Source organism: Hyperolius riggenbachi, chromosome 11, assembly GCF_040937935.1.
Source record: "Hyperolius riggenbachi isolate aHypRig1 chromosome 11, aHypRig1.pri, whole genome shotgun sequence".
Lineage (NCBI taxonomy): Eukaryota > Metazoa > Chordata > Amphibia > Anura > Hyperoliidae > Hyperolius > Hyperolius riggenbachi.
Genome location: NC_090656.1, coordinates 113,306,507 through 113,366,730, shown reverse-complemented (window position 1 = coordinate 113,366,730; position 60,224 = coordinate 113,306,507). Strand labels below are relative to the sequence as shown.

General features: G+C 43.2%; 1 protein-coding gene across 1 annotated transcript; it reads right to left on the bottom strand.

The window, feature by feature from the left end:
• Positions 1–16,999: 16,999 nt before the first annotated feature.
• CTSD (cathepsin D) lies at positions 17,000–57,631 on the bottom strand. The gene is made up of 9 exons (XM_068261327.1): positions 57,459–57,631; positions 45,012–45,162; positions 39,731–39,854; positions 34,120–34,238; positions 29,058–29,257; positions 28,086–28,208; positions 23,419–23,563; positions 18,783–18,881; positions 17,000–18,245 (listed from the first exon to the last, which is right to left on the bottom strand). Exons 1-9 carry the CDS (start codon positions 57,542–57,544, stop codon positions 18,084–18,086), a joined length of 1,209 nt encoding a protein of 402 aa, XP_068117428.1. The 5' UTR covers positions 57,545–57,631; the 3' UTR covers positions 17,000–18,083.
• Positions 57,632–60,224: the final 2,593 nt, after the last annotated feature.

Genomic DNA, 60,224 nt, shown 5'->3' with positions numbered 1-60,224 from the left:
TACTTTTAACAGCAATAACAGCTTGAAGTCTTTTGTGTAGTTTGGCCCATATGCAATTAAACTTTTCACTTGAGTTTTCTACTAGGAGATCATTTTTCAACTTTTTTTTAAAATAACATTTCAGCATTTTGTAATTGACAAAGTACCAAAAAGTAAAGAAAAAGTACAATTAAAATTATTTTGAGTATTTTCTTGCTTATTGGTGGCTTAAAATGGATTTTATGACCAGGTGTGAACATATCAATTGGAGAAAACTAAGGAGAAAAAGTGAATTGCATATGGGCCTTCATCTTCTCAGAAAGTAAAGATGCTCATTCTTCCTGGAAAAGAGCCTTAAGTTCCCATAAATTATTTGCTGTCTTGCATGAACTTCACATTTCAGGTCTCCCGAGAGTGGCTCAATGATATTACAGAGGAACTTTAGCCTAAACAAACATACTGTCATTAAGATACATTAGTTATGTTAATTAAAATAAATAGGTAATAATCTCTTACCCACCCTGTTTTAAAAGAACAGGCAAATTTTTGTGATTGCATGAGGGCAGCCATCGTTTTGGTTGAAAGGAGGTGACAGGGAGCATGAGACACAGTCCCAACTGTCCTGTGTCCTGATCACCCCTCCCAGTTGCTAAGCAACGAGAACAACAACATCAGAAATCCCATCCTGCTTTGCACAGCATCAGGGAAAAAATGCCCAGGCAGTTTTCTTTGATGGGGCGGAGCTTAGCTTCTGTGCAGCTAAAAATTAGGCTTTTGTAAGAAAAACAAAGTTTTGATGCTGTGAAACTGTTAAAGAAACACCAAGCCTTTTCAGTGCGGCTGAGTAGATTTTTAGGAGGTTCACTTTAGGGTCAGAAGACTGAGATGGTCACTCCAGCACCTTCACTTTATGTTGCTGTAGCCAATAACAGGTGGACTTGGCCTTGTGTTTTGGATCATTGTCATGTTAGAATGTCCAAGTACGTTCCATGCTCAGCGTCCTGGTTCATGAGTGCAAATTCTCCTCCAGTATTTTTGATAACTTGCTACATTCATATTGCCATCAATTCTGACCAAATTTCCATTACTTTTTGTAGCTCACACATCCAAAAACATGAGTGTCCCACCACCGTGTTTCAAAGTAAGAATAGTCTACCTTTCATCATAAATTGTGCAAAAGGTGGATCAGCGCAACACCAGGCTGCCTCCGAATGGCCTCCAATCAGAGGTGCGCTGAGCCCCCCCAGAAACTACAAACGCACCTTGAACCCAAACAGAAGCTCTGCATATACACCAAAAGCATGGCTGTTAAGTGGGAGCAGCTGACCAAAAACGAAATAAATTAGTACATAGCAAGGAAATGAACAGCGCTACTTAAAACCAGGCAAGTGCCTACCTGCAAAAGAGTGCAAGCCCCACTTGTGGGATATAATATACACCGAGCATACACATGACCTGTCTACCACTGGAGGAGGATGTTAGTTTCCTGTAACAGCTTGCATGCAACCTATTAAGTACTCGTCCCTCCCACTGCGAAGAAGTCGATCCTCCATGGGAGGGGCCTAACACTAACTAAATCCTAACCTATGTATATGCATAGCCTGGGTGCGGCTAATCAAATAAAATCGAAAAATTTAAAATTGCTCAAAAGGTGGATCAGCGCAACACCAGGCCGCCTCCGAATGGCCTCCAATCAGAGGTGCGCTGAGCCCCCCTATCACAGGCCTTGTTGACTCCTCTCCAAATGTAGCGTTTATGGTTGTGGCCAAAAAGTTCAATTTCTCATCACTCAAAAGGACTTTGAGCCAGGTTTGAGGCTTGTCTCTCTGCTGTTTGGCATATTGTAAGCAGGATACTTTGTGGCCAGGGCCGGTTTAAGCAACAATGGTGCCCCAGGGCAAAATAAACCTGGGGGGCCCCCCACCGGTTCACCCAGAATAAATATCGGCATTAAGAGACCTTTTTTGCAGCTGGTATAGTCAGGGTGTGAAGCCCCAATCGGTCGGAGCTCCACATTCTGGCTATCCCAGCCTGCATGAGGGACAAGGGGTTAAAAAGTTTCAGGAGGGGGGACCCCACATAATTCAAAAAAATTTTTTTCCCAAACTCTAAACATAAAAAATTTTTTAGAAAAAGGAAAAAATGCCAGGGATCTTCATACAGCCATATTGCGGCTCTATAGCGATCCCTGGCCAAAGCGCTGCGGCTGCATATGGACCCCTGGAAACCCCGTCAGGAAAAGTTCTTTCTTTTGATACATGTAAAATTACACTACCGTTAGGTTTGCTACTAAAAGTGACATATTACCACATTTAAAAGTATACTTTTTTCCTTCGAAATTTTAAAATCGAATTTCTCAAAAACTATAAGGTCTTTTTGGAAAATAGTTTTTTCCTCTTATTTCCAATGATCTCCTTAACATATCCTGTAAATGTAGGGTTTCTAGCATTTAAGGTGGATTTGCTATTAACCGTTAAAGTCGGTGGGTTTTAAAATGTGTATTTTTTTTCTTTGAAACTTTAAAATCTTTTTGAATTTTTTTTCCTCTTGTAGCCACTGGAGCCCCCTACAGGCTCTGGGGCCCTGGGGCAATTGCCTCCTTTGCCTCTATGGTAGCGCCGGCCCTGTTTGTGGCATTTGCATGGTAATGGCTTTCTTCTGGCAACTCGATCATACAGCCAATTTTTCTTTAAGTGCTGTATGGAGAACTGCTGCAACCTGCATACTGGTAGGGATATAGAGGAGGTAAGATTCAATACAACTCTTGCAGCATGCCCACTAGGACACCACCCCCGTCGGGCATAAACATCCACCCCAAGGACAACACCATCTATGAAAGCAATGCCACTCTCCTACCAGCTACCTGCATTCTGGAGGGATCCCGCGGGTGGATGATTGACTTTTCTGATGGGAATTTGTGTGGAACAACTACATCAAAAATGAAAATTGCGTAATGACTTTTTTACCTTTACTAACAATGAAAAATCAGGGATGGAGAATTGGTACTTTAACCACTTGCCGACCGCGCACTCATAACGCGCGTCGGCAAAGTGGCAGCTGCAGGACCAGCGACGCAGTTCTGCGTCGCCGGCTGCAAGCTAATTAATCAGGAAGCAGCCGCTCGCGTGAGCGGCTGCTTCCTGTCAATTCATGGCGGGGGGCTCCGTGAATAGCCTGCGGGCCGCCGATCGCGGCTCGCAGGCTAAATGTAAACACAAGCGGAAATAATCCGCTTTGTTTACATTTGTACAATGCTGCTAACAGTAGCAGCGTTGTACCAGATCAGCGATCCCCGGCCAATCAGCGGCCGGGGATTGCTGTCACATGACAGGCAGGAGCCTGTTAGAGGCTGCACAGGACAGATCCGTTCCTGTGCAGCCTCTGATTTCCGGGGAAGGGAGGTAGGAGAGGGAGGGGGGAATGTCGCCGCGGAGGGGGGCTTTGAGGTGCCCCCCCCCCGCAAACCTCAGGCAGGCAGGAGCGATCAGACCCCCACTGCACATCATCCCCATAGGGGGGAAAAAAGGGGGGCGATCTGGTCGCTCTGCCTGCTACCTGATCTGTGCTGGGGGCTGCAGAGCCCACCCAGCACAGATCACAGAATACAGCGCTGGTCCTTAAGGGGGGGTAAAGCGTGGGTCCTCAAGTGGTTAAAGTAGAATTTTGAAAACAGAAGGCATTTGCGAGTGAGCATTTGAGGTGTCCCACAGTGCATCATTGCTGAATATGCAAGTCATCCATTTGTTGTCCCTGATAGCTAAAAGATACCTCCAGAGCCGCTGGAATGCAACTATGTGTCAGCTTCTTAAAGTGTACCTAAGATACTACAGTATTTATACTTATCTGGTGTTTCCTTCAGCCCTATGTGGTCCGTCTTTCTCGGCCACTCTGTTGTGCTGTGGTCCCCTCAGGTAATTTTGCCAGTTGCAGCCAGTTGTGCTCTTCTGCACATGCGTGGCCCAGCCATGCTCTCACTAGCGGGAGCATTATGTGCCTGCAAAACACTCCCAGCTGTGGGAGGGAGATGGTGGCATGCGCAGCCGGGCTGCACATGCGTAGAAACGCACGACTAGCGACATTACTTGAGGTGACCACTGGACAACTGATCGCCCAGGGAAGGAGCCCACAGTCCACATTGGGCTGGAGGAAGCCCTAGGTAACTATAAAGAATGCAGTATTGTTCATCTCAGGGTTTCCTTAAAGGGGAACTGAAGAGAGAGGTATATGGAGGCTGTCATGTTTATTTCCTTTTAATCAATACCAGTTGCCTGGCAGCCCTGCTGGTCTATTTCTCTGCAGTAGTATCTGATTAAAACCAGAAACAAGCATGCAGCTAGTCTTGTCAGATCAGACTTATAAGTCTGAACCACTGAAACACCTGATCTGCTGCATGCTTGTTCAGGGGCTATGGCTAATAGTATTAGAGGCAGAGGATCAGCAGGGCTGCCAGGCAACTGGTATTGTCTAAAAGGAAATAAACATGACAGCCTCCATATACCTCTCTCTTCAGTTCCCCTTTAAATATTACAGAGCACACAGATATCCCCATTGAAATAACGAGAGCCTTAGATAAGACTCCTCTTATATAAACATGTATTCTCTATTTATATACAAAGAATATACAAAAAAAAAATTACATAGAACAGGGTTAAAACAAGTACTCAATTAATAAAAAAAAAAATCCAGCAACATAGTTAAGGACATACAAGGTGAAAATAAACTGATGAGAAAAACATTTGTATCTAGTCTTCTTCTCCTAAAAATGACTGTTTTTTTAGATATACCTCAGTATAATTTTATATTTAAATCTAGTTTTTAAGCTTTTGCTGTTTCATGGTCTCTGCTCAATGACACCTCCATTGAAGTATGCCAGAGCTCAAATCTATGAATTATTGATCATTTTTATCTTGTTTCTTTATCTCTCAGAAGCCATTTACTGACAGGAAAGTATTTATGGCTGTTATTACTTATCAGTGAGGGGTATGCTATAGTCTGACCAAGTCCGACCTAGACAGGTACTGTCACTTGCATACCTGATGTTTAACTCTTTCAGGCAGAGAAAGAACAAAAGGAACACAGCCTAGATATTTGTGTGCTTGGCACTATACATACACGTGTATATCTCATCATGTCACATCACCTCAGTTATCCTTTAAGCAAAGTTCATTGAGTACATAAAGTTGAATTTCATACTTTACAAACCCCTTTACTGCAGTCTTACAGGAATGCAAACGGTTATAAATTTATAAATGAGTTATAAATTAGAGTAGATATATACTTTTCCTAACTATGGCTAGAACTACTGAATACACACTAGAAATCTAATTGTACTTAGTTTGTTGGGATTACTTAAAAAAATGACAATTTGATAATAAAGATTATTTCTGAAAGCTACATAACAAGTAAGTGCCAATAATTATATTGTTTTAATACCTTTGTTGTCAAGGTGAAAGTTTTATCTCCTTACACTAGATGGAGCTTTCATGCTTGGTTTCTCCTTAGCAATAAACTGCAAAAAAATGGAAAGATCTCATGCCTCAAATCAGCATGAGCTCAAGGGCACTGGACAATGGTGTGTGTATATCATATCATTAATGTATCACTGTAACTATCATATGCTATTGCTACTTAAAAACAACAACAACAACAAAACAGATCATTTACAGATATCTTCAGGAATCAACCATACACTGTGGTATTATTGATAGTGATGCAGGTACCAGGGCATATCCAGCATGAATTACTTAAACTTCCAAGCCTGTCTATTATGGAGAGAAAAGGCAGAAAGATGATTTGAAAATTCCACAGCATCTTTGTTGCTGTACAATAAAATAAAATCAGATTTTCCAATTAGGAAGTTATTTGGCAGCTGATTTTTTTTTAAATGAATAGTTTTGGTCCTCTTTAAATGTTCATGAATTAAAGTAGAACTATTGTTCTTACCGTACCTCTTAAAATGTCATCCATAGAAAAAAATATTGTAAATTCTTGATGCTAATTTGGTTGCAGTTTGTATGCAGATTGAAATCAGATCAACTAGAATCAGCTCCAATCTACATATGAATAGTGACCAACATTTTCAACTCAGAATGCAAATCATTGATTGTCTCTAATCGCGTATAATAAAAGCCCAGGAATCTGCATCCATGGGCTGCGTCAATGTCAGACGCCAAGTTCGCAGGCGCATGTGCTAGTGGGGGGTGTGGTTGCGTGTGGGGGTCACGCTAAGTAGCAGGCTAAATTACTAGTCATCATTATAAAGGTGTTACACTGACACCAACTCTTTAGTGAGAGACATATAGAGGCTTCCATGTTTATCTCCTTTTAGGCCTCTTTCACAGTGGGACGTTGCGTTTGATGCGACGTTAAGGTCTCATAACGTGCCCCTAATGCAACGCATTGAAAGACTATACCTTGGACGTTATAGTACATTCTTTAGCCCTGCGTTTGGTGCACCGTTTTCGCACAGTGATGGAACAAAAACGGCGCATGCGTTACATTAAAAAAAAAATACTGAGCATGTGCAGCACACACAACACAGCAGATTTATTGCTAAACGCACAGCATGCAGCACTTCTTAAATATTGCTACACGTTACACACAACCCAACATGTGCACTGTGAATGTCGCACAGACTTAATATTGCTGTGCGTTAGTGTGCGTTAAAACATGTTCTAACGTGCGACTTTAACGTCCCACTGTGACAGAGGCCTTAACTACTTTGCATGTAGACCTGGTTTCCCCTTTATGGATCAGAACATTGAAGCTATGTCCTTATTGATTCAGCAATAATTTTATTCCTACTTATAATACTTAGGTAGGGAATTAGTGTGTGTGTGTGTGTGTATATATTATATATATATATATATATATATATATATATATATATATATATATATATATATATACACACACATATCACTTACTTACCTACCCTAGGTTATTTCCCCTTTTAAAACTAGAGGAATTGTCTACATTTCACACTCCTTCCATTTATTTACCGATCACTTTATCACTACTTTCACACCTAAATGATCTATACCTTGTTTTCTTCACCAACAGTTAGTGTTTTTTTTTGGTTGCCACTTTTTGCTAAGAGCTATTAAATTTTGCATGCATTTTAAAAGGGAAAGAAGAAAAAAAATAATTTCTGTGTATTCACCAATTTTTACTGTATCCTCAATCTTATGTTGTATCAGACACTTCATTTGACCTGTGGTGCCCCTCCCTTATACAGATCTCCCTGGTAGTCTTGTGGTCCCTCATACATTTCTCTGGTGGTCTTAATATCCCTCATACATTTGGTGATCTAGTGGTCTCTAATATTTCCCTGGGGCTCTAGTGGTCCCCCATATGATTCCCTGGTGTATAGTGGTCTCCCGTATTTCCCTGATGTCTAGTGATCTTCCCTCCTACCCCACATGCAGAGATTGGCAGCAGAAAGTATGTTGGGTAAGCATGACTTACCTCCCAAATTTACAGTGACAAGCACTTCTATGCCAACACTCCAAGCCAGCAAGTCTCCCAGTAGTACAAAACCAAACAAAAAGCATCTAAAAAAACAGCACCAAACCAGAAAAAAGTCCAATGATTCACAGGTCTTTATTGAAACAATGAGAATCAAACAATCCAATAAAGACCTGTTAATCATTTGCTAACAGGTCATCTGACCGGTTAATCACCTTTCTTTCTGGTTTGGTGCCATTTTTGAGCTGCTTCTTGTTTGGTTTTGTACTACTGGGACACTTGCTGGCTTAAAGTGGTCTGACACTCAGCATTTCTTCTTTGCTCTAAAAGATTCCTTACAGCTTTAACGCTACTATCACACACACGAAAAAAAAAGTAGCAGAACAGCATTCAAACAGTTAAACACTGTTTAATTTGTCCTGCCATGGAAAGCCCCTTCAGCTTAGGATCTGATCAGAAGTGGAGATAACAGTATATTTTGTTTACATTTTTCAGTTGTTAAAACAAGCTCTCTGTGAAGTGCTCTCTGCTTCAAGCATGCACATAGTACAGAACCACTCACTAGAACATTTTAATATATAATAAAAAAAAGAAGCTTAAATAAAATGCAACTGCAGCTTTCAGAGCAGATAAACTGAACTTTGAGACCTTGTAATTTGTAAGCAGACAATATTACGTGTGCACAAAAGCAAATAAGGTAACGGGTAATAAAAAGTAGGAATGGGTAATAAAAAGTAGGAAAACACATTTTTATTGAATGTTATGTAAGAGTTTCAGACCACTTAAGATGCCCATACATCTAGCAATGATAGACAGATTCGACCAAAAGACAAATCTCTCTCTGATTGAATCTCATTAGAGAGAGATCTGTCAGCTGCCCATACTCTGCAGGCCGATTCCCAATAGATTTCAGCATAAAATTTCTCCAGAATCAGCCGAAGGCACCGCATCCGCCGCTGCCCCCAATGTATAAATGCTTTTAGCACATTCCAGCTTTATTACTACATATTCATTATTTGTGGTATGATGCTGGAAGTGGCGTAGCAGTAGGGGATGGAGAGGTTGCGACCGCACCAGGGACCTTGGGCCACAGGGGCCCTCCCTCAACCACAGTATTAGCTCTCTATTGGTCCTGTACTGGTAATAATCACTTCTATGGATATTTTGAAAGGTAGAACCATTAACCACTTCCGGATCTTTGCTATGAATATCATTGCTCCTGTATACTTCACTTACGAATCAGGGACATAGATATGCTTATTGTTTACTTACCACCGCTATTTGCGATCGCCGTGCTGCTCCAGTTTGACTCGTTGGGATCCTGCTGTTCCATGATCGGTGAATGGGAAACAACTGTTCCCAAACCCAGTCACAGTGCCTGTGATGAATAAAAGCCAGCGCCAGCGAGACATCGGCTTTTATTTGCAAAGCGAAAATAAACAGTAACACTCACTAGTTCCTGGCTACTATTTACAGTATTTGGGAAATTAGAGTAGCGCTACATTGTGGCCAAAAAAGTAAAAATACACCCAAATACACTATTATATGGAAAAATTGTATATAGTTTTTCTTTTTTTTTACGCCTTCCAACCCTACCCTATAGTTACCAAAATAAAACACTTGTTAAAAAAAATTACATAATTAAAAAAAAAAAAAACATACATACATAATTACCTTAGGGACTTTTTTAAGATGTATGTCATGATGGTATATTACTGTTATTTTTGTAAATAAAGGCTTGTAATTGTTATATTATAAAAAAACCACTAAATGGAATAAAGTACACCTTTATTTCCAAATAAAATATTATTGCAATAACTGGGAGAAATGGGCAAATAAAATGTGCGGGTTTTATCTACAATAGCACATTTTATAATGGCTGAAAGCTGAGAAATTATTTTTTTTTCTTCTTTTGCCCTGTAAAATGCATATAAAATAAAATAATTCCTAGCAAAAAGTACTGCCCAAAGAAAGCCTAGTTTGTCCCTCAAAAAAATAATGTATAGGATTATTTCATTGTGATGAGTAGCAATTAAGTTATTGGTGAATGAATGGGAGGAGCATGATGTGAAATTTGCTCTGGTTTTGAAGAAAAAAAACCTGTAGTTTGGAAGTGGTTAAACTGTTCCCCATCCTTTTCATGCCCTTCTGACACTGTGGTTGTCCTTGGCAGGTTTTGGTGCGCCATATCAATTGTTATGTATAGAGGCTTGGGGCCTATAGCTCCTTAATTATGCCACTGGATGCTGACTGACTTTTTGTAGCAAATCTCCCAGGACACAGTCATTAAATAAGCAATGTATAAAATGGTGCCTGGTTCCAATGACTGCATCAAGCAATGAGAGTAAAGGTCCGTACACACGCCGCACTGGAGGCAACGACGGGTCCGTCGTTACCTCCCGCTGGGTGGGCGTGCCAACGACAGTCCGGCGTGTGTACGCACTGTCGGCGGACTGATACGGCTGTTTCAAAGCGATCCGCCGGGCGGATCGCTCTGAAACAGCCGTATCAGTCCGCCGACAGTGCGTACACACGCCGGACTGTCGTTGGCACGCCCACCCAGTGGGAGGTAACGACGGACCCGTCGTTGCCTCCAGTCCGGCGTGTGTACGGACCTTTAAGTGTCACCAATTAACAATGGTAGTCCAGAGGACAGCAGATTAGGATGTTTGTAAATGTGTATGTTTATGCCAGGCAGATGTTTCTAGGACTCATAGTTAATAATAATTCCGGTTGGAGTGAGCTCGGAGATGTCTCCCAGTGCATCACTTCTGAAATATGCAAATCAACCAGTGTTGTCCTTGGAAGCTAAACACACCCCCAGATCCGCTGAAATACAATGATGTGTCATCTTGTAATTAGTACAGAGCCATTATAATCCAACATGCATACAGACTGTTTCGGATTGGTTGATCCTTATCTGTGCATGGCCTGGATTAATGTGGCTCTATGCAGTAGGACTTGAAACATCCAGAGGCATAGACTAACCAGCAAGCTCATGGTGAACCAGAACTCATTGGAGTGTTTTAAGAAAGCAAAGACCTCTGCCTCAAAACTACTCCTCCCCTTCTCCCTCTGTCATTTTAAATGTTAAACTAAAGAGAGAGAGAATCCCTGCTTCACAAACACCTACTCTCCCCTATCCCCATCATCACTCAGTGACATGAAAGGCACAGTGAGCAGGCTACATAAACAAACAAAAAAAACCCCACATTCTTACACACAGGAGTCCATCCGCTGGTCTGCAGGCAGCTCTCTCCCTCTGTCTCCATGGAGTCTCAGCAGCTCAGACAGGCTGTCAACGGTGGTGCCTGTATCGTCTCTTTCTCTGGGTCCACCACGTGCTTTGGGGGGGGGGGGGGGCAGTAAAAGTAACAGCAAGTCTGACGTGATTAGAGGCAGCAGCACCAAGCATGCTGTTCTGCCTCTGCGTGCCACTGTGCGTCCTGTGCACCCGCATCACGGCACAGGCAAGTGATTTAAATTTAAATATATAGATTGCCGGGCCCACCTGCGTGTTTATCCATGTACACAGGCTAGGTCCCCGAGTCCCTAATGCACTCACAGGGGCTGCAGGGGTGATAGTTACGCCACTGCCTGACTTAACTCATTAATTAAACGTATTACTGGTAGTCCAGTTTGAGCACTGTTGCCTCTAAAGGAGGCCACACACGATACAATAAAATGATCCAATTTTACAGTAATTCGATAAAAACGATCGTATCTCAAAAAAAAAAAAAAAAAAAAAAAAAAAAATCGAAAACTTTTTTTTCATTCGACTGAAAAATCCGATCGGATTTCCCGTTTTTTTCAATTTAAATCGATCCGGTATGCCAGATATTTTTCTTCAATCTCTCTAAAGATTGTATGGTGTGTGTTGGATTGTTAATTTATTAATATACACACCCTAGCAATTTTCTCTGAGTTTCCAATCATTTTTGTCATAATTGAGGAAAAAAAATGAACATAATTTAGTGTGTGGTACATTGGTCATATTTTTTAAATATTACAATCAGTCATAAAAATTGATTGCAATTTTTAAATTGAACAGATATTTAAAAAATTGTATGGTGTGTGGTCACCTTAACAGGATGTACAGGACATACTGGTGAGTCCTGCCAACCAGCGTCAGGTGCACTCGTGCATTCATGGCGGGATTTACATGTCGGTGATTGGTGAAGGTATTCCCTGAGCCAATCGAAGTGCCTGGAATAAATGAACATTACCACAATCAGGGGCCATATTCATTCAGAAAAATGAAAGCAAAAAAAAGATGATTTAATACTTCCTGGTAACCCATGATAATATCTGGATCACCATCTAGTGGCCAAAAAGTAAAATTAAAGTTAAAAAAGTAAAATAAATGTTACAATTAATATCTTAACCCCCCCCCCCCCCCCCAACACACACACACACACACACACACACACACACACACACACACACCTGTAGTTACCAAACATTAACACTTGTTAAAAAAAAGGTGACAGTTAAAAAAAAAATAGTTATCTTAGGGTCTGCGATTTTTTTTAAGATGTATGCCAATAAGGACTTGTATTTATTGATAAGGTACTTGTCAGGATATACGCAGTGGGATAGTCTATAGGACATGGTAGCCATTTTGTTTAACTCGTATTTTGTGGGAGCCTCCATTTTGTGTATGACCATCTGCTTTTTGCGTAAAATACCATGGTATGTAAGCAGTGAACATTTGCATTCAATTTCCTGTAAACTGTAGTAAGGATGTTTAGCTAGCCAACATTCCATAGCCCCTAGCAAATGATGAAACTGATAATTAGCCAGCCATTGTCAAATGAATAGACTGGTTTGTAGGAAACAGTCTGAAGGGTGCTTGTAGGATGTCAGAAGTAAACATTCACATAACACCGTCTGGTGTCTCAAAGGATGCAGGAAACTCTGATATTTGCATGTAATCACAAGCTGGGATGTACTAGAGATCTTGACAAACCGTTATTATATGAGGAAATTAGATAAATATTGGATGAGGAGTTTGGGTAGCCCCAGGGTATATTCTTTTCTATAAGAATCAGCTTCCAAGATTCAGAAATTGTACTTCTCAGGAGAAAGCACGTTAGGAGTGCCCTGATCTATTGTCAGAATCATGTTCTCCCGCACTAAACTTGGACCTTCCATTGGCAACGATGCAGGCCACCTGCGGCAATGTTTTTAAACGACCATCATGCCGGATCACTGAATAAGCGATTCTTCAGATCCCCATAGACTTTCACAGTAATGATCACGATTGTGTCAACAATTGTGGCAGGTGACCGGAGGATCGTTTTGTCCCGGCGCAGGCACAGGACGTCTGCAGGGGGCGGTAGAAGCCCCAGTTAAGTTAAACTCTTTTTTTTCTAATACCTTACAGTTATCCTTTAAGGTTCTGATCCAGCTATGTACCATGCCTCAAGAGACCTAAAAGTTTTTAAACCTTGCAAAGAAATCTTCTACTACCTAAGGTACTACCTAAACAACTTTTGATATGTCTTCAGATTCTCTCCATGACTAACACTGGACCACTTACAACTGGCACAGATGTTTTCACACCTATATAAAATACATTTTAAGCCTCCAGCAAGCAAAGAAATATTAAAAATGCACTTGCTATGGCTTCTTTATTACGTTTTCAGTTGTTTGGTGCTGAAAAGTTATTTTGTATTGGAGATGAAAAGGTATCTCCTGGGAAACTCAGGGAAAAAAAGTTAATTGAAAGATGATCTATTTTGTAACGTTCTGATATGTTGCAGCTCCCCGATGACTTGTAATTAGCGTCTAGTATTGGACCGTGGTTGAATATTGGTGGTATAACTGTAGTTGTTTCTTTCTCTGCGGATTGTTTGGGTTTTTCCTCTGGGTCCTAGATGCTGCATTTATGTGATTATTGATGGTTCTGGTCCTGTATAGTTTTTGTTGGAAAATTTCTGCCAGGACTAAGATGATTTTTATTTGGCCACAACACAAACAGTGTTACCTGACCTGGTATTGGGGAGATAGCCACATCTGTCAGTGGATCTTCTGTTCATTCATGTGTGTAGTTTACCATCCTTAATGGACACATTAGCACCTGGAAAGTACACAGATTTTGCCAAGTAGTCAGTTTTTAACTCAACTGATGGAAAGTGCTGAATAGCTAGAGATTTTTTTTTTTTAATGATCACATACATACATATATATATATATATATATATATATATATATACTTACTTATACATATACTTATACACACACACACACACACACACACACACGCAGTGGTTTGCAAAAGTATTCGGCCCCCTTGAAGTTTTCCACATTTTGTCATGTTACTGCCACACACATGAATCAATTTTATTGGAATTCCATGTGAAAGACTAATACAAAGTGGTGTACACGTGAGAAGTGGAATGAAAATCATACAAGATTCCAAACATTTTTACAAATAAATAACTGCAAAATTGGGTGTGCGTAATTATTCAGCCCCCTTTGGTCTGAGTGCAGTCAGTTGCCCATAGACATTGCCTGATGAGTGCTAATGACTAAATAGAGTGCACCTGTGTGTAATCTAATGTCAGTACAAATACAGCTGCTCTGTGATGGCCTCAGAGGTTGTCTAAGAGAATATTGGGAGCAATAACACCATGAAGTCCAAAGAACACACCAGACAGGTCAGGGATCAAGTTATTGAGAAATTGAAAGCAGGCTTAGGCTACAAAAAATGTCCAAAGCCTTGAACATCCCACAGAGCACTGTTCAAGCGATCATTCAGAAATGGAAGGAGTATGGCACAACTGTAAACCTACCAAGACAAGGCCGTCCACCTAAACTCACAGGCCGAACAAGGAGAGCGCTGATCAGAAATGCAGTCAAGAGGCCCATGGTGACTCTGGATGAGCTGCAGAGATCTACAGCTCAGGTGGGGGAATCTGCCCATAGGACAACTATTAGTAAAGTTGGGAAAAAAGCCATTGTTAACAGAAAAGCATGAGAAGTCCTGTTTGCTGTTTGCCATAAGCCATGGGGGGGGGGGGAGGGGGGGGGACGGGGGGGGGGGGGGCACAGGGAACATGTGGAAGAAGGTGCTCTGCTCAGATGAGACCAAAATGGAACTTTTTGGCCAAAATGCAAAACGCTATGTGTGGCGAAAAACTAACACTGCACATCACTCTGAACACACCATCCCCACTGTCAAATATGGTGGTGGCAGCATCATGCTCCTTCTCTTCAGCAGGGACAGGGAAGCTGGTCAGAGATGATGGGAAGATGGATTGAGCCAAAGACAGGGTAATCTTGGAAGAAAACCTCTTGGAGTCGGGAAAAGACTTGAGACTGGGGCGGAGGTTCACCTTCCAGCAGGACAACGACCCTAAACATAAAGCCAGGGCAACAATGGAATGGTTTAAAACAAAACACATCCATGTGTTAGAATGGCCCAGTCAAAGTCCAGATCTAAATCCAATCGAGAATCTGTGGCAAGATCTGAAAACTGCTGTTCACAAACGCTGTCCATCTAATCTGACTGAGCTGGAGCTGTTTTGCAATGAAGAATGGGCAAATATTTCAGTCTCTAGATGTGCAAACCTGGTAGAGACATACCCTAAAAGACTGGCAGCTGTAATTGCAGCAAAAGGTGGTTCTACAAAGTATTGACTTAGGGGGCTGAATAATTACACACACCCCACTTTGCAGTTATTATTTATGTTTTTTTTTTTAATGTTTAGAATCATGTTTGATTTTCGTTCCACTTCTCACGTGTACACCACTTTGTGTTGGTCTTTCACATGGAATTCCAATAAAATTGATTCATGTTTGTGACAGTAATATGACAAAATGTGGAAAACTTCAAGGGGGCCGAATACTTTTGCAAACCACTGTGTGTGTGTGTGTGTGTGTATTTATTTTTTTAATTATAAAAAGGTAATTGATGTAGAATTAATGAGGACCCTATGTCATTTCTGTTAAGTGGCGCTGATGAATCTCTCCTGTGTGTCTATCCCTGTATTATGGCATCCATTTGCATTAAGCTACTGTTGAACAGGCATTACAAGGTCCCTTTTACAGTTGGGCAATATTTTTCTATTGGGTCGCCCTTTCTGGACGCAGGGTAACAACAGCAGAATAAATTGTATGGCGCCCAGTACACTAGTGGCGCCACGTTGCACCAGAAGCTTCCGATTCAGGCAACAGCACGTTACCATGCAACGTCCGCAGTGAGGGCGGAATGAATGGAAGTCAATGGACAGCGTCAAAATTTTTCAAATTGGCGATGCAGCGCACAATGACACAAATACGACAGGGAAGCGGGGAATCCCAGTAACGTTCTCCCTGACCAGCAGGGAGTACATCACTGGGCAAGGGGCAGGGAGTACGTCACTGGGCGAGGGGTGGCGATGGGCAGCATAGGGTGTGCTATGCATATGACCCCGTCAGCACACTGTGCCACAGGGTCATATGAATCTCGTTTTTGCTGATACGAAGCAAAGGGGGGGCGGTGCATCGTACTGCAACGCTTTCTTCAACTGTAAAACTGGCCTTAAACATACATTTATTCATTACATTACATTTATACATTAATGTTTCAAGCCTTTCTCTTCTTCAGGGCGCATAAACATGTTGTGGATATAAAAGAACATGGTGAAAATCATGCTTGTAATCCAGAGCACTCATATCAAAGCAAGTTTCCCCATAAGGTATAATGGAGACAGAGAATTTGTTCCACAATCCAAAAATATTTATAGAAAATAATAAATACTAAGTACTGTACAGTATAAAGTAAAAATTATTTTCCTAATAACTAACAGAATCTATCTGGTGGCTTCGACCAGTCACAGTTCCTTTTGCCTCCTTTTGAGGATTTCACAGAAATGTGACTTTGTGGAGTCCCTACACTTGTATTAAGTACAATCCTGCAGCGTCAAAGGGAGAAGAACCATCAACTCAGTCGTGATGACGTGACACGCGTATACATTCTGTGCTTGTATATCATGACGTTCCTTGGATATCAAATCAAAATTTCACAAAATTTTTTGCAGGTCTTGCAAAGCGCTCTCAAACCAAGTTACACTCAATCCAAGGTTTTGCTGTTAGTTCATATTCCTGAAGAAGAGATGGTTAGTCTCAAAACATTGGCTATGTATTTTGGATTAATAAATATATGTTTGGATGTGCCAGCTTCTGTGGTTCTTGAAAATTTGGTGTATTGGGGTGTTGTCATTCCCTTAGTTCAGTGATCTGCAAACTTGGCTCTCCAGCTGTTAAGGAACTACAAGTCCTACAATGCATTTGCCTTTATGAATCATGACTGTGGTTGTCAGACTCCAGACTTGTGGAACTTGTAGTTCCATAACAGCTGGAGAGCCAAGTTTGCAGATCACTGCCTTAGTTGGGGCAGACGCACTCTAATGATAATAGGCTGAAGGTGGCAGAGGAAAAACATGAGTGTTACCTGGTCATGTGACTACACAAAATGGAGCGTGGCAGGAAATGATCATCTTGACTTGACAAAGATCGCAGCATAAAGTACACAGCAGATATACAGTCATCACACAAAGCCAAGGCACACAAGGAAAATATTTTTAATTGTCAATAGATTTTGAAAACACAGTATTTGCTGTGCATGAATTATGTATCTAAACTTGTCCAGATTTACAATCTACTAACAGAGTTTATTGCCATCTACGTTTCAATAAGTGTGTAGGTAGTCACTATCATACAGTGCATTCATTCTTATGTACCAGTGACAGTAGTGGCAATTTCTGAGCTGCTCTAACAAGAGAAGAAGAAAAATTAAATGCAAAAAATAATTCCCTGATATCAAACACCAAACTCTCTCCTCAGAACATCTTTCAGCTTAGTATAAAATTCTTACTTGAAAAAAAAAGAAAATCTATCAGCTTATTGCAATCAGCAAATGGGGACAAAATAAAGATTAAAAAAAAAAAATCAAGTTTGAGATTACCCATATTTGGGTGCAGAAAGACTGGGGAAATGGTGCTTTTAGTATAAAGCTACATGCTCTATTACTGGAGCAGTGTGACTGCAGCAAGTTGGCATAATATAGCCTCTCCTGCAGCACAAAATAAATTAAACAAGTGTCAATGAAAACAAATCTCCTAGGTAACGGCAAGAGGGTAGAACTGGTAATTAGGAGAAAATATTGATTGCTGCGGTCCCTGAGAAACATAGTTTTACCCATTACAAATCTGCACCTATTATTATTACTACCTATGAAAAAGGTTAGGTCTAACTCTGGCTAGACTTTTTTTTTTTAAATCATGTGTTTTTATGAAAAAAAAATGCTGATAAGGGAAACCAAACATTTAGGGATACAGAATGTATAATAAACCATTAAGCCATCATAGCAGCAGTCTAACAAAAAATGCAATAATTAGGACAAAATAAGAATTTGGAAACTGCTAAATTAAAATTTGCTATGATTTCCAAATGAGCAAATATTAAACTATCTGGGTTTAGGTAGTTTATGTTAACCTATGTCGCCGAGAAGCCCTCCTCCTTTCCTGGGCCACATTTTGTGCTGAAAGACAAATCATTTTACTCATGGATGGGTGTGGAACTGAGAACATAGCAACACACTTCGTACTGACAGCACAGAGCGCGGAAGGTTGTATTACTTCATCCTGAGGTTACTTAGATGTAGCAAATCCAACACGGTCATTTTCTCGGTCAAACACAGTGTAATATTGGCCAATAAAGACATCTCCGAGAATCCAAAGCGGTCCAGCTGGAGGAGGAATGTCGAGGCCCATAAATCCACTCAGGCAGACAGTACGGCCAAACTGAGTCACCTGCGAGACAGAGAACACAGAATTACCCACTGGGAAGATCAGTCTCCGGAAGCACGCATCTCAAATGGCCATTCTATCGCGTATTGATTCAGTAGGACTTTCTGCTGTCATTTAATCTTGTTCTTCATTCATTCATTCAAGCCTGCTCCTGCAGCGTTCTACCAATTATCACTCCTGAAGTGCTACAGGCCAACCAGGTGGTACAAAAGCAAGTAAAAATTACATTACTGCAGTGTTCAGTGCATATTTAATCATACAGAATGCAATTGTGGTCTGGTGAAGGGCCAACCTCCACGAGCCAGTCAGGCTGCACAGGGAGGTTTGTGCGTGTTGCCTTACATCTCACAATGCCGCTGAGCTGGAGCATTTGGCAGGGATACAAGTCCACTTTCCTTGCTGAATACTCTGCCACAGACATCACACTACGTTCTCCTGGGAGCCAAGAAAGCTGAAGAGAGTTTCACCAGAGGGCAGGTCCTGTTACAGAGATTACAGAGCTCATCTATACACATCGTCCAACAATGTCAAACTACTCACCTTCAGCACATACTGCTCTCCGGTCAGCTTGTAGTCCTTTCCTCCCAATTTGAAAGTGACAACAGGTAAAGAAGGTATATTGTCACAGATCACTATGTACTGTAGAGAGAAACCGCTAGATTAATATGACATTTTCAGGTCCATCTACCATCCCCCTCCTTCAACCATTATTTATCAAAGTGAAACCAACTAATAGTATCTGCTACTGAAAATCCTGGGGAAACGCCACTTTATTAACATTATAGAAGCATCCAAAATGAAGCACGTCAACACTAATATATCACAATAAATATACATTTAACGCAAATCTGAAGCGAAATTAAACTAGGAGGAGACCAGAATGTCAGAGGTGTGCAGGCCTTAAAACTCAGGACCCGACCAGGGAAAATTATTTACTTTTTCCTTTGTATCTGGAAAAAGGAGACTTAAACATCTAAATTTATGTTCCTCTTTGTCACGTGGCCAAGCCAATAAGAGCCCTTTGGTATAAAGGAAGTAAAGGCTTGGTAAGCAATTTTTTTCTTATTCATGGCAAGAATGAGTTACCAATTCACTTTAAATGCTTACAAATTTCAGTGTGTATGCCATGTTAAGAATAATTTAAACGACAGGTCCTCGTTACAGTCCATCTACATACACACATCTAAATGCACCACTGGATTGCAGAATATTCCAAGTGCCCAAATCACATCGGGCTATATGCAATTCTCTCCTAGGTGATTTTTTCACTTCTTATCAATAAAATGCTTTTTAATCCATCAGAAAGCAAAAAAAATAATAATAAAAAAAAAAAAAAAAGAAGACAAATTTGACTACATTTTCCCCCCTACTTTTAGTATATTTTCAATTGAAGAGACTAATAAAAGTATTTTAAACAGAATATTATCTAGCAGGAGTAAAAAGTGAAATAGAATAAGGGTCAATGTGAGCAACACATCTACAGTTAAAAATTACAGTTCTAGATGTCAGTCTTGTGTTTAGAAGCAGTTGAGTTTAAGGAGTGAACAGCAGACTCTATGGGCTGGGCTTGGATCAGAATGCTGTACAGAGTGCACGGCAGGGGGGCACAGACTGACATAACATGACCAATATACCATGCACAGAAAACGCTCTCTGGTGTGTCACTGCCACTACACCTGACACCTGTTCTTGTAGGTGTGAATACCACACACATGCACAGCAAAGGAGGTTATAAAATGCCTGAAAACATCATAAATACGTTCAATTACTGTTGCCAAATCTGATCCTTTGTAATTGTTCAGTTGACCATTTAGGAATGATCACTGTGCAAACATTATGCCTGGCTCTCTGCCTGTGCTGCTCTATAAACAGAGGATGAAAACAAGCAGGAGGTACTCCACTGTGGGAATTACAACAGAAGAAGAACACTTGAGGAAAACGAAAACCTGGAAGGCCATTAATGACACTGTTAATGGCATGGCATTCCTGCTAGATTTTATTCTAAGGAGATATCTTGAGCAACAAAAAGTTGTGTACTGTACACAAGTGTCGGAGTATGAAGATTGCTAGACAACTGAACATTCACTATTCAACTGTCTGAAATATCTCCAAGACCTGCCACATTGCCCATCCCTTCCAAGCAAGTTTATCTACAAAAAAAGTATGCAAGATACTGAAATAACTCTCTAAGGCCTTGTTCATATTGCGTTCGGCTCGCATGTCTGTCCGCGGTGGGCTTTTTTCCCCGCATTTTTTAAAGCGTTTTCCAGCGATTTTCTGCGCATTCGCTCGTTTTTGTGGGTGTTTTTTGTAAGCACTTTTGGAGAGCGCTTCCGTCTTTTGATCCGGGAAAAAATAAATACAATGTATTTTTTTTTAAATGCTCACGCAATCACTTGCCAAAGCAATTTTGTGAGCGTTTTGCGTTTTTCCTATACCTTCCATTTAGGCAAATCGCCTTAAAAATGGCCCAAGCACCGCTTATCAAAGCTGATCGCAAACGAACCGCTCTGATATGAACTCTCTCATGGAGAATCATTGCACAAGCGCTTTCAGGGCGATTTTGAAAATCGACCGCGCTTAAAATTTAACAAAAATGCCTATAATGTGAACAAGGCCTAAAACCCCTTATAATTTAACCACATCCAATAAATAGCTTGTCACTACTTAGGTCAAGTGCAGGAGTCTACCATTATCAAGTCACTGCACACAAATTAGATAGACATGAAGTGACTAGGATATGCACAGTTCACCAGAAGATTCTGAAACCTAATGTAGAAAGTCATGGAAATCTTAAGGAGGCCTACAAGTTTAGATTGCCACCCAATGTGGTAAACCGATCAATCCCTCTCCGATCTGAATCCGATAAGAGAGGGAGCAAATCTCACCGTACACGGCACATGGATTTTCAAAAATATTTCACTATGAAATTGAACCGCAGTGTAGCACTGATCGAGACAGTTCAACACTATGGGGGTGTCAATTTACCGCCGTTCCCATCAAGCAACATTTTCTGTCTAATCCATTCGTAAATTTGTTTGATTTTTCCACGGAATCGACCAAAATTAAGATTGATGGGGCTCATTGTGCTATAGATTTCAGTGTAATTGAATCTCCTGATAAAAAATTTAAAAATCAATCTGTGCAAGATATGCTAGATGAAACGAGGCTGAGGTGGCCAATGACAGACTTTGCCAATAATGACTGCCTCCGATGAGAATCTAGAAACCGTTGTTTTACTAATAGGTCATGCATATATTGCACCATGTGAAAAACAACAATATGTCAGTGTAATCCAACTAAAACAAAAACTGACAGGGATTTGCTTTGTACAAAAGATTGATTGGCAAATGTGTATGTGGATTTTACGTTCCTGTCTGATCACAGATCTGGAGGTCACCTGGAACAACAGACTGCCTGTAGGCAGATCGCACATGTTACTAGTCCTTGTGGTTTGGGGTTGCCTTGCTGCATCATTAGTTGGGCAGGTCACCATTATATAATCTTTTCCTACTAAAAAAATAGGTAAACAAAGCAACAACCTTAACCACTTGCTGACCAGGGGAATTTTCACTGATCGGTGCTGCGTGGGCTCTACAGCCCGCAGCACCGATCAGGAGTGCAGCAGGGCGATCAGACTACCCCCCTTTTTTCCCCACTAGGGGGATGTCCTGCTGGGGGGGTCTGATCGCCGCCGGCCATTAGTGGGTAGCAGGGGGGGGGGCTCCTCAAAGCCCCCCTCCGCAGCGTTTTGTGCGCTCCCTCCCTCCCCTTACCTCCCTCTCCCTTCCTGGGCTGCGCAGGACGGATATCCGTCCTGCGCATTGTGGGATAGGCTTCAGCCTATCATATGCCGGCGATCCGCGGCCAATCAGAGGACGGGGATCGCCGATCTGCCTTACGGCGCTGCTGCGCAGCAGCGCCGTATCATGTAAACAGCGGGGATTTCTTCCCCGCCTGTTTACATTTTGCCGGCGAGCCGCTATCGGCGGCTCTCCGGCTGTTCACGGAGACACCCTCCGTGAACTGACATGGAAAGGTTTCCATGGTAACCCGCAAACGACCAGTTTACGCCAATCGGCGTTAGCTGGTCGTCAAGAGGTTAAATCGACTTCATGTGTAAAATAAAATACACATTGTCAACATACGCAGCAAAAGTTAATGAAGAAGCCTGTATGCAGGTTTAAAAAAAAAGTGACCTGCAGCACAAAATAGCCAAGTCGCTAAGAAGCTGGTAAGTTGTCATACTTTTTGCACAGAAGGAACAATGTAGGCAATGTATGGGTCTTAAAGAGACTCTGAAGCGACAAAAATTGCTATTTTTACCTGGTAGTTCGCTTCAGGAGTCTCAGTAGATGTAAACCGCAGCATCCCCGCGGCAAAATGAGGGGTTTATACCCCCAAATCCCGGGGCAAACATCCACAACTTTCTTGGTCGTGGATGTTGCTGCCGGGGAGGCAGAGATTTAAGCTGTAGTTCTGCCTCTACTGATGTCAATCGCCATGCAGATCTCTGCCTCTCCCCGCCCCTCTCTGTGAAGGAAGGCGGGGAGGGGCGAAGATCTGCAGTGATTGACTTCGGTAGAGGCAGAGCTACAGCAGAAAGCTCTGCCTCTTTCAGGAAGCGCTCCCCGGATTTTCCCCAGGGATTGGGGGGGGGGGGGGGGGGTCTACAGCCCTCGTTTTTGCCGCGGGGATGCAGTGGTTTACCTCTACTAAGACTGCTGAAGCGAACTACAAGGTAAAAATAAAAATTTTTAGATTTTTATTCAGACTCTCTAACAGAAGCGTTGGCTTTTTTCCCCTCCCTCTCTCAGAGACTTGATGGCTTACACCAGTGGTCCTCAAACTAAGGTCCGCGGGCCGAATGCGGGACATCGAATATTTTGCACTGGCCCTCCAAACACAAAATCTATAACTTATAGATGTGGCCCACAGTATCTTTTAAATATCGGCTGCCCGCCTATAGAATAGCAGTGCTGGCTGTCTAAAGTATGTTGACCCAGCCCGTGACCGAAAACGTTTGGGGACCTCTGGCTTACACAGTCTGTCAGAACCACTATAGAGGAAGGCAGTGGGGGCTGAAATCTCTAAAATTACAGATAGGACTGTGCCGCTCTGCTGCTCACCATGGATGTATATGAGGTCTACCTAGCATAACAGCATTAGAACTCACCTCGCCATGAATCAGTGGAATGGCTCCAATAGCTTTCTGCAATGCAGCAACTTCTTCTGTTGGTCCAATGAGCAGGGAAGTTCCAGTGTCCACAATGGTCTCACAACCCCCCTTACACAAAGTAAGCTTATCTTCAACCTGTAGTCTGCAAATGAGAAGGGCAAAAAGAGAGAGAACGGCTCTCAGACAAGATTTGACCACTTCATTACAATATTACACTAACGCTAAATTCCATTGTATCAGATAAAAAAAAAATAGATAAGTCCATAATTGAGAAATTGAAGGCTATAAATAACTTCCTGGTTTAGTTCTAACAGAGCATGGCAACAAAATCCTGTTTGTAGTCCATCACTACATTAACACCAACTACAATACAATAGTGTCTTACAATAGAGTCAGAATCGAGGAGTCTGAGCAGTTTTGGGTACCTGGAGTCTGAGTCAGTGGTTTCAATAAACTGAGGAGTCGGTTGACTTTTGTACCAAATCCTCAACCCTGGGAAGAATTAGACCAAGGAGTAAAGGGGCCCATACACTTAGCCGATTTTCTGGCCGACCGATCGATCCCGATCGGTCGGTTGATCGTTTGCAAATCTGTTGGCCAATCGACCGATCGATGGCTGATTTCGATGGATTTCCATCGAACTGGCAGGGTGGAAAATTTAGGTCAATCTGATGAGATTGCTTATCAGTTTGCATTGGCCTTAATGGTAATCTGATGGCAAAAAAATGCCATCAGATTGAATTTCAACAGATTTCAAACTGAAATCTATTGGAATTCTATCCTGGTAAAAAATGTTCTAAAAACGCATCAGATAGATCATCAGATGCATTTCTTATCTATCTGCTGCCAATCTGACGAGTGTAAGGGCACCTTAAGGCCTCGTTCACATCTGCTGCGCTGAAAAACGCGTAAAAGCGCGTGGTAAAAAACGCATGCGCTTGTGCGCGCTTTAGTGCGCGTTTCTGTGCGTGGCGCTGTTCTTCTTTAAAGCATGTTTTGCTTGTTGTACCAGCAGCAGTTGTCAATAAAACTTTGTTTTTGTATGTAAATGTATTTTTTTCTCCAATTAGGGGTAAAAAACGCATGCGCTTCTATGCGCTAAAAGCGCACCCATTCATTTGCATTGATGTGCGCTTTCCAGCTCAACGCGCAGAAATGCATGCAACCCTACATTTCTGTAACGCTGCTCAGCGCAGCGCATAGATGTGAACCAGCTACATTAGTTACATGGGAAAGTAAATACCTTGCTGATCGCACAGGGCAGTGCGCTGTAAAAAGCGCACAGAAACGGCCCTGATGTGAACGAGGCCTAAGAGTCGAGGAGTTGGAGTCGGAGCCATTTTGGGTACCTGGAGTCTGAGTCAGTGGTTTCAATAAACTGAGAAGTCGGATGATTTTTGTACTGACTCCACACCCCTGGTAAGAATGAAACTAAGAAGTCGGAGTCAAGGACCCGGAGCAATTCTGGGTACTTGGAGTCGGAGTCAGTGGTTTTAAAAACTGAGCAGTCAGAGTATGAGTCTGATGATTTTTGTACTGACTCCTCAGCCCTGCTTGTACACATGCTAGACAAAAGTTGATTGAAACATCCGACGGACAACAGATATTGCCGCATTGGACGACAATCGGTATAAAAAACTGCAACCAAGCGACAAAGATTCACTATTCAAGCACTTTATTGTCATTGTGTAACAATTACTTTCCATGACAACCCCACTGTGCATACAGTGAACATAGTGATAGTAACAAAGGTAGAAATAGAAGAAATTATAAAAGTATGCCTGTAGATAAGTGACCGTTATCACATATTCTGTCCAATGCAGCTGGTGGATCAATTCAGACAATTATTGGGCAGATATTGTGCAGTCAGAGCATGCACATACTGTATGTCATGTATCACTTCACTTGCATGCACAGTTTTCAAACAACATAACCATTTGCTTTGGATTGGAATATATTTGTGTCAACGACCGTCATTTAACCTACTGGTTTCTTTTTGATAGGTAAGTGTTGCCAATGTTGCTAGTTTGTGCCGACTTTAATCTAGCATGTGTCAGATCAGACTGACCTATAATCTCACTGATGGATCCGAATATCATGGATTTCATTAAAGAAAAGCCATCAGATCACGCAGGTTTAAAATCTTTTGCAGTTTCTCAAAGAGAAAGTTAATCATTATGGATGGGAAACCATAGAGGACAGGAGGGGGAGGCATGAACCACACCCACACACACACACACACACCGGATTTACAGTATATTGTGCCACTCTTCACGCCCCTTAAAAAAAGGACCTGAACTCTTGCACAGGACAGAAGTAAAATAGAGAAATGCACCCAGTATGTATGTATGTAGAGAGTTTAGCCTGTCTTATCCCCCCTCATATGTGACTAATCACAAGTGTAACTTGATCTCTCAGCTGTGTCAGCTGGCTGCCTCAATAGAGCAGATGATTTGCAAACAAAGGATATTAACTCCATGTCTGCTTCCATGAAAGTAGGAAGTAGACACACTGCAGATTTATTGCAGGATTTGTATCAGCTTTAACAAATAAATGTTTTTCTTTAAAGATTATTATACTGTTGCTTATCTTTTAAAGCAGAGAGGAAGTTTTGAGTTTAGGACAGAGAATTGTTCCTATTTTTGCACTGTCAGTCTGACCATCAATAACTAGGTCTTATGATAGCATACTGAATTACTGGACTGTTTTTTGGAACAGAAAACTTCCTTTTGACACAATATATAAATATACCGTATTTTATTTTTGTAAGTTTAAAAAGGGAAAAATGAAGAAAGATGGAAAATAACTCCTATGTATCAAATTTGTGTTATTTCATTAAAAAAAATGTAAATCCCACAGAAAATGACCAGTTTGATTTGAGGGCATCCCACAATAGAAATTAGATTCCAGGAGCAACTCACTTGTTCGATAAAACTTCAAACTTTTAATAGATATCTTCATAAAATCGGCAGGTAATAAAAGACAAGCAATACTTATCAGCTTTCACAGAGGATTGAGCCGCATAAAGTGCAGAGTTGCAAAAGTGGTGCGGAGGCTGGTTTGGTCTTTCATGTTGAAGTTTTATCTAACAAGTGAGTTGCTCCTGGAATCTAATTTCTTTTGTGGGATATTGTGTCATGAATATGTGCTCTACCTGATGTTGCACCGCTTGAATAAGTTTGTTTAATTGCAAGGTAGTATACTGGTGTGTACTCTATGTTCTCCTTTGATGTACTATTGATTTGGGGGCATATTCAGTTTATAGAAATTCCAGTCTTATACACTTCAATACTGTATTTACTTACCATGTCTGTAAGAACAACAGAGCTGCTATTACTGTGATTTATCCATTCATAGTAATCTTCGGGAAGATCAAAGCTGTGATTATCTTTACCCAATCACTCAGCATGGATTGTCAGGGATTGTCAGTCTTTCAGTGACATTGCAACCCAGTAACAGTAATACAGGACCGCATGCAGACATTTACTCCATAACAGCTCACAGCTGTCTAAACAGAGTGTGGTAACTGGGAGCTCTCAACCTGCCTAAAAACATAAGCTTGGTACACACATCAAATTTTAATTGGCCAATCACTAGCCAATTTTACCAACTCCATGTAGCATGAGGGCCAACAGATTAAGAAACGTCTGATTGTGTAGGTAAACTCTCATACTTCATGGAAATGGTAAAATTGGCCAATTAAGATTGGGCGTGTGTACCAGGCTTTATGGTACATGGATAGTGTATTTTGTGTACTTTGACATGGGAGACCAGGGTTCAAATCCTGGCTACGCAAGTACCTATTCAGTAAGGAGTCCTAAGGCAAGACTCCCTAACACTGCAGGGTGGCCTCTTGAGCGCGTCCCAGTGGCTGCAGCTCTTGAGCACTTTGAGTTCGCCAGGAGAAAAGCACTATACAAATGTTTGGATTATTATTATATCCAATTTTGATTGGCCAATCATTGACCAATTTTACCACTGTCATATGAGAGCTTACCTGCACAATCCGTTTATGGTATTCAAAGTTTGCTGGCCCAAAGACTACAAGGCGTATACATTTTCCAATCATTGCCCAATCAAAATTTGATGTGTGTAGAGTATGCACCCTTAGTAATACATTGGTCACGATACCAAGTAGTGCACCAGTTAAAATAAATCTGTTTTGAAAGCAATATGGACACGTGCAGCGATTTCTCTCCATTATGCTAATGCCAAGACTTCACAGACTCCGAATCCGTAGCTTGCTGCAACCGCACATGCGCAGCCCATCCCCGCACCCAGCTCGATCACGCATGTGGACCTCATGGGCAAGGGGGGGGGGTGTCACTTTCCCTGGTTTTCCTTCATCGCATAATCTCTTTCACTACAGCTTGGTACCTCCCATTTTACATATTATTATATATGCAGATTCTTATATGTAGGATGTTTGCACTGTAATATCATGATTATTGTTCTACCTTAATACACTCACCAGGGTGGCAGGGTTTGAGACTCATCTATTGATTACTGTGTACCCTATCCATACCCGACAAAATGCTTGTTTTTAAATTATTTGTTTTCTATAAATAAAGGCATTTACTGTAGACACTGAGTGTTGCGGTGCCTCTTTGGACCTGTCTGTTGACAATTGTACAACACTCCAAAAACACACATCAGTCACTCACCCGTCCATGTGGATCTGCCAATATGCTTTGCGGGTCACATTCAGGTAGTTGAAGTCCCCGGAGTAATATTTAGGGTCTGTGCCCCCGAGCAGCAACTCCCCACCTGGCTCTGAGTCTGGGTTTCTTAGAAGAAAAGCACATGAGAAATATTAGAAAGTGTTTATGGAGATCGTAAGCTCTAATAAGCTACAAAAAATAAAGGCGTACCGAGTCTACTGTACATCCACACCCAGAATAAAGACCTGATTCAACCAACATTAAGAGGAGAAAAGGCTCTCACATCTCCAGGAAAAAAGCACTTACTCACTCAGAGGGAGGCTGCTCTGACTGCAACCTCCAGTTCATTTACTTCAACAGAAGAGCTCAGGGTTATTGGAAGTCTGACTCCTTATATAAAGCTAAGCATACACTTTACAATGTATGTATTAGAAAAGATCAGTCTTTAGAGTAATTACAGACATCAAATATAACCAAAGTCTTTTGTAAACCTCAGCTTTCCCAACCAATATTTGAGAAAAACCTTACTTGAACACCAATTGGGAATGCCCGTTCTCTGTATGAGCGATGCCAGCTAGAGTGTGTATAAGCTGCCACCAAGATCAATACACAAGTCCTCATAGCAATTCATATTAGCGAAGATTCTGCTGCAATGTCTGATCTACCACAAATTGGCTAGAATATTACTGTTTGTCACGCCTAACTAAAAGTAAACCAGAGGTGAAAAAAAAGTTATATATATTTTATTTGCAATGCTACCCATGGTCAGGTGTCAATGGCAAATCATTGTTCCTCCAAATAGACAGCTGATCATTTATACAATGCTAATGATCTATTGTAATGCATATAGTTTGATATTAATGTTGAATTACCTGTTACATTAAAAGAAAAGCAATCCCCCATTTTCAATACAAAAAAATCCTACCTACATAAGCAAAAAAGTGCAGCCTCTGCTTATTAATAGAGAACTATCACCTGTTCAGGTAGAAGGAGAACACATCTTTATCCACTAGCTTCTGCTGCATGATGTCATCAAAAACAGTAGGCACTCGATCCACTGAGATTCTTGGGTATGCCATTCCTAAAATCCCATCAAACTTTGCTGCTAAAAACACGATGCCAGGCTGCTTTATGGCCTCCGCAAAGAGCTGTCCCTTCACAGACATGGTTCCAATCTGAAAAATAATGGGCCACAATCAATAACATAGTATTGCTGTGAGGCCGTATTGCTGTGCTGCGAGGGGGAATTATTAGGCCCATATATATTTGGACACTGGTACAGTTTTCCTTAAGTTACATTGGTAACTTTGGTTAAAAAAAAAAGAAAAAAAGACACCGTTAAGTTCGACCAGAAAGAAAAAAAAATACTGTATATTCTTGAATATAAGTTGATTTCGTGTATAAATGGACTCCAGTATTTGACCCTCTTAAAGGGGAACTTCAGCCTAAACAAACATACTGTCATTAAGTTACATTAGTTATGTTAATTAAAATAGATAGGTAATATAATCTCTTACCAACCCTGTTTTAAAAGAACAGGCAAATGTTTGTAATTTCATGGGGGCAGCCATCTTTTTAATGTGGACAGCAATCTTTTTGGTTGAAAGGAGGTGACAGGGAGCATGAGACACAGTTTTAATTGTCCTGTGTCCTGGTCAACCCTCCCAGCAGCGTGCGCTAGGCTTCAAACCTCAAATTCAAAATTTAAAAAAAAAAAAATTGCGCCAAAACAGCAGAACGAGAACAACCTCAGAAATCCCATCATGCTTTGCACAGCATCAGGGGAAAAATGCTGAGGCAGTTTTCTTCTGTGCAGCTAAAAATGAGGCTTGGGTAAGAAAAACAAAGTTCTGATGCTGTGAAACTGTTAAAGAAACACCAAGCCTTTTCAGTGCTGCTGAGTAGATTTTTAGTCTGGAGGTTCACTTTAAGCTGGAATTTTTTATTGACTCAAGTATAAGTCTACCCAGCAAAGTTAATGGCTGCACTTGGGGACCAGAAAGATTTAACAGCTGGGCTTCGGGACCAGGAGGGGATAATGACTGCATTGCATAAAGTATTGCAGCCATTAACCCCTTCTGTCCCTTAAGTGCAGCCAATAACTCCTCCAGGTCCCCAAGTGCAGCAATTATTCACCCCCCTTCCTGCAGCCAAGTATTTGTCCCCCTGCCCCTTTCCCTGTTAATGGTTGTGGCCAGGACTTTAAGATCTGTGTTTTCTTGGCATTTCCTTTACCAAGAAAGTATCACTTACCACTGGGTAAATTGTGCAAATAGGAATGTCACTAAATAGTACACAAATTACTCAGCATGCTCAGTGTTGCTTGTGACTCATGTGTAAGTCAACTCCTATACTTTTTATACTTACATTTCTAGACTTGTAATCGAGTATATATGATACAAAATCAAAAAAACCAAATCACTGCCCTGAACCTGTACGTCTCAATTTTTGTTTCTGTGCATCACCGCAATGGAACTGAGATCAAATAATTGGGATGCAGTTGAAATGCTGACGTTTGATTTAATTTAATGGATTGAACAAAAAACATTATATAAATAGTTTAGGAACTGGATTTTTAATCACAGTCAGTGGCGTAGCTAAGAAGCGGTGGGCCCCGGTGCATTGGGGCCCCCCCAAGTATGCTATACATAACAATTGATACGGCACACCAGAACCTGCCAGAAGTGTCAGAGGTGCAAGAAGGGGATGGGGAACAGTGTGTTAATGATTACTACTATTTATTATAAGCATCTATAGAAGTGATTATTACCAGCAGAGGACCAATAAAGAGTTAATACTGTTTGAGAGTGGGCCTCGTGGGGCCCCTCTGGCCCAAGGGCCCTGATGAGGTTGCTACCTCTGCACCCCCTATTGCTACGCCACTTTTCACAATCTCTTCATTTCAGGGGCTCAAATGTAATTGGACTGACTAATCTACTTGAAAATAATGTTCATTTTTAATACTTAGTTGAAAATACTTTGCAGGCAAAGGCTGCCTGAAGTGATGAACACATGGACATAACTAGAATAAACTCCTGGGATGCCTTATGTCTATGGACAATGTATATCTATGTCATTGTCCATCTGTATAGAGAAGTGCCACCCAGTCAACTTTGCTGAACTTGAACAGACAATACTGTATGTCTCTGTATGGTTTAGAATTCACTGGGCTGCCTCTGTCCTGTCGCATCATTAAAAACCACTTGAGAAGTACAGGCTTACACCCACCCAGTGACCAGGCTATTTTTGTACAATTTTGCTCTGCAGCTTTAATAGCTTGCTGCAGAGCCAGATAACTTAGCACACAAGTGAATCCCCGCCCCCCCCCTTTTCTGCCCACCAACAGTTTTCTGTTGGTGGGCTCTGATCGCTGGTGCCATGTTTATTTTATTATTAATTTGTAATTTTTTTTTTAAATGCTCTATTTTTTATTTATTTATTTTATTTCTCCCCTCCCTCCCCCCCCCCCCCCCCCCCCTTAGCCAATCAGGGCAATCCTCTCTCATAGGCATTAGCCTATGAGAGGGGATCGCGATCAAAGCCTCTCCAGGGGACAGCTGAGTGACACAGCTGTCCCCAGTACAGTGCTGCAGTAGATTGCAGCGCTGTACAATATAAATGCTAGCAGCAATTGCCACTGATAGACTGATGATGGAGCACTCAAGCTGGGATGGCGCGCACACGATCCTCTGTAAAACCCTGCCCCAGAACTTGACGCCTTTCAGCGTTAGGCGGTCCTGGGGCTGCCACCTTCCCAACGCCTATCGTCGTAAGACGGTCAGGAAGGTAATAATAAGGAAAAGGACCCAGTACCACTCACAGCCATGCATGCCCAAGCAATTACACATGCCTGCACTGCATCTAGATGATGTAGTATGCTTTGGTTCATAAGATGTTCCAAGCCTTCTCTACACTTTTTGGGGGCTTCTCTCATCTCCAAAAATGTATTACAATACTGTAATATCTATTCTTGAGGCTTATGAGTAGTTTTTGCCTTGTGGTGAATCCTCTGTATTGACTTTCATTAAGTCTTCTCTGTACGGTAGATCAGGATGATATACCTAACTTCTTTAGAGAGTTTACTTCCCTTGACTGATGTTGTGAGGGTTTTTTTCCTCCACCATGGAGATGATCCTTCAATCATCCACGACTTTTCTCTTTTGTGGACATTTAGGCCTTTTTTGTTGTCAAGTTCACCAGTGCATTTTTTTTGACTGAAAGCATATCTGTATCTGTAGATTTTGCCATTTTTAATATGCTTTAAACTTTACTGATGGCTTTTTCTGTTTTCACATCCCAGGGATGGTCTTTTTTACCTATTTGGAGAGCCGTGTTGAACATTAACAGGAAAATGTTCTAATAGCAAAAAGGGCTGGAATTAACTTCCGACCTTTTATATCAGGGGTGCCAACACTTTTCTGGCTTGCGAGCTACTTTAAAAAAAACTTGCCGAGTCCAGGAGATCTACCAACATTTCAAATGTTACACCCCCCCCCCCTGTCATGAACTGCCCCCAGGTACAAGTGCCCCTCCAGTATATGTAGCCAGGCAGATGTGCCCTCAGTGTAGGTAGCCAGGCAGATGTGCCCTCAGTGTAGGTAGCCAGGCAGATGTGCCCTCAGTGTAGGTAGCCAGGCAGATGTGCCCTCAGTGTAGGTAGCCAGGCAGATGTGCCCTCAGTGTAGGTAGCCAGGCAGATGTGCCCTCAGTGTAGGTAGCCAGGCAGATGTGCCCTCAGTGTAGGTAGCCAGGCAGATGTGCCCTCAGTGTAGGTAGCCAGGCAGATGTGCCCTCAGTGTAGGTAGCCAGGCAGATGTGCCCTCAGTGTAGGTAGCCAGGCAGATGTGCCCTCAGTGTAGGTAGCCAGGCAGATGTGCCCTCAGTGTAGGTAGCCAGGCAGATGTGCCCTCAGTGTAGGTAGCCAGGCAGATGTGCCCTCAGTGTAGGTAGCCAGGCAGATGTGCCCTCAGTGTAGGTAGCCAGGCAGATGTGCCCTCAGTGTAGGTAGCCAGGCAGATGTGCCCTCAGTGTAGGTAGCCAGGCAGATGTGCCCTCAGTGTAGGTAGCCAGGCAGATGTGCCCTCAGTGTAGGTAGCCAGGCAGATGTGCCCTTAGTGTAGGTAGCCAGGCAGATGTGCCCTCAGTGTAGGTAGCCAGGCAGATGTGCCCTCGGTGTAGGTAGCCAGGCAGATGTGCCCTCAGTGTAGGTAGCCAGGTAGATGTGCCCTCAGTGTAGGTAGCCAGGTAGATGTGCCCTCAGTGTAGGTAGCCAGGCAGATGTGCCCTCAGTGTAGGTAGCCAGGTAGATGTGCCCTCAGTGTAGGTAGCGTAGTTGCCACTTACCTCCCTCCAGCGGCGGCGTCTGGGGCTTGTCCTTGTCGCGGCCGGCTGGAGTGCAAAGAGAGCGGTGGCAGGGGGAACGCTCCGCGGGGGCCGGCGACCAGCGTGCGTGGATACATTGTGCCTGGCACCGCCCCCAGCCATAATGTCACGGCCGCGCCGCCTCTCTCCGCTCCTGCTCTCCTATTGGCTAGCGGCCGGCAGCAGAATCTGATGGGAGCTGCCGGCCACAAAATTTTATGTGACGCGGCCACACAGCTGCGATCTACCAAATATGATTAATTGATGACTAAATACGAGGGAATTGCTCACAACTGTCTAGGAATTTGTCCAATTACTTTTGGTCCCTATAAAAAGAAGGTGGTACATATTAAAATGGTGTAACTCCTAATCACTTCGATGTATGTGGATATCATCAAATTAAAGCTAAGAGAGTGGACTATGTTCATCTTCATTATAGAACTGTAATTTGAATATGCTTCAATGAATAGGTAAAACAAAACTTGTGTAAGCATCCAAATATTGATGGGTCTAACTGTACGTGGAAACAGAGCTCACATGCTCACCAGGAACATTTACCAGCAATCTGACTAACTGCTTTGCTTTAGAATATTGTTTCCTTTTCATAACCTCATGGCAGCAATTCTCTATAAGAAAAAGGGTAAAACAAATGAAAAATAAGGCAAAAGACACTGACCGTCACTGTGTCCTCACTGAGATAGCCGGACAAGCTCCCGCTGCCATACTGGATGGCGAAGTCCGTACCATTCTTCACATAGGTAGAGGATTTGGACGCGTAATACTTGTGGTGGACCCCTAAAAGTGATGTCAGAGGAAAGATTTTAGAAGTGGGAAAGAGGGTTGTTGGTGGTAGTGAGGGGGGGGGGATTTTCAAGCCAATCATTACAAATCACATAAGATCTTGTCACACTGCTATAGTGACAGCTATTGGTGAACAATACCTAGTGGATATAGGCCTGGTTTTCTACGTTTGGAGAAAAGCAGTCTAAAGGTGGCCACTAACAATTTGCCGAACGATTCTTTGTATGAACTAACAGAAATTATACCACTTATGAAAACCACTAGTTACCACTAATGGAAAAAAAATCTAAGCAAACCCGATCAGATTCATGAAATCAATCCTATTTTAAGACTTATCCCACAATATGATCAGATTGGTTAGATTTTTGTCCACTAGTGGTCCCAAACGATAATTTCCGATCATTCACATGAAGAATCATTCGTAAACAATCGTTCTGCAAATTATAATCATTAGTGGCCACCTTTAGGATGTTTACATACTCACAGTTAGTGTCATCCTACGGTGACTGTCAGGGACACACGCTGCGCAGACACATCACTGGTGTATACTGGAGTGGCATGTACTGTATGTATGGAGATAGGTGGGGGGCACAGCATATAATGGAGCAGTTTCCGGCAGGCAGGATGAAAAGAGGGACAAATGTGTGCGGCCATCACTGTCATTTAGAGATCTGATGTCCTGGATCTTTAAGCAACCTCATGGGACACCTGTACACATGCTCTACTCAGCTATGTTGGCTCCAAATAGCTGCCTTGGCAGAGTTTCTTCTAGAATGCGTAAAATAATTTGCTGTTGCAGAAAACCTGGACTGGATTATCAAATACACATATGTCTTATTAGTTGTCAAAAACTTACAATCTAATCTAAGACAAATCAGCCCATAGTGAGTACTGGTTAAAGACTCGTGAAATAGCGGTCATATCAATGCAATCTCTTGCACACACCTGCAATGCAATCATATTTGTAGTGATGGCTTGGTTCCCACTATGCTCCCTCAGATATAGGTTAAGTGCTTAAAAAATTGCATATGCATCATATATGAAGTATTCTATGTTTTTTAAACACACTGCATGCTGCCATCTACTTCTGTGCACTCTCACCAGTGTCATTTTCTGTGCATTGCATTTTCTAATGTGCATGCTGCTACAACAGCACACGGGCCAACTTTAAATTATGATTAGCCAATCACTGACCAGTTTTACCACCTCCACGTAGTATGAAGGATTATCTACACAATGTGCTCATAGTATTCAATATCTATTGACCCTCATACTACATGGAGGTGGTAAAATTGGTAAGTGATTGGCCAATCATAATTGAAAGTGTGTACCAGGCTTTAGGCTGCTTTTACAGTGGGACGTTACAGGCGCACGTTAGAGCAGCCTGTAACGCAGCCCACCGCACAGTAATGAAAAATCAATGGGCTGTTCACAGTGCCCACGTTGCGTTACATTGTAACGCTGCACGTCAAGTGAAAGTACTGCATGCAGTACATTATACGCAGCTAAGCCGCGTTAGACTGTTTGCACATGCTCAGTAATGTTGGAGGAGGAGGTCTCCCCTCCTCCTCCGCGGCCAGCCACATGGCTAATTAATATTGACTGCACTGTGTGACGTGCAGTGTTTACTTCCTGGAGCGGCCGCTCTGTGCAGCGAATGGCTGGCGGGACCACGTGATGCGGATCACGTGGCCTCCGCATCGCATAGCACAAAAAAGGCGCACCGAGAGCTGCATAACGCAGCTCTAGGTAGCGTCCTCCTCCAACACCACCAGGCGTTGCGTTAGGGGCACGTTATGCAACCTATAACGTCCCCTAAAACGCAACGTCCTAGTGGGAAAGAGGCCTTAGTCTCTAAACTTCACATGTTGCAAATTGTAAAACTGTCTGCTCATAGAACCAAACAGGAAGCAACCAATCATTGCTGACATATATAATTAATCAGGGATTCCATCTGCTGCTCATCTGCCTCTCAGTCTGTTGGCATAACATGCTGAGAATTAGGCCTGGAGGGGATATTTTATTGCAGCGTATGCCTGTTACAAAGGAATGCTGAATTTTCTGTTTACATAATAAAAGGAACGGTTATCTGCTTTGGGTTCCTGCATTGAGAGTGCACAGTTGGTAAATCCACTTCCCAAAACCCCCCAAATTTGCAAGCCTCCCTCCAATACCTACAATATCGGTTACTGAACCAATTCCTGACAGCTAACAAAAACACCCCACCACAGTAACTACCACTCACTGTCCTTGCCTGATAGCAATTTTATAAATCAACCGCAACAATAACTTTGGCCGCTGGCAGGCTGGAAACAATCATCTTCCGTTTTGTGGTATCTACGCTTTGGAATTCATTTTAAATCTCTGACTTCTGAACTTGGCCACAGGAAGTGGAAATGTGTGTTGTCTCTGTATTTGTCTTCCTCAATGCATGTGACTACTATTTCTTTTTGACACACTGGAATTTTTTCCCTCTTGGTTTAAAGAGAATCCTTTTGCATACAGCCGCCGATCAGGGTCAGTAAAAAAGAAGGAAAAAAAAGCTGGGCCCATTCAGTTGTGTGCTAGTGAGCAGGTGCCAGAGGTGTCTGAGCCTGTGCAGACAGGGCAAGCTCTGTCGTCAAGGCCTTGTTGATAGGCTTGTAGGGGTCTCAGCACTGGAACGGTGAGGAGAAGGGCGACAGGGAAAGCTTCAGAGAGTCCACAGGCTTGCTTCTCCTGAGGAAAGTACCCAAATTGGGATCTTTTTCGCTACAGATGTACCATAAAGAGGAACTCCAGTGAAAAGAATGTAAAAAAAAGTGCTTCATTTTTACAACAATTATGTATAAATGATTTAGTCAGTGTTTGCCCATTGTAAAATATTTTAAATCCCTGATTTACATTCTGACATTTATTACATGGTGACATTTTTACTGTTGGCAGGTGATGTAGCTGCTGCACGCTTTTTTGGCAGTTGGAAACAGCTGTAAACAGCTATTTCCCACAATGCAGCAAGGTTCACAGACAGGAAACTGCAAAGAGTATGTACTTGGAGTTTCTTGTGGGAGGTGTTTCACCACAATATCAGCCGCGGTATGGCCCCATGATGGTCTGTTTGTGAAAAGGAATAGATTTCTCATGTAAAAGGGGGTATCAGCTACTGATTGGGATAAAGTTCAATTCTTGGTCAGAGTTTCTCTTTAACCATTATGCAGTAGTAACAGAACACTGCAATTTAGACAAACGGCTGTCAGGGCCCTTCCACACTGAAAATCCCGATTATGCTGCAATCACAAATTTTCACTTCGTAATGTGCACACAGTTTGCTGGGATTTACGGTGTGATCAGCATTCTTACTACACTCTGAGCAGAAAATAATAGGCTGCTATACATCCCAAACTAAGATTTTAGATTTTTAGAATCAGGTTATACTCCACATTCCTTTCAAGGGGGAAAAAAAAGAGATAAGAACTGTATGGGTCGTTTGTTCCCCAGTTGGGGATTTTCCTCACTTCTTATTTCCAATAGACCTTTTGGAGAAAAAGAGAGAGTCAGGTCTTCTCTGCGCCTTCAGGCCACCGCATAGCGCTCAACTTGGGCACAGTCATGGACTGTAATGTCATTATGGCTGCAAGGGGGGGCGGGGGGGGGGGGGATTTCTCCTGAAATAGCTGGACCCCGAATTATATCACCAGAGGACAGGCTAGGTAGTCAGTAAGGGAAAATATTTGTTATCTTCCCCTACTTTGCTTAGCACAGGGAGAGACCGCTAGGAATATGCAAACACATATAAAAGGCAAGGGGCGCTTTCTGTGTGAATCAGTATATTGTAAATTTGATGCACACAGTGAATATTGCTTATAGGACAACTAAAATAACTGTGTAAGAATGCTGCCATATTTATTTCCTTTTGAAGAGTAACGGTCTGGCATAAAATCAATTTTTTTTTAATCTGGTAAACAAGTAATAAGGATGCTAACCAGGCATCCAAAAAGTTAAAAATCACTCTTTTCTTCATAAATATCATTCCCCAGTTTCCCCGGCTCTTATTTGGTACATCTGCCGCACAAAAGAAGTTGCAGGGCATGCTGGGTTTTCTTTTTTTCTTCTTTACTTTCCCCTCAGATTTAACTAATGCAGCCTGATTGGCTGAAGCCCCTTTTCCTTCTGTTTTCCCCTCCCACCTCTCTGTTCTTCTCTGATTGACCAATACTTCTCATGCTGAGACAATGCACTTTTTTACTGCAGACCTGGGTGGGAGTGTCTGAAGACTAGAAAAGGGGCCAACAATGATACACAGACTAAGTGAGGCCCCATTCACACTTAAAAGCGCAAAGCGCCTGCAATTACCGCCGGCGTTTTGCAGGATTGATTTTTCCGCGATTTAACTCGGAAAAATCACTGTACACTGCATCGATTTTTCCGCGATAACGTTTAGCGCTTCTATAGCACTGAAACGCGATCGCCGGGAAATCGCCTGAAAATGGTGCAGGCTACATGTTTGCATTTGGCGATTTGTGTTAATCGCCGGCCCATAGGGTATTATAGCACTAGCGCTTTAAAAAGCGCTAGCGCTTGAGCATTTTGACGAAATCGCCGGCAAAATGCTCTAGTGTGAATGGGCCCTTAGGGAGGAAATTATGTCAGGGTAAGCTTTAAGATAGACACAAAAATAAAATGGAAAATCCTAAGAAGGATTTTCTGATTTTTTTACTATAGAAAAATCACAATGTAAAGAGAGCAAGTATTTATCTAGTTATATATGTGTTTTTTTTCTGAGATAGTATGGCTGACAGCTCCACTTCAAAACAACTCCAGTTGCCTGGCTATCCTGCTGATCTTTCATGCATCCGTAGTGTCTGACTCACACACCTGAAACTAGCATGCAGCAAATTCAGTCACATTTAAGTCAAACGTCTGATGTACATGCCTCTGATCTGCTGCATGCTTGTTCAGGGTCTATGCCTAAAAGTATTATGCCTGGTACACACCATGCAATTTCCCATCAGATCGATGGGTCGAAACAATAAATTCCAGCCGGTCCAATCTGATTTCCGTTCATTTTTCTGATCGATTTCCTTATGACTTCTGTACAAAATAGATTAGAAGAACAAAAGGAAATCAGAACGGACCTGTCAGAAATGATCGATTTGACCCATTGGTCTGATGGATAATTGTATGGCGTGTACCAGGCATAGAGGCAGAGGATCAGCAGGACAGTCTGGCAATTTGCATTGTTGTGGTTTTTGATGAGATACAAAGGATCTATTATTCAAACGAGTCCCACTGGGTGCCAGTAGCTGACCTTAGCACGTCACAAAGGGACATCAGGCAAGCCAATGGAGACTCTCCCAATCAAAGTGACAGGCAAGAGAAGTATTTGCGTTTTTACTTTGAAAGGGGAATGCAAACAAAACACAGAGGGAGTAACACAAATGAGAAATGTGATGAAATAGGTCGCACAGAATATGTACAGACATACATAGGTGCTATGAGCTACTTACAGCAGGCAATATCTAAAAATGAGCAATGGGCTGAGGGCACCCAGAGATTGGAGGATCCTGTGTCAAACACCACCAGGAAGGTCTGAGGAGGTGTTCCAATTCCAATTTCTCCATAATACTGGGCCTGTCAGGGGACAAAATAGATTCATTGTTAAAGGCTAATTTTTATTAGGTACGTAAAAACTCAGCACCAGATCTACCTGCTACTATGATTAAACCAGGTCTACACACTGCAGGATGAAGGGGACGGTCCATCCAGTCCCTCTACATACAAGTCACTATGACTGCCCTTCTTTCCTTCTTCCAACACATTATTCATTTGGCTTTTGATGGAACTTTATAAGGCTTCCCACGGCATCCTCCGGTTTCCTGTTGCCACTTGTGGACTATTCAAAAGTTACCTACAAGGTTATCTGTCAGTAATCTGATCGGGCCGTCCTCCTCTTCAAGCACAAGTGCAGCCATACTGTGTCTGCACTGTAGGCCGGAGCCACTTGTGCTACAGCGCAGGCATGGCCACGCTCGTGCCAGAAAAGCGATGTGGCCCCGATCAGATGGAGGGTCTCAGGCAGCGCAGGAGGACCAGAGGGCAACATGGGAAGCCACTGGAGGATCCTCTCCTTATGCTGGGTACACACTATGAGATTTTATGGTCGATTTACTGTCAGATCGATTATTTCCAACATGTCCGATCTGCTTTCCGATCGATTTCCGAGCATTTTTCAATTGATCTCCGTTAACTTTAATAGGAAATCAATCGGAAAATGCTCGGAAATCGATCGAAAAGCAAATCGGACATGTTGGAAATAATCGATCTGACAGTAAATCACCCATAAAATCTCATAGTGTGTAACCCAGCATAAGAGAACACGAGCTGAAGCTCTGGTTCAGAAACACATACTTACCTTAGACATTGGAAATAGGGAGGCAGCTATTGCTATCCTAAAACATATAAGGCTGTACTGTAATCATTTACAAAGCAGTCACCCTGGATGACTCAGCAGATCAGATGTTCTGATTACACTATGTGCACACCTATTCTAAATAAAAGAATAGAAAATTACTATACACAGGCCAGCAGCAGAAAGGCAGACTGGTAATGTAAACTGATACAGCTTGTAAAAGGAACTGTTGAATTGCACCTTAGCTTTACTTAAATTTTGGCTCCGACTGGAGGATTTTCCGGGGCCAGTTGCAGACGACACAAGGAGGTGGAGGAGGACGGTGTGGGGGCAATAAGCCTGGAGGAGTTACGTCTGGGGGGGGGGGGGGGGGGGGAGTAGGGAAGCAAAAATAGACAACTCAGCATGCCCTGCAACTTCTCTTTTGTGTAGCAAGGTTTCTGCGTACCAAATAAGAGTCATGTAAACTGGGGAATGATAATTTATCAACAACAAAAGTAATAGTGATTTTAACTTTTGGATTGCCTGATCAGCATCCTTATTACTTGTTTACCAGATAAAAATAAAGAATTGATTTTTGATTTTATGTCCCTTAAGCAGCAGCTAAACTCTCTGATAGGCCAGACTCAAGTCCATGCCTGGCTCAGAAGATTGTCACTTTCAGAAAACATTTTGCTCAAAATTAGCAGACTACTAGCTGCATTTTTTTTTTTGTGATGGACTTAGGGCTCGTTTCCACTATAGCGAATCCGCATGCGGGCACTGCATGCGGATTCGCATACTTAATGTTAGTGGATGGGGCTGTTTCCACGTGTGCGGCGGCGTTTTTTGGTGCGGGGAAAATCTGCACGACAGGGTCGTGCAGATTCGCGTGCGGCAGGAATGCGGGCGAATCGCCGCTAATGTATTCAATAGGGAAATCGCATGCGGCTTTGTCATGCGGATTTCCCCGCGATTTCGCATGCGATTTCGCATGAAAGCCAATGGAACTTAACACAGGCAGTGACATGGTTAAATTCGCATGGCTCCTTGCCATGCGAAATCGCATGCGAAATCGCGGGTAAATCTGCATGCGGAAACGCAGCCGCATGCGATTTCTTCTGGAATCCAGGCGATTCCGCTACGCTACAGTGGAAACGAGCCCTAAAAGGTTTGCTTCAGCATTTGCACTCTTCAGCAATTATTTGGGTAAGATATTTCATGCTGCAATGGAAAACTCACATTCATTGAAGCTGTTGGGTTGCTACAGAAAAACAACTGAAATGTCTGGTTGCTATGGGAAAATACAAACGATCTGTTTGATTGCAATAGGAAGCATTTTTTTTTTTAAAATAACTTAACCTCTGTTTTGCTCATGATCTGTTTATTACTGTGTCACATGAAGAGTGCATTTTTACACAAGGTATAATTTAAATGGGTGCAGCCATCAGATTACTGCTCTATAGTCAGCTGAGTAATAAAGCTTCCATAGATAAACATATTTAAAGGACTGAGAAGGGAAGTAATGAAGCTATACACTAGTTGCCAATATTACACGGATCAGGCTGGTGTTGGATTTATGTATAAAGTACAATATTAGTGTAGTGCACTTTAAGCAAACTCCTGTGAGTACCAGCAAAGTAAAGCTCTTCTGCGCTATACTTATTCCAGCATTCTGCACATTCCAAGCACTGTCTATGTATGGTTCTTTCCAGCACTATAAAAGGGTTTCCGTATGTACATAGTGTCAGGCAGAGTTTGGCCACCTCAATGTGAGCCTCCAGGGTTACTCCTAGAAACTGAACTTCTGTCCCAGGCTCAGACACTGCGCTGACCCCGGAAATGTTTAGAGCTGAAAATTCCCATTAAAGGAAATCCTGTGTCAAAAGTTGTGAGGAGGCTTCCATCTTTATTCCCTTTTGAAAAGTATTACTTGCCTGGAAGCCCTGCTGACCCTTCTATCGCCAATACTTCCTGAATCACTGACCATAAATATAGCATCTGAAGAAAGCGATAGATATTGGAGGTGTTTCTCATGCTAAAACCAGGTAAATGACCGTAAAAGTGAGTATCTTGTAAAATGTACTGCATTATACTATATGTTGCTACAGTGCCTCTTTCACATATTATGATATAAATGACATGATAAATGCACAGAGGTTTGCAGTGATAGAAAGTAATAGGCATTATGCGCATGTTTTATAGAGCTTAAAAATGGACCAGTTGAATGATGCTCTGGTGGGATTCAAGTTACTTTGTAAACTTGCATAAATTCTGCATTAACTCAGAATTATTTGCCTTTCAGTAACCTTTCTAAAGTCGGCCATACATGCCTAGATTGCCACCCTCTCTGATCTGAATCTAATCAATGAGTGATGAAATCCCCCCCATACACGGAATACAGATTTTCACTAGCTGTCTGATACAGTGCAACGCTATGGTCCTAATCTACCACCACCAGCAACATCTGATCAACCAAAATTTTCCATCCATTGGATAGATTTTTGCCACAAATCGATCAAAATTATGATCGATATGGATTGTTGCGCTATAGATTTCCGGCAGATATGATCAGTGATCAAAAATTGAAGCAGGTATGACCTGCTTTACCCTGTACCAATGCAAGAGTCACAACATAGTCCCCCTGTGGGTTGGGAGACCCGGTTAGGGTTGCTTCAGCAGGGAACTCGCAGCACAAGGCAGCAACTGGCAGTAAAGTAACTGCACAAAGCAACCTGTTTTGTAAACAGGGGATCACGTGAACCTCTTTAAGCTCTTACATCATACCCCATAAATGGATTATTATATTGCCAATAAAAATTCTGGGTTTTCCAGAAATGAGACAAGAATCTGTGAAACCTAAGTGTAGGACACAAATGAGAAGATTAAATACTGTCGAGTCACGGTTATCTGGACCTCAACCAACCAGCAGTCTCAACCAACCAGAACAAACCACCGGCAGCACTCACAGAAGTGAAGGCCTCCATCATAGGTTGTTTGTGGGCTCTGCTTTGCTTAAAGACTGGGTTCCATTCAACACCCCCCCCCCCCCCTCCCCCCCCGGTTGTAGTTTAGCATTTAATACAGAGTTAATGGTATGTATATAGAGTGGGGTATAGCACTGTACTGGCTAGGCCTATATTTAACATTGAGTCTCAAGCAACCAGAAAGCACACTTATTTGAAATCAGCCAATCCCCGTCTGTCCCGAGACTCTACTGTAGTAAAGAAAAGACAAGAGAAGTTCCACATAACAGAACAATAACCACAAAAGAAAATACAAGAGAAGTACTGCATAAAAGAACAATAATCACAAAAAGAAATACAAGAGAAGTACTGCATAACAGAACAATAATCACAGAAAAATACAAGAGAAGTACTGCATAACAGAACAATAATCACAGAAAAATACAAGAGAAGTACTGCGTAAAAGAACAATAATCACAAAAGAAAAGCCGAGAAGTTCCACGTAACAGAACAATAAATCACAACACAGTGATGGTTCCATAAAATGGTTCTTTGGAACAACCTTTTAACATACACAGTAACGCAACCTTTGTACGCAGAAATACAAAAACGTTTTGTGCCTAGACTTATTGAGGTGAGAAACAGGAAAATAAAATAGAAGATTTTTTAACCCTTTAGCAGCCGATTTATTTAGAGGCTTGCAAGTGCTCCAGGCCAATTTACTTTAGCACATTTTTTTAATTTCGTATTTGTTACATTTCCCTGCTTCTAATTAGTACTGCTGTAATGTGTATTTATGGCCACTTGTCACTAGAGGGCAGTGTGAAACAATAACAAAGGACTTCTGCTTCCGGTATCTATATTTTATGCTAGTAGAGAGAAATCAAATCATTTACAGAATTTACAGCACAACGAGTTCTGCTGACTGAGGACAAAAGCAGTGCAATTTTCCCAACCGAGATAACTCTATTAAAGTTGCTAATGTGATTGGCTGGGAATAGACGGCGCGTTTCTTCCTTATCAATCGAGCCGTTGATGGCTCGATTGATAATTTCCGACGATTCCGCGCTCGATCCCCACGGGCGGACAATAAAAGAAAACGAACAGCTGATAAGGAAGTGCCCGCAGGGTCGAGCAGGAATCGATCCGGGCGGCCACGGGGACGCGGCGGGAGTCGTTCCGGCGGCTAATCGAGCCGCCGGGTTGACTCGTGTATTCCCAGCGTTAAGGTTCAAAATTCTAAGAGATGGTGCTTCAGGGTTTTAAGACGAAGACATTAATAGATCACCATGCACTGGAGATATGCAGCTTTCCAGATCTGAATATGCAACATATTCACAAGAAGAGCCAGTAAGGGAACTGATGGAAATTGCTAAATAAAAGTTTATAGATTTTTCAGGAAGGTTCCATTTCATGCAGAGGCATCATACTTACATCCAGATAGTTTAGCAGAGTCTCTGGTGTGGGCTCATTGCTGTTGGGGAACCCAGGATAGTATTTCTCATTTGTTCCAATCAAGTCTATGAGGTCTTTTGAGCACTCTGCCATAGTGTGGCGGATCGTAGGCATTTTCTTCAACGGAACTCTGAACAGAGACAAGATAAAAAACAAACAGGTAACCAAAAAAAGATACACTGACAATTAGCAAATACTGTACAAGGAGTCAACATGATTGTTCAGCCAAATACCAATTTCTTTAAAAAACAAAACAAAAAAAATAATGAATGCAGCATTCCAGCTTCCTTCACCTTCTCTCCAGTTTTAATGATCATGAGGGCCAGATGTTCAGGTTACCTTGTCATACATGTCACTGCAAACCACTCGCACTGATCCAGTGTATGAAAAGATGCCACATTTCAGAATGCTGGATAAATTGTGAATAAAGTATGTTTAGGAGGCATTCAATGCCCCTGAGACACTGCATCTGATTGTTTTCTACCACTGCTGCCATAATACCAAACATAATGACAGCCTGTGTCTAGTATCCCTGATCTTCATGGCCATTCCTTTGTTTGCAACTTTTCCTTGGCAAAAAGAAAAAAAACACTGGAAAAGCAGGCAGTTTATCTTCTGTGTCATCAGTGTGAAATGGGCTTTAACCATCTGAATAACTACAGGGCATGAATCTATTCCAGAGTGTGATGTAAACCGTCTTGGAAAACTATCTCTCCACTATTCACTCTATTCCTTATGATTCCCTTTATTAAGAATCAGAGTAGAGAAGAAGTCATGACGTTCCATGAGGTGAAAATGGCCATGAACACCAAAAAGTGTAACACCAAGAACCTGAATGTCTAAGTCAGAGCTCGCATGATGATAGTAGCAAAAGTTTCTGTACCGTGTTAGCCAAACAAATTATATAGGGAGAAAAAACAATGTTTTGTAAAAAATAATACCTTTTTTATATAAAGTCAGAGCTCAAAACTGAATGCGAATGAGAATTTGTGAAAATACTTGATAATTAGGATTTAAAAATGGCTCCCACCCAAATCCTCCCTAATAAACAACACATCAATTCTCCAAAGAAGACTAGGAAACATGTGAAGGTCTAGTTTGCTAGACATTTGCCTTGAAAGCCCTGTGGCTGCAATCACATGTTCCACAAGCACTAGTTCAGCACTGCGAAATCAACAAAATTGTCCACCATTTGTTTTTATATCATTATTTTACCATAAGTTTTTCTTTGAACGTCCATGCAAATAAAAAAAAATTCCCAATTAAATAATTTCAATTTTAGGCCTCTTGCACACGGCAAGTGATTCCGATTCCGATTTTTAATCAGTTTTTACATCCGATTCAGATTGCGATTTGCAGTGTGCAGGGAGCAAACTGAAAATCGGAATCTGAATCGGATGTAAAAACTGATTAAAAAGCGGAATCTGAATCGGAATCACTTGCAGTGTGCAAGAGGCCTTAAAGTGAACCTTAAGTCAAATGTAAAAAATGAGATTTACTCACCTGGGGCTTCCCTCAGCCCCCAGCAGCCGATCGGTGCCCTCGCAGCTCCGCTCTGATGTCCCAGGACGCGCCGGCGAGCACTTCCGGTTTGGCCGTCACCGGCCGACAGGCATGGGAACGCGTGTGATTCTTCGCGTTCCCAGCCTGTATATCGCTCCCTATGCTGCTATTGCGGCCAGGAGGCCGCTGGCCGCAATAGCAGCATAGGGGGCGATATTATGGCTGGGAACGCGGAGAATCACTCGCGTTCCCATGCCTGTCGGCCGGGGACGGCGAAACCGGAAGTCACCGCCAGCGGGTCCAGGAGCATCAGAGCGGGGCTGTGAGGGCACCGATCGGCTGCAGGGGGCTGAGGAAAGCCCCAGGTGAGTTAAACTCATTTTTCCCCCTTGACTTAAGTATCCTTTTAAGACCTTAACATTATACTAATACAAATGTCAAATGACCTTAATACTTGTTCAAGGCCCTGTGTATTACAGCACCTGGGCTCCCAGGCCATGGTACCCATATCCCAGGAGGTACTTATGTTCAAATTGAGGCATACTTCAACTTATAACGAGTTATAATGAATTGACTGTGACAAGGATTAACCACCTCACCTCCAAGGGTTTTTCCCTTGAAAACCAGAGCAATTTTCACCTTTCAGCGCTCCTTCCATTCATTCACATATAAAAAACTTTATTATTACTTATCACATCGAAACAATCTATATCTTGTTTTTTTCACCACCAATTAGGCTCTCTTTGGTACATTTTGCTAAGAATTATTTTATTCTAACTGCATTTTAATGGGAACAATAAGTAAAAAAAAAAAAAATTATTAAAAAAAAAAACATCAATTTCGGTCCATTATAGTTTTAAAATAAAGCTTTCTACTGTGGATAAAATCCAAACATTTTATTTGCCCATTTGTCCCGGCTATTACAACATTTAAAATATTTCCTTAGTACAATGTATGGCGCCAATATTTTATTTGGAAATAAAGGTGCATTATTTCAGTTTTGGTCCATCACGAATAAGCCCATCATTCAAAAAAAAAAGAAAAAAAAAAATACCAGTAATATACCCTCTTCACATACATATTAAAAAAAAAGTCAAGTCCCTAAGGTAACTATATGTATTTGGGTACTATGGGAGAGTGTGGGCCGGAAGGAGTTCATTTTAAATGTAAGTGTGGGTCTTTTTATTAAAATAAATGTATGTAGGTGTAGTTTTACCATTTGGCCACAAGATGTCCTCGTGCATGGTTTTCTATTTGCGTACTAGAAGTATGTGAATAGGAAGTAATGCATGGCTGTGTCACTTCGGAAGTTACAAATGGTCGCGGCATCTCATTGTCCCTGGCGATCACTGACACGGGGACTTAGATTAAGGAATGGGAACTGAGTTCCCATCATGGGCGTCGCTAGCCTTATTTTAGGGGGGCCCGTGCCCCAACATGTCCTGGGGTGCCCCCAATTTCTAGGGGTGCCCCGCCGCTAGGATCTGGAGGGGCCGCAGCATGAGGGGAGAGCTTGGTGGCACGTCGGTGGGGAGGAGGGACAGTCCCCCCCTTCTCACCTCGGGCTCTCACCTGTAGCATTGAATAGTTGGTATGCAGGCGGCGGGGCAGCGGCAGATACATACCTTCCTTGCGTTCCAGCATGGCTGTTTCTCCCTCTAGTGTCTGACCCGACTTCCTGTTTATACACAGCTAAAGCTAAAGAGAAGAACATCCGTGGAACGCAAGGAAGGTATGTATCTGCCGCTGCCCCGCCGCCTGTATACCCACTATTCAATGCTGGAGGGATGCGCAGAGAGGAGAGCCCCCCTCCCCACCAACGTGCTACCAAGCTCTCCCCTCATGCTGCGACCCCTCCAGCCCCCCAAAATGGCCCTGAACGGGCCCGCTCAGAATTTCTGCAGGGGGCACGGCGATTCCTAGTTACGTCCCTGGCTGGGTCTGACGCTGGCTGTCAAGGTAAGTCACTACCTAACTGGGGGTCCCTGCCACTACCTAACCTGGGGGGGCGCCTGTCACTCACTACCTATCCTGGGGGGCGCCTGTCTACCTAACTTGGGGGTCCCTGTCACTCACTACCTAACCTGGGGGGGCGCCTGTCACTCACTACCTAACCTGAGGGCGCCTGTCACTCACTACCTAACCTGGGGGCGCCTGTCACTCACTACCTAACCTGGGGGCGCCTGTCACTCACTACCTAACCTGCGGGTCCCTGTCACTCACTACCTAACCTGAGGGCGCCTGTCACTCACTACCTAACCTGGGGGCGCCTGTCACTCACTACCTAACCTGGGGGCGCCTGTCACTCACTACCTAACCTGCGGGTCCCTGTCACTCACTACCTAAACTGGGGGACTCCTGCCGCTACCTTAACTAGGGGCACCTTTCACTACGTAACCTGGGGGGCGCCTGTCACTCACTACCTAACCTGGGGGGCGCCTGTCACTCCCTACCTAACATGGGGGGTGCCTGTCACTCACTACCTAACCTGGGGTCCCTGTCACTCACTACCTAACCTGGGGGACTCCTGGCGCTACCTTAACTAGGGGCACCTTTCACTACCTAACCTGGGGGGCGCCTGTCACTCACTACCTAATCTGGGGGGGTGCCTGTCACTCACTACGTAACCTTGGGGGCGCCTGTCACTCACTACCTAAACTGGAGGGTGCCTGTCACTCACTACTTAAACTGGAGGGTCCCTGTCACTCACTACCTAACCTGGGGGTCCCTGTCACTCACTACCTAAACTGGAGACTCCTGTCACTACATACACTGGGGGGTCCCTGTCACTACCTGAACTGGGTGGCACCTGTCACTACAAACACTGGGGGGTCCCTGTCACTAAATGAGCTGGGGTGCTCCTGTCACTGCCTGAATTGGGGTGCTCCTGTCACTGCCTGAACTGGGGGACTCCTGGCGCTACCGTAACTAGGGGGCACATGTCACTACCTAAACTATCCAGGCCAGCCAGCCCAGCATCACCACCAGCCAACCAGCCCAGAATCACTGTCAAAAAGGCCACAGCATCACCACCAGTCAGGCCAGCATTTACTTCAACCAGCCAAGCACAGCCCAGCATTACCACAAGCCAGGTCACAGCATCACCGCCAGCTAACCCAGCCACAGCATCACTGCCAGCCAACCCAGCCACAGCATCACTGCCAGCCAACCCAGCCACAGCATCACCGCCAGCCCGGCCACAGCACCACTGCCAGGCCTTTCAGCCCACACATCATCCCCAATCCAGCCAAAAACAGTATTGCCAGGCACAGCAGCCAGTAGAGGAGAATTCAGAAGCCAGGTGAGAGGTGTCTACCATATTAAGGGGGCATTCTGCCTATTTATGTGCCTCATGACTGCTGAATTTGTCTTGTTGGGCGCCTCATGATTTGTTGGGGGCCTCATGATTGCTGAATTTGTCTTGATAGGGGCCTCACGATTGCTGAATTTGTCTTGTTGGGGGTCACATGATTGCTAACTGGGAGACTATGGGAAAAGCTGAATCATCATCATCATATGAGACAATAGCATTAAACCTACTTTTTTAGCTTCTTAAAACAGAAAATATAACTAGGAGGTTCTAAAAAAGGAGTAGGATGGATGAAATTGTTTATCTTCAGAGTTTATTTTCAACTTGGCTTTTCCATAATGTTCATGTATGAGTTAAAACGTTTGTACAGTATTTAGTTTAAATTGCTGTTGCCACTTTGCGATAGATAAGTGACTTTTGGGTTGCAGTTTGGGCACTCGGCCTCCAAAAGGTTCGCCCTCACCAATGTCCCACCATTGCTAGGTTCATGTAAATTTGTCTCCACTCGCGACCACACCCACATTCTGGTCCAGTGATTGTCCAATCAAAATTGTATGTGCGTATACATCTTTGATCTATGCCTATACTGATTGTAAATTATATAAATAAAGGACAAGGGGCTCCATCCAATATTTTGATGGGCAGGCCCGTTATCTGTAGCTTACATCGCTGCTAAGTTCATGTACATTTGGGCCCACCCATGGCCACGCCCAATTTTTTTGCCGCATTTACCCCCGCCTACTGCCCACAGGTGCCCCCATTCTCCAAGAACCCTAGGAACGCCCCTGGTTCCCATTCATTAATTTCCCCTCTAACGATCGTCGGCGAGAATGAGCGGGAGTGTGCGGCGGCAAGACACGAGTATCTACATCCCTGCGAGGTAAAGTGATGTTTTGCAGGTACGTAGATACTTGTCCCAGAGGAAGGGAAGTGGTTAAGAGAATGATAAATCGGAAACTACCGACTACGTTGCCGTGGCCCACCCCCAGCTTGGAAGCCACCAATTAGGCTGCAGCAACACAGAAGGATATCGACAGGGGTGACCCCAGAAGCCAGTACAGGTAGTCCCCGGTTAACAAACGAGATAGGGACTGTAGGTTCGTTATTAACCTGAATCCGTTCTTAAGTCGGAACAATGTGCCATCTCTGTCCCCTGTACCTCCTCTATGCCCCCCTGTGCCTCTAGTGTCCCCCTCTGTACCTGCTTATACAAGTTTAAAAGCCATTTTTTGACTTTTTTAAAAAAATCGATTTTCTCAAAAACTACAAGTCCAATTTAAAAACTTTTTTTTGGCTTGTTCCCATGGAAACACTGAATCCATGCCGTTCGTATCGGCGGGTCGTTCAGAAGTCGGGTGTTCGTAAGCCGGGGTCTACCTGTACTGCAAAACGCTGCTTGCAGCAGTTTGGTAGCGATCCCGGAGCAAATGCATCAGTGGCTACAGTAGCCGAATCACGTTCACTTCAGGAAATTGCAACACTTTGGTGATTATGTACCGTAAATCGTGGGTGCATTGCGCTTCTGCAAAGTGCCCGTAGTGGGTCCCAGCCCATAACTTCATTCACATTTTTGATTTTACAGAAAGTGTAACTAGCAAGCACTGAAGCACAAATTTGAACAGGCTAACCCCATTCTGGAGCAACTGTACGATGAGCTTTAAGCACACCTCTGCTAAGTACAAGAAATTATTTTCACGTATTTATTTTTACACTTCAATAAAGATAAGAGAAGAATGGTGCCTGTCGCCTGATGGAGAGACTTTGCTCTTGTGATGTAAAGCTACACACACATATGCTAAATTTGTGTCACCCAGGACAATTGTTCATGAGTCTCAGGTAAAAGCCTACCATGAACACAGGTGCCCCCTCAATGTCATTGGCCTCCTCTTCAGCTGTCCCCTACGCTGGATAAAGCTTGACCAAACACTATGGTAGTTCCCTCAGTGGTGCACCCTCTGCTCATATTCCCCCCTCCACTCTCCATAGAACAACTGTCAGCACAGCAGCTGTTCCTGGAATAATGATGGATGTTTGTTTCCAGTGAGTTATATAGAGTCTGTATGTAGTTTTACCCAATCTACTGCAAAAGAAAACAATATATTCTGCTCTCAACATGTTATTAAGCAGCGCACTAATATCCATGCAAATACACATACCCACACACAAATATCCAAGCACACACATTAAACTATTCTTCACTTGTAAGAGACAAGCTCAGCTTTCAGAATGGAAGGATTCCTCTGCAGACAACGTGTCTAAACCAGTTCTGGTTTTTGATGTCTGACCTGCTTGTCTCCTTCAAGAGAAGACGCTCATGCTTATACCATTATTTACGTCAATTGTTAGTTGTGTTGTGTTTCATAAAAATTCTGGGTAAGGAGCATGATAACTGTATACTCCATTTGAACCTGCAGAACAATGTACCAGTGCTGTAAAATTGCTAAAGCTACATACAAACTCTAGGAAACAGTCACCTGAGAAATGACCTGCCGGGCAGCCTGTTCTCTTCTATTATAGGAAGATAAACTACTTAAATGATTTCCGGAATATCAATTAACTTGGTGGGGTGGGAAAAAAAACTGTATTCATGCTAGGCTGTCACCTGATACTATTACAAAAGACTGACTAATCTAGTAAGCGTATGTAGCTTTACAATAAAACCGCAAACTCTCTGGACCTGGTGACTACCGTGTTTCCCTGAAAATAAGAGTGTCTTACATCAATTTTTGCTTCAAATGCTGTGTTATGGCTTATTTTCAGTGGATGTCTTATATTTCTATGTACACACAAGTTCCAGCGCTGTGTGTCCTCCTGCCTTCCCCACTGTGCTGCCTCTTCCTCTGCTGGATACACCTCGTGTGCCCATGTCCCCCTGTACCTTTATTGCCCTCCTGGTGTCCCATGTACCCCTATGTCCTCCTGGTGTTACGTGTCCTCCGATGGCCCCCTGCATCCTCCTCTTACCCCTAGCTCCAATGTCGCACTGTCCCGTGACCTGCGCTGTCTCTTAATCCTCCTCTTCCCCCAGCTCCATGCTGCTGTGTCCCCACTCTTCAGCCTATGAGGAAGAAGTACGGCAACTTGTGTTTCTACCGGAGCCGATGATCTTGTAGGTGAGACTATGGCTCTGTTATAGGGCCGATCACTGCACTCGCTGAGTAGCAGTGAGTACAGTGATTGGCCAAATGATGGAGCCTTGGTCCTGCCCGTGAGACCATCGGCTGCAGTAGAAACACAAGTTGCCGTACTTTCCCCCCTTATTGCCGCTAGGCTTACTTTCAGAGTAGGGCTTATATTTTTAGCATACTCGACATTCATGCTAGGGCTTACTTTCAGGGGATGTCCTAATTTCAGGGGAAAAGGGTAGGGATGGTCAATCAAATGCAAATAGTTCTGATTTGATGCAGGCTTATGCAAATTTTGACAGCTTGAAAATTTCCATTGTTCAATTTTCAAGCTGCATACAAAATGTACATAAACTTCCACCAACTCTGAATATTTGCATTTCAGTGACCATCCCTACTAGTGACTGACAACTTGCCCTACTGTTCTCTTTGGGTCAAAATAAAGTATTTATTGTGCTTACCAAGTACAAGCTTTTATTTGAGTAAACAGTATTTTTTTGGGTTCTATGGGCAGCAAAAATGGAAGGTGCTCACCCAGTATTTTGTACAGAACTAATCAAATTCAGGAGCTGCTGATTAATTACAATAACCATCACATTGATAAACTAGTCCATCTGCTCCTTGTCAAATGACTACAGCCACCTCACTACCCCACCTCCGCCAGGCTGTCAAAAACCATGGCGGTACTTACACACACCTAAGTACAGGGGTAGGGAGGGTGGTAAAAAGGGTACAAATGAACTGCCCTCATATCACCATTGTGCCGTTTCCTGTGAATATTAGTGGTTATAAGCCAAGTGTAAAAAAAAGCTACACCCTACCACTGCTGCCCAAAGAAACAATAGAACCCCCACCCAGTCCGATTCTATTGTACATAGATGTGGTGGTAGCTACTGTCAGGCAGTTCTGAGGATGGTTTCATGGAACCTTACGGTAAGCACACACACTATACAATTGCTTACATTTCTTTTCAACTCAAGATTTACAATCGGTTTTCCTGATGGATTTTAACATTTTAAAAATCTGACCAATAAACCACGTGTGCTCAATTTTCCCCCAATAATGAAAACAATGATTAGAAACTCATTCTAAAACTCATTCTTGCTTGTGAAGCTACACCAGGAGATGGAACCCACGCAGGAGAAGAGGGACGCCTAAGAAGATGCCAGTGGACAAGAGGAGCACCTGGACAAGCTGGACAGAGAGAGGAGCACGGCGCTGGCTAGGTGAGGATCGCTCCCTACGTACCTCTGCATTATTATTTTTATTTTAAACTTTCGGACCATAAGACTTTTCCACCCTCTTTGAGGAAGAAAAAGTGTGACTTATGGTCTGAAAATATTAGATTTTCTGGAAAACATTTTGGAGGTGCCAACAATTTTGGCCATGACCGTAGATGGGCTGTGGACATTACATTGTGAGAGATCCATCCACATTACAATGGCTTTAATTAACTCTCAAACAAATGTCATTGTTTTCTATGGGAATGTTGGGGGTGGATTCAGTCAGATGTATGTTAGTTGCATTCATTTAGCATTGTATTACTGAGCAGTATACTGTTAGGGCCGGTCACACTTGTAATCGCCAAATATTAGCACTTAGCGTTTTGCATAGGTGATTTTTCCGCGATTAAATGCAAAAAAAGAAATTGCGGCAAAATGCTGCAGGTAACGCATTTAGCGATTGCAAATAATTATGAATCACCTGCGAACGGCTGCAACTGCGGCACTGAGATCACTGCCATAGGGTTAATATTGCACCAGCGCTTGAATGGGCCCTAATAACCATTTCAGATGCAGCAAATGCCTCCTAACCACGCTGTACAGTATATCTTAATGTTTTTATCCCCTTTATGTATTTTTGATTAAAGTTATGGGTGGAACACATGCAACAAGGGCTTCTTGGTTGCTAAGTGGGACGCAGACAACTGGGAGGCACAATGCCATCAGGACAGCAGGGCGGGCATCGCTGAAGGCATGAGAGTGACCAAAGTTATTAAGACCCAAATTGGGAGGTGACGCGCTGTCACGTAGGCAGGCAGGCTGTGATCCTACGTTGCCCCTCAGCCATACCACCGACATCGGGAATGTGTTAAAATCAAAAGTAAAACAAAAACAAAAAAAGTCCAACTAACCTTGGGCTTCTTGCAGCCCCCGCAGTAATCCTGTGCCATCCTTCTAAAACACTTCTCATCATGTACTCTTGCATGGCAGCATTCTGTGCATGCACCGTACAGAAAAATTGATACTGCACTTGCGCAGAACACTTTCGGCAACGGGACCACAATCCAGTAGCCTCCGACTGGCCACCACCATCCAGCTTTCAGGGGGTTGCCGCTGCTGGCTTGAGGGACACAGAAGAATGGCGCAGGCACAGGATGACTGCAAGAAGCCCCAGGTAAGTTAAACTGTGTTTTGTTTTTTTTCGGGGGGGGGGGGGGGGGGGGGGAGGGGGTTATACGTAACCCTTTCACTGATGCATTTTTAGCCACAATAAAGTTTTTGTAAGGGCTCTTTTACAACTAGGATGCATGCAGGAGCCGTTCTCCTGCACGCGTTATATGCCCTGCAGCGTGTCGTCAAGATGTAGCGGTGCGACACAATTCAGCGGCGGTAGGAAAGAATTCAACCTGACGGTAAAACCAGGCCCGGATTTACTTCACAGGAGCCTATAGGCACAGATGTCCTGGTGCTTTAGACTTCACAGTGCATGAACCTACAAACCTGCCACACCGCACTGCAGGTGTGCTGGCTGGCCCAGCTGTCACATCTCCCTTACTTCCCTTCCCATCACAGGTAGCTACAGGTGTCCCTTAGTATTAGATAGACAGAAGTACCCTCAATATTAGGTACCCAGCAGAACCTCAGTATTAAGTAGCTAGAGATGCTCCTGACTGAAGGGAGATCTTGTCGGTGGAATACAGAGAGCAGGGTGAGTAACCCCTCATTTACACTCTCATCGGGACTCTGCATAGGGAAGAATGGAGGGAGGGACTTGGGGAGGGGAATGAGCCGCCCTTCCATCATCAGGCGCCTGTAGGCACGTGCCTACAGTGCCTTATGGTAAATCCGGCCCTGGGTAAAACGTCGGCTCCCGGCGGTTAAAAGCTCCCAGATGTGTCGAACCGCAATGCATTGAAATGCAGCATTGGGTGTGAAGGGTAAAATAAAAGTCTATGGACTTTCATTTTACCTTGGTTAACGCAAAGTTTTGACTTTGCGTTAAACTGCAGCAAACAGGCTCTGGTGTGAAAGAGCCTAAGCAAGCAGCTGCAGTGCTGGACAATCCTCTCACTTCAGTTACGCAGAGGACAGGTGGAGGGTTTTTCTACGGAGCAGTGCTCTTCAGTGCTGCTAGATTTGGGCGCAGCCAGCGCTGCTATAGACTATAAAGGGATTCAGTCTATAGCGGCGCTCAGTGAGTAACGTCAGAAGACTGAGCCGAGGTTGCTTAAAAATCATAATAATTCGGCTTCCAGCAACCGCTGGAAGCCGAATTATTTCATTCCCCCACTATCCATGGCGGCCTGGAGAGGGAATAGTAATTAGTTCGGCCCGGACTTGTGCAGAAGCAGGACCAGCCATATAACAGCTGGATCCTGCGCCCAAGTCTACCGGCGCCAAATTCAAATGTACTCTAGTTCTAGGCATCGGAGAGGAACAAGGTAGTGTCAGGCACAGAAAAGGGTCGTGTTAGGCAGAGGATGGGGAGAGGGTACTTTTAGGTACAGGAAAGGGTAAGTTAGACTAATGCAGAGGATGGGAGGAGGGTAGTTACACAAACTGTGAAGTTTTCTATACAATTCAATCATAAAACGTGCATTGAAAGATTGAATCTGAAGGAAAAATTGTACCGTTAATGGGCACCTTTAGGGCCTTTTTCCACTACCCTGCGATTTGATTCTGATCACAAATCGCAAGGTACATTAAACGAATGGAAACTGCAGCAGCAATTTCCATTAGTGCGATCCGATTGCGATGCAATTTTGGTCAAAATGCAATCATCATCCTGCCGCGTTTTGGATGCAATTGCGTTCTACTATACTGAGTATAGTAGCTCAATCGCAATCGCATGGTGGAAATTGAAACGCGATTGCGATTACATTTCATAGTGGAAAAGAGCCCTTTTTAGGCAGAGGAAAGATGAAAGGACGCAACTCCTGACAAAAGAGGCAATCATTTTCACAACACCTGCACATTTTCAGAGGCATCATATATTTTCTGTACCTACATAGCATTTATTAGGAGTTTTCCAATGTTAAGTACTGTGTCATAGTCACACTTGGAAGAGTGACAGCCAGCATATCCATACAGTATGGATTTGCTGTAGCAATAAACACACACATTGATAAATAAACACACACAGCTATAGAGACACACATAGATATAAAGACAGTGACACACACATTGATAAATAAACACACACAGATATAGAGACACATTGATAAACATACACAGCTATAGGCACACACACATGGGCACCTCTCACCTGATGAGCGCAGTGCCCGGCTGTAGCACAGCACTCAGTAGCAGCAGAGTCACAGCCAGAAGAGCCTCCATGGTTGCCCCAGCCATTCTGTATGCCACACTGCAATGTGTCACTAGTCACTGCGCAGACAGCTATAGTCACACAGCGTCCCCTGAACTCACGTGATGTGTCAGCTGACTCTCATATGACTAGAGGGAGGAGAGAGCAGCACACGCACATTGCTACGGTAGTCATTCTTTTCAGACACTGGCGCGCCTCCTAGTGGTGTTTTGAAAGAAACTTTTTTTTTTTCTTCATGAAACTGACAGTGCTTACCAATTTCAGGGGACCTCAACTTGGTGAGGGGATTAGGGATAGTTAGGTAGCAAGTTAGGGTTAGACAAAAATAAGGGGATATAGCTAGAAGTGTTGGTGTAGCCATCAATAAATAGATTTATGTTTGGCTTGAGTTAGGGCTAGGAAAGAGATCTAGGCCCGGATCTACATCGCTGGAACCTATAGGCACAGATGTTCTGAAATCCTAGACTTCATCCTCCATAAATCTACAAACCCCCGCCAAACTGCAATGCAAGTGTGCATCTGGCCCAGCTGTCACTTTTCCCTTACTTCCCCTGCCCATCATAGGTAGCTAGTGCATAGCTCCCAACTGTCCCTCTTTCAGAGGGCCAGTCCCTCTTTGGGAGCCTTGTCCCTATGTCCCTCTTTCCTCCTCATTTGTCCCTCTTTCAGGACTTTGTCCTTTTTTGTATGTAAATATATATATTTCTCCACTAAAAAATGTGTTTGATTGACTCTAAACTTTATTCCCATCCTTTAAATTGATATATTACTAATTTTAAAATGTTACTATGAAGGAAAATGAACCAGGATAGAAAGGACCAGTGTGGTTTGAATTATAAAACAATATATATTTCTTATGAAATCTTGATGCTATGCATCTCTAGGGGTGTGACGGGGGCGTGATCAGGGGTGTGGCTTAAGTGCCCCTCTTTCCCATCTCAAAAAGTTGGGAGGTATGCAGATGTTCCTTAGAATTATGTAGCCAGAGGTACCCTGAGTAGTAAGAAGCTAAAGGTGCCCCTGACTGAAGGTAGATCTCTTCAGTGGAATGCCGAGAGCTGGGAGAGTAACCTCTTACGTACACTCTGCTCGGGACTCTGTATAGGGAAGGAGGGAGGGAGGCACTAGGAGAGGGGAGAGAGCTGCCTTTTCATCAGCAGGCGCCTGTAAGCAGATGCCTACAGTGCCTTATGGTAAATTCAGCACTGAGGAGATCTGTTGATGGGGGTGAAAAGGGATTTAGAATTGTGGAGAGCTGGGAGGGTTAGGTTTCAATTTTGTGTTAGGGCATTTTTTTCGACAAACGGCTAAAAGGTGCATTAAACGCGCTCTGCTAATTGCTGGGGTAAAGCGCCCATCGGTTACAAAATAATGCAACCAAATGGGCGCGTTAGTAACAACAAATGTGTCAGCTGTTTACACGAGGTTCGGCTGCATGAAGCATCCAGGCCACCAGCTCGGATGCCCATGCAGTGGTTGCTGCAAGTGCTGGATGCTTGCAACTGGCTGCAAGTGCCCTGCACAGAATTGGGAGAGGCAGACAAGCACTATAGTGCGCTGCTGTCAGGGGCGTAACTAGACATCACTGGGCCCCCCTGCAAAGCTTTGCATGGGGCCCGCTCCCACCAAGGGGGCTGGGCACTGTACACAAGAGCCTGATGCACACTGAATGGGGACTGTCTACAAATCTTTGTCTGCAAACTTTGTATGATTCCTTATCAGTGGCTGAGCAGATGCAGTCGTTAAACAATTGTGCAGAGAGTAGAAAGCTTCTTCTCTTCTTGCCCTTAGTTGTCAGTCTATCAGGATGGGGCCCCCTGTGGCTTTTGGCCCCCCCTGCAGCCGCATCCCTTTCAGGGTCTATTGTTACGCCCCTGGCTGCTGTCCGGTGTTCGTGTAAAAGAGCCCTTAAAGTATAACAGAGCTGAAAAGATTCGGATAAATGAGGGGGGGGGGGGGGGGGTATTCTGTCCTCTGTTCCCCTCCTTTCGTACCTAAATACCCCCCCCGGCAGCCTCTTCCAGGTCACCGGAGTCAGGCATCAGTGCACAGGCGCTGGCCCGGCTGCGTGTGTCCTACAGTACGTGACTGCGGCTGGGAGCGCTATGCTTATGACATAATCGTGACATTCTCAGACTCCTGTTTCTCCTCATCTTTTCAGCTCTGGTATCCTTTAGGATACACAAGGTGACATGATGAGACATTTAAGTCCCACAAATTCCATAACATGAACTCCTTTTCTTCCTCTGCAAATGTTTCAAGGTCTCTCTTCTTGCATATCATAGTACACTTCCACCACACCCAATCAGAATAGACTCACCAGATGCAATGACCACCAGGGTCACCCCTGACCTCCACGATCAAATACAATCTACTTCCTATTCCACCTTCAATATCCCATTCATGGTCAATGTGATAACCTCAAATAAAAAAACTCTCATAGCATAATACTGTAAAACTATTTATTAGTATAAAAGGGTATTGCACTCACATAAAATGACTAGTTAAACAGCATAGAGTTTTATGTACGGACTCCCCATTCAGGTGTCCTGGCAGTGTATGGGCATCTGCCACTTGCACAGCATTCATCTCATTACTTCCTAACACAGCTCGCTTCACTAGTACTCATGTTCTGCCACATCTGGGGTCCACCCTACTAGTTTTGTTACAAAATAACTTACCAGGTGCCCCTGATGATCATCAGGG

What these genes read in the sequence shown, in the direction of transcription:
- CTSD (XM_068261327.1), bottom strand. Translation starts at nt 57,544, where the DNA reads ATGGCTGGGGCAACCATGGAGGCTCTTCTGGCTGTGACTCTGCTGCTA. An exon ending in CCGGGCACTGCGCTCATCAG is followed by an intron (nt 45,163 to 57,458) that starts GTGAGAGGTGCC and finishes GTCTCTGTTCAG; the next exon opens with AGTTCCGTTGAAGAAAATGC. An exon ending in TGGCAGATCCACATGGACGG is followed by an intron (nt 23,564 to 28,085) that starts GTGAGTGACTGA and finishes TCTCATTTGCAG; the next exon opens with ACTACAGGTTGAAGATAAGC.